Here is a 72,089-nt window from a genome sequence, read left to right as displayed (position 1 = left end):
CACTGTAGTTAGTGCTGCTGCTACCCCACGGTCATTCGTAGTACGCACAGAACAAGGTGCTCTGCTGCGCCGTAATCGACGAATGTTAAATTGCTTGCCTATTTTTTGGAAAGCAGAAGGAAGTTACGAGTTCCCCAATCAACATGGTCGGGAGGAGCCAGGTGGGTCAGTCAGGGACGCACCTGCCAGTATAAACAGCTGTCTGGCCGAGGCAAACGCTGAACACTAGGTGTCTTCGGCTCCAGTCACGGTGACCAGGTCGGGAAGAAAAGTTCGCCCTTCGAAGCTTGGCTAGGCGAGAGCACAAAAAGCGCGCTTTCTGCAGCTTCAAGGAGACAGGCGCCGAGACATCCGAAAGGAAAGGTTCGATAAAAAACACAAAGCACTGATCAAAACACTTGACCTAAAACCAGCAAGAACAAAGAGAAATGTTGTTCGATGCATGCATCTACCGTTTCTACTTGTTTGAAGTTGTAGTCGTCGGCGCCTCGCCGGTCGTCACCATGGTCGTCACGCACCGTCATTTTGCTTGCTTGTTCTAGCCATGGGGGTGATGCTACATTCACACCAAATCGGTCTAGGGGCGGGGCCTCAGCTTTTCACGTGATCAGTGACGTCATGGCGTCGGCAAGAAATACATACCATAAAAAAGCGCGCTCCGCGCCTTCCTTCCGGCCGTCGATCCGCGCGCGCGCTTCTCGATCTTCTCTATCCATTCCACTGTTTCCTCGCGACCACGAGTGACGCTCCTGAACGTCAGGAACTCATTTTGCGACGCTACCTCAGCGACATACATGAGGAGGGAGGCTACTGACATTGATACCTGAAATGCGAAGAAGATTGTAAAAAGTCTGAGAGATCTCGGCTGACAACGTAAAGTATAGCTGTGCGGACCTCACGAGAGTTCGATTCGTCACCCAAAGGTAAGTTCCTTTCACAGTGACGGCGCTTCTAGCCAGTAATATATGTATGGGTATACGCATGCAAGCATTACTCGATTTTTCTTGCGCCATTTAGCTGCAGCACGACAGCATTAAGGCGAACTGTGCAATGCTGTAATGTGAACTTTATACTGTACATAAGAGCAATAATTTCGCTTTTCGATTGTAGCAAGGATTGCGCAAAATTTATTTGCGTGCGCGCGAAAAAGAGAGAGCGAGAGTGTGTGTGTGTGTATGTGAGTCATTTATACGAATCTAATAAATGCTTACCTCTTTACATATGTTCTCCATGATTCATCATATGACGGAAAAATTCCTATGGACGCGTGCCTTTCCGGGTAGAGAAAGAAGTTGTAAAAATCTGCATCCTCGGCGAAGAATACTGGAAGAATGACAACTCGGTATGTGCAAGATTTGAAATTGATGATGGTTATACCTAGCTGATTTTCTTTTTTTTTTCATTCAACTAGCGTTAATAATTTAGCCTTTCTGTAACCGCCTGTAACTACATATACAAATCTGCATGCACATGCATATAGATTCAAAAATGATATCAGGAGCCCTATATATGTGTGTGTGTGTGCGTACGTGCGTGTGCGCGTATGCATATGCACTCGGTATTTCGCGGTATTTCGGAAGTACTCAGTATTTCTTTGTTGAAGCGCGCGGGAAGAAAATATTAAAAATGGTGTTGACGGCAGCCTAATGATGTTAATTGAATTTGCTGTTACAATATATATGTTGTAAAAGCAGTATTATGCATATATTCATCAGCGGCAAAAATTTGCAGGACATGAGAAAATGTTTTTTTTTTTTTTTTTTTTTCTGTAAAGTGCCACTTATATATGTCACAGCATATATGTGGGTCCAACTTTTATCTGTTTGACACCAGCTACATTGGTCTTCGATTCTATGACGCGTCCTGAAAAGTTTCAACGAACAGAGCTTTTTGATGCGAAGGCATCGACCGCGTCAACATTCCATGACCATAAAGACTCAACAGAAACCTCTGGGGCTGCAGTGTCTGAGCCAGCAGTTCCTCCAGGGCCTTCAGGAATGCATAGAAAAATTGTGGAAGGTTGGGAAAAGTGCACTTCAATTTTTTATCATTGTCATAACGAGGAAGTTTTCTCCGAAACGAATTATTTTTTTACTGTGCTTTCAGAAGGCTGGCCAGTTCTGTGCCAGAGAGTTCTGGCTTGCATGTACAAAGTTCCCCAGTAAAGGAATGTTCATCTCTGAAGCCTCTCCCTAAACGAAGGCAACTGCACGACAAATGACCCCATTACAATCATTGACTTAGAAAGGCACAGTTTTGCCCTATCTCTCATTTCACCAAATAATTTAGCCGTTTTTTTTTCTTTTTTTACTGAAGGGTATAGGATGACGACTCAGTAACCTGTGATTCATTGATACTGGTGCCTTGCAAAGTAACTCAGGGGACGAATTTAGACAGGCAAGGTAGAGCAATAGGGCTAAAATTTTATATGGAGAAAATGAAAGTAACACTTAACAGGCTAGGATAGCAAATAGGAGTTTACAATAGGTAGCAAGGACCTGGAAGTGGTTAGGAAATATGTCTTATAAGTACAGGTATAACAATCGCCTGTCTCTTCGATGGCAGTCAAATAATTAGAAAAATAAAATTGACTTGGAGTACATTTGGCAGGTACTAGCTCTCAGATCATGAATGGCAGCTGCCCAGTAGTATACCTCAAGAAGTAAATAGTATATGTGACAGCTGTATCTTTTCGGTACTGCCTATTGGGCAGCAATGAGAAGGCTAAAAAAAGGTTTCAACAGAACTTTTAGACAATGCAGACAGTTTTGATATAGAAAACGATAGGTTTAACACTAAGAGACAGTAAGTGAGCACAGAGAGTGGTCAGGAATAAACGTGAGTTATTAATATTCTAGTTGAAACCAAGAAGAAATGGACATGGCAGGGCATTTAATATTCGGGCAAGCTAGCCGATGGTTGCTATAGGGTAACTGACTGCATTTCAAGAGAAGGCAAACGTCACAGAGGGAGGCAGAAAGGTGGGCGGATGGGATCCGGAAGTTTGTGAGTACTAGGCTGGTGCAGCTGGCACAAGAAACCGTTAATTAGCTGATGTATATGGCAGAGGTCTTTGCCCTGCACACGTGATGGCAATGGTGTGCATTGAAAAGCACTCATAATACTTCCAAAAAAAAAGAGTGTTTACCATGTTATGCCATTATTGCTATGCATACACCTGAGTCACACGCAATGTATGCCATATGCGAATTATCCTTTCTTTAGCTGGTTTTTATAGACAGTGCAGACTATATATCTGGAAATTAGAGTATGTTTCTGGCGCATTTTTTATTGCATGCATAGTTCATCTCTGTCTTTAATTCTTGCATATGGCTTCATTTTTTTTTGTTCTCTGTAATGAAATTGTGTTCATTTCAATGTAAATAATGTACATAATAAATAAACTTGAATTTTTAATGACTTCGAAGTCTTCCCTGCATATCATGCCTTCTTCGAGAAAATCAATGCATCGATTGCTTTTACTTGCATAGAAAAGTTGATGCATGGTGTGAAAGCTACAGGTACTGTATGTTCTGCTAAATTTATGAAGGGCATGAGGCTATGCTTTCAGTTCTGAGATTTTGTTTTTAATTATATCAAACAGAAATCTTCACATTTAGGGTATAGTTTATGGGAAAATCCTCAGTTGGTTCCAACTAGAACCAGTTAGGTCCAGAATAGCCCCACGAGCTTAACTAGCTGGTCAAGATTTTTGTCCTGTTAAAAAAAATGAATTGTTTAAATTAGAACGGTATGATCGAATGAGAGCAGGCATAATAAAAATGCTGCTGTGAGAGACATGGTAAACAGTACTGTTATAATTAGCTTATTTTCTTTACTTCTTTTTCTTAACGGTTTAATTAATATTGTTAATGAGTGTAAGCAAACCATTTTTTTTTTGCTCCAGGATATGGTATTGAAGACTGCATGGAACACCTGAGCTGCAGCTAGAAGAAAATATGAGCACAGCATAAGAATGGACAAGGGGTATTAGGTATAGGACCATATACATATGTATAAAATGAAATAAATTAAGATCCCGAGAGTAAAATGGATATATATATATATATATATATATATATATATATATATATATATATATATATATATATATATATATATATATATATATATATATATATATATATATATATATATATACTATATTCCTTGACAAAGGCCGGACCCCGGCCGAAACGTCGGAATAAAGTGTTGTTTTTTCTACCGTGTGTCAACTACTTTAAGTCTATGCCCTACCGGACCCATTCGAGCTTCAACCCCCTCCCTATATATATATATATATATATATATATATATATATGTGCCATGTGCCAGCTGGTGAATTCAATGACGACCTCATCATGAAGGTTCTGTGCATGATCGAGGTAAGTGCCGACGAAACGCCATGCCAGCTAAAAATGTGCCATTTTATTAGCTGCACAGAATTAAGTTGCGCAATATGCAGCTATAGATCGGTAAGCCTATAATTTTGATGATCGGCGTAGCTCCGCAAATGCGCAGTTCGAATGATCACAATTAAAGGTATCGTTCAAGAACAATATCTCTAAGCTCACATCGAGTGCACATAGTAAGTTTGTATAATCATCACTCACATTTCTATTGCAGCAGCTATATTATAGTGTGAAACTGAACGAGGTTCGCGCGATCTTTCGGCGAAGATTTGCAAAAAAAAAAAAAAAAAAAATTAAATAAAAAGTGAAAGTCTGCTTATGCTAGCATAAGGAATTTTAAGTTCCCGCTGCTGGCTAGCTACAACGAGTGCAGGGTACACAAGCGGCCGTTATGGCTCTAAAGTTGAAGCAGGCGACTTACCTCGGAGACGCTTTCCGCGCAGCCGCCGCGCCGGAACAAAGCTTTTTTTTTTTATGTTTTTTTGCCGTTGCCATGACGTCAACGGTCACGTGAAAAGCAGAAGCTCCGCCCCTAGACCGATTTGGTGTGAATGTAGCAGCACCCCTAGCCATGGTAGAGTGTACTAGAATAGGTTGAGTGCCTCGACCCCCGCCGACGGCCACGCTTTTGACTGACGCGCCGGGCGCGGAATGTTGCTGCGGGGGCGCTGCGATCGAGGTGGATTGGTGAGCGGCGGTTTCCACTCGGAGAGAAGTGCTGATGGCGGTGTGACTGTAGCGTTGTTTGTTGTGTTTTGAACGGATTTCTTCACCGCGTGGCTGAGATTGTGAGCGGTTAGTATGCCGAATGAGCGGCACCGACATTGCTATGCGCCTGGCTGTCGCACCGGTTACGCTGGCGTTAAAGCCACTCGGAAACTTTCCTTGTTCAGCGTGCCGAAGGACGAAGCCCGTAGGAGGCTTTGGGAAAAAAATCTGCATCGCGCCGACAAGCCGTTGGATACCAAGTGTGCTGTGTGCGAACTGCATTTTGAGGACCGCTACATTCTCCGTGAGTACGTGCATACTGTGGGCGGGAAAGAAGTTCGGATTCCGCGCGGAGTGCCGGTGCTAGCGAGTGATGCAGTGCCTACAATACTGCCAAATGCGCCTAAGTACCTAAGCAAGACGGCCCCGGTCAAACGTGCGTCTCGCAAACGGGAAGCGTCTTCACACCTGCAGGATGCAAGTAAGAAAAAACAGAGAAGAAAGCCCATGCACACCAGCTTTACACGATGAACTTGAAAGCAACGGTTGCGGCTCGTCCAACATTGATGCGGAGAATTTGAACCATCTTAGGACTCCGTCAGCCATGTGGTCATTGCATCATTTTCGAAACTTCGAAGGCACCGTATATGCACTGACACACCTCGAGGCAAGCACTGGAACAGTGCGCTCGGAGAGAGCGGTGCTCTTCAGTGTGAATGAACAGCAGGATGTTTTCTTCAAAGCTTTTCTAGGAGGGAAACAAGTTTCCGAAGGAGTGTAAAAACTGTGCGTGAAGCGGAAGAAGCCCTCCTTCATGCTTCAAGTTTGATTGCATGCCCTGGTGCCATTTCTGCGTCAGCGATTTTGGCAGAGGATCTGACGAAATCACTTCTTCAGAAAGCAGATGTCAAGGAGGAGAGTTTCTACAGCAAAAAATGCATGGTTACAACTACAACAGACGGTAAATATTGGTTCCTCTCTATATTGTTAGTTACATGGATCTTGGGATCATTTTCATGTATAGCTACGTGGGTGACTTCCAAAATATTTCTAAAAGCTAAAAACATTGCGTGCTGTCAAAGAGGTCAAATTGTGCTTTTAGTGTCTGCCACCCAGAGCCAGGAGCACTGGTTCAGCTATTTTCTTAGCGCTTTCTTGCTTGCAGCATATTTGTTTGCTAACAAGATTGCACCTGCATTTTCTTCTAGGAATGCCCTGCCTGTCCTGTCGCTACCTGCGGAAAGCTCTTCTGACAAGAATCTCCTGGCTAAAGGGTCATCGTGGCAAAAAGGCCAAAACTGCTGCCCAGAAACTAAGGTCGACTTTACAAAAGCACCGGCGGCTTTCCAGGAAGGTTCTCAGCCTTAAGGGGCAAATTGAAAGCATGAGAGCTCGAAATGCTTCTATAGACGAAGATATATTGAAGGAGAAAATATCTCAATTGCCACCAAAGCAACAGGAGAGTGTGCGGCATTGTTTTTCTGCATCAAAAAGGAAGAGCACCAACGGTATGCGTTTCACAAATGAATGGATGCTTGAGTGCATCTTGATGAAGATGAAAAGTCCAAAGCTTTACAGACATATTAGGAAACATAACATCCTTGTTCTTCCTGGTGATACTACACTTCGAAAGTACACCGCTTCGTATAGGAGTGGATTTGGTTTCTGTCACAAGGTCCTTGAGACACTAAAACAGAAGTCAAGCACAATGGACAACTTCAGCCGTCATGGTGGCATCTTAATCGATGAGATGAAGCTCTCTGAGCATCTTTCTGTCGAAAAATGTGGGCGACTGCAAGGATTTGTTGACATTGGTCAATTTACACGCCCCGAAGATGCACATCTTCCATGCAACCATGGAATGGTTATGTTTGTGCCGTTTGCTGGGAAATTTTCTCAGATTCTGGCAGTATTTGCTTCACATGGAAATGTGAAAGGTGAGCTTCTCTGCAAGATATTAGTTGAGGCCACAATTTTGGCAGAACAGGCCGGACTGTTTGTGGACTTTATCACATGCGATGGTGCCTCTTGGAACCGGAGAATGTGGACACTCATGGGTATCCAAGGGACAGCGAGCAAAATTGTCTGCAAAGTGAAGCACCCTGTCGACAGAAAGAGGAGCCTTCATTTCCTGTCCGACTTTCCGCACTTGGTCAAATGTCTTCGCAATGCACTTCTGAAAGACGGCTTTGCCACACCAAATGGACGGGTACGATTTTTGATAGTTTGCAATCAGTGTTTTATATTTTATATCATATAACTTATTGTTGCCTTTTTCGCTGTTGCAGGTATCTATATATTTTCTCCGGGAAGCATACAAACTTGACAAAGACAACGTCACTTTAAAAGCAATGCCGAGGTTAACCACCAGCCACCTTGATCCTAATGGTTTCGAGAAAATGAGAGTTTCCCTGGCTTTTCAACTTTTTGGTGACATGGTTCTACGGGGCCTGCACCACTACAAGGATAAACTTGAAGCCAGAAGGGGTCTATCGATGCGACGGAATCATTTTTTAGGTAATGAAATATACAGGTTATATGTGCCTTCCAAAGGCCTTAGAGGGCTTTGTGAATCATTTTGTTTTGATTGCTACAAATATCTATTTTACATTTCCAGGATGATGAATCAGATCATTAAAACCATGACATCCCGGTTCAGGTCTGAAGCCCTTTGGCCGTGCTCGAGTGGTACTGCTGTGCTTTCTGGCTTTCTTGTCTACCTCACCAAGTGGGAGCAGCACACAAGCAACGGCAAAGGATTCTTGAGCAAGCAAACTGCTACCGGCCTGAGGGTTACCATTTCCAGTGTGCTGTCCTTGCTCGGCTACATCACCAAGGAACTTGGCTACAAATATCTGATGACGTCGAAGCTCAGCCAAGATCCCATTGAGAACTTGTTCGGGGTGGTGCGTCAGTCATCAGGGTGCAATGATCACCCAACCCCTGAGCAGTTCTTGATTTCGGTGAACTGTCTCAGCTTTTACAGCCTAGCCAAACCAGTTCATGGCACAAGTGTTGAACCGTTGGTACTGACATCTCTTCTTGACACAACAGACGCACGCTGCGGTCAGGCTGCAAACATGCGTGAAGCAATAGATGCGCATATTTCTGAAGGGAATCTCACCAGGGCCGAGAGTGCTGCGTGTCTGCAGTGTCTCCCTACGGAACATTCCAGCCTTATAAAAAAGCGTAGTGATACCCGCTTAGTGCACTATATTGTTACGGGGATGTACTTAATGTGACGGCACTGCGATGGGCTGAACTGGACGCAAGACTTCGGTAGCCGTGCAGAATCCGCTCTCTCAGCGTCGTTCTCTTTTTCAACGCTTCGTCGTGCCTGCGTTCCTTGATCGTCGTCTTTGTCAGTGAGCACATCACTTTGGTCTCGCGTTTCCCGGTAACACTACCCCCCTCGGCAAAAGGCACCGTCCCGGTGCGTATTAGTCGTGCGGTGTGGAGGGGGAGTAATATGGCTTGAGGCGGGCGACATGTACAATTTCGGAAGTGGGTTTAGCAGTCGGTGACTTTGGGTGGAGCGGTGCAATCTCATAGGTCACGTCGGTCACAGGGCGTAGTACACAGTAAGGACCCGCGTAGTGGGGCAGAAGTTTCTGACACAACCCCACACGACGGCACGGAAGCCAGAGCAACACCAGAGATCCGGGAGGATAGTGCACATCGCGGTGGTGAGCGTCGTAGCGGCGTTTTTGAGCTTCTTGAGAGACGGTGAGATTGTGACGAGCAATCTGGCGAGCAGCGTCGGCTCGGGCGATGGTATCGCGGGCATAGGTGGTGACGGGGCCAGCGGCGGGAAGCAAAGTGTCGAAGGGCAGTAAGGGGTCTCGTCCAAAGAGAAGATAGAATGGAGAGTAGCCAGCAGTGTCATGACGCGAAGAGTTATATGCAAAGGTGACCAATGGCAGACTAATATCCCAGTGGCGATGACTGTCGGATACGTACATTGCGAGCATGTCGGTGAGTGTGCGGTTAATACGCTCCGTAAGGCCGTTCGTCTGAGGGTGGTACGCAGTGGTGAACTTGTGCCGAACGGAGCAAGAACGAAGTATTTCCTCAACAACTCGGGAAAGGAAACAGGGGCCACGGTCGGTAAGTAGTTGACGGGGAGCACCATGGTGTAGTATGACGTCGTACAAAAGGAAGTCAGCAACGTCTGTGGCGCAGCTGGTTGGAATGGCGCGAGTGATCACGTACCGCGTGGCGTAATCGGTGGCCACAGCGATCCATTTGTTTCCTGATAAGGACTCGGGGAAGGGCCCTAGGAGGTCAAGGCCAACACGAGAAAATGGCTCAGTCGGGATAGCAATCGGCTGCAGGTGTCCAGGTGGCAGCACAGGGGGTTTCTTCCGGCGTTGACAGAGGTCGCAAGCGGGTACATAACGTTGGACAGAGCGGTAGAGTCCAGGCCAGAAGAAACGCCGGCGCACGCGATCGTATGTGCGTGAGAGGCCAAGATGACCAGCTGTAGGGGCGTCGTGCATTTGTTCTAGAACGGCAGAGCGTAGGTGTTGGGGAACGACGAGCAAGTGCTCAGCACCATCAGGTCGCATGTTGCGGCGGTATAGCATATTCCCATGAAGGAAGAACAGGGCGAGTGAAGAGTCACGGCTGTGTGTGCGGAGGCGGTCGATAAGAGAACTGAGGGTTGGGTCCAAGCGCTGTTCGTCGGCTATGTGAGAAAAGTCCGATATAGAGAACACACAGGGGTCCGACTCGTGGTCAGTAGAGGAAGGGGGATCGACGGGATAACGGGACAGGCAGTCTGCATCCTGGTGGAGCCGGCCTGATTTGTATACAACGGAAAAGGTATACTCCTGCAAGCGCAATGCCCAGCGGCCGAGGCGGCCAGCAGGATCCTTGAGGGAAGAGAGCCAACATAGGGCGTGGTGATCGGTAATTACAGTGAATGGTCGGCCAAACAAGTAGGGTCTGAATTTTCCAACGGCCCAGACGAGAGCCAGGCACTCCCGTTCCGTAATCGAATAGTTCTGTTCCGCTGATGACAGGAGACGACTGGCGTAGGCAATCACGCAGTGTTGGCCGCGTTGTCGCTGTGCAAGAATGGCACCAATCCCGTGGCCACTGGCGTCGGTGCGAAGTTCCGTCGGGGCAGACGGGTCGAAATGGGCCAACACAGGAGGATTGGTGAGAACAGCGATGAGGGTGGAGAATGCGTTAGCCTGCTCTGGTCCCCATGAGAAAGGAACGCCTTTCTTCAGGAGATTGGTGAGAGGACGAGCAGCAGCGGCAAAGTTTGGGACGAACCGGCGAAAATAAGAGCACAGTCCTATAAAGCTGCGGACATCACGGGGTGAACGGGGAGATGGAAAAGCACTGACAGCACGAATTTTGTCAGGATCGGGTTGCACGCCGGTGGAATTCACCAAATGGCCAAGCACTTTAAGTTCGCGGCGACCAAAACTGCACTTCTTTGAGTTCAGTTGAAGTCCGGCACGGCGGAAAAGTGCCAAGATGGAAGAAAGGCGACGAAGATGGCTTTCGAACGAGGGCGAGAAGACAATGACGTCATCCAAGTAACATAGACAAGTCGTCCATTTGAAGCCGCGGAGTAAGGAGTCCATCATTCGTTCAAACGTAGCAGGGGCGTTGCAAAGTCCGAAAGGCATAACCTTAAATTGGTAAAGACCATCGGGTGTGACAAAAGCTGTCTTCTCGCGGTCTTGTTCGTCAACAGAAATCTGCCAGTAGCCGCTACGAAGGTCGATAGAGGAAAAGTAGCGGGCTCCATGTAAACAGTCCAAGGCATCGTCTATTCGCGGCAGCGGGTAAACATCTTTCCTTGTAATCGTGTTCAGATGTCGATAGTCGACGCAAAAGCGCCAACTGTTGTCTTTTTTTCTAACGAGCACGACAGGAGAAGCCCAGGGGCTGTTCGAAGGTTCGATGATATCGTTGGCCAACATCTTGTCGACCTCCTGCTGGATGACTTGGCGCTCAGAAATGGACACACGATAAGGCCTCCGATGTACAGGTTTTGAATCGCCGGTGTCAATGCGGTGAGTCACAACTGATGTTTGGCCCAGAGAACCGGCAGCAAAGTCAAAAATGTCGGAGAAGGATAACAAAAGGTTGTGCAGGTCCTGAGCGTGTTCGGGGCTGAGGTCAGAGGCAATCATTGCGGAAATAGGGTCGGTAATTGTGGTGGGGAGTACGGGTGTTGGAAGGACGCTTGAATGTGGGCCAGGAGTGAGTGCACAAATGGTGCAGTCTGTGAGAGGAGACAAGGTAGCAAGGGATATTCCTTCGGGGAGAACTTGGGGTGACAGACTGAAGTTCAGGATAGGAAGGTAGGTGTTGTTCTGTGTAACGCGTACGATGAGATGAGGAAGAACGACGTTGCGGTCAAGAAAGACCTCGGTGATAGGGCAAGCAACATAGTCACCGTCAGGCACAGGCGGGAAAGGTGACAGAGGTAGGTAAACAGCAGAGTCAGGGGGAAGGCGAGCGAACTCGGTGGAGCGAAGGCGGGGTGTAGATGTAGGATGTTCTGAGCAGACAGGTAAGTCCAAACGAAGAAGGCCGCTGGAACAGTCGATAAGGGCAGAGTGGGCCGTTAAAAAGTCAAGGCCGAGGATCACATTGTGAGGGCACTGGTTGAGGACGGTGAACAAAACAGGGATGTGATGACCGGCAAGGGTGACTCGGGCAGTGCACAGCCCAGTGACGGCAGCAGTACTGCCATTGGCAACACGAACGGTGGGCGAAGCGGCGGGGGTCTGTACTTTCTTGAGGCGGCGGCAAAATGATGAGCTCATGATCGAGACTTGGGCACCAGTGTCAATGAGGGCAGAGACGGGAACACCATCCACGAGCAGGGAGAGGAGGTTACAGGGCGAAGAAATGGGCAGAGGATTTCCAGGTCGGGGTACCAATGCAGCGTCACCTCCGGGAGCTGCATCGGCTAGTTTCCCGTGAAGCGGCCGGCAGAGGACGGCGAGGAACTGCGGTTAGGAAGAGGTGAACGGGAACGGCGGGCTGGCGGCGAAGGAGAGCGACTGGACACGGGAGGAGGCGGAGTGTTATCGGTGCGGGGCGGCTCATAACGAGGCGTGAAACGGCGGTGACCGTAATCGGAGTAGCGGTCAACGTAAGGGAAACGTCGAGGGGGTGATGTCCAGCGGCTGCGGCAGTGGCGAGAGATGTGGCCAACACGTGAGCACGTGAAACAGATCGGCCTGTCGTCAGGGGTGCGCCACTCCTCAGGATTGCGGTATCGGTAGCGTGGCGTGTAGGTGTTGCGGGGCGCAGCGTGGGCGACCATGGGAGGGATGGGGCTCGAACTGGGGGGTTCCACGTTGTGGCTATAGGGGACGCACAAGTTAGCAACCTCTTGACGAACGACGGCTTGAATGAGGGATATCGTCGCTAGGTTACTGTCCGAAGAGGGCGGGTTGGATGCAGCAGGAGCGAGCGCTTCCAGTTCACGACGCACGATGCGGGTCACATTTTCAGTGTTGGAAGGCTGCCTTAGGGTCGGCAGATCCTCGCACGTGGAGCTAGGGGCAGTGTTGGGGAGCCGATTGAAGCGATGTGCAATGCGTTTGTGTTTGGCCTGCTCGAAATGTCGACAAACTTGCAGAACGGAGTCAACCGTAGAGCAGTCCCGACAGAGTAGAAGATTGAAGGCATCGTCGGCTATGCCTTTGAGGATGTGCCCCACCTTATCAGGTTCTGTCATGTCTTTGTCGACTTTTCTGCAGAGGACCAGAACGTCTTGTATATACGTAATGTAAGGCTCGGTAGATGTCTGGGCACGTGTGGTGAGGTCCCTCTTGGCGGCGAGTTGACGGCCAACCGGTTTTCCGAACAGGTCACGGAGTTTTTGTTTGCAAACATCCCAAGAGGGTATATCTGCTTCGTGTGTTTCGAACCACACGCGTGCCGTTCCGGTAAGGTAGAAGATGACATTGGCCAGCATCAGCGTGGGGTCCCACCTGTTGTGCTGGCTAATACGCTCATAAAGCGAAAGCCAGTCCTCGACGTCTACCTCATCTGTACCGCAGAATGTGCCAGGGTCACGGGGGTGGGCTACGACGACAGTTGGAGTTGCGGAGGTTGATGGAGCCGCGTCGGTTGTCATCGTAACGGTTCCGATCCCCGTAACAATATGGCTGGATATGTTGCCAGAAAATGTGTCAAAAAGTCTGGGTGTGAAGCTTGTTTCTCTCTTCTTCTCGTAGCTACAAAAGAGGGAAAAACAAGTGAATGTGCAGAGTTCACACGTTTCTGTGATAGGGGTGGTTTGCTTTATCCTTTAAAGCAACTGTTTGCCTTCGTAAGCCATTTAGAAAGTGCATTCACGGACTGCTTCAGTGTGAATAAGCTTCACTGTGATAGCATTTTAGATGTGCTTGTTCTTACCAGGGCTGACGAAAGGAGTCTTGGCTGCGTTCATCATGATGCTGAACTTAAGGCCAGCATAGTGAAATTTTATATTGTCACCCGCTTGCACTTTCTCGTGAAGGGCATCAATAAGGCTAAAGAAGAACGGCGCAAGATGCTACAGCATCTGAAGGTACGTCGGTGTGTGTAACTTTCATGCTGTGTTAACCATTCAAGATGCCACACTGCTTTTGTATTTTGACAATCATTAAATATAGGTTGTTGTAATTACACTCAATAAGTGTGTTTCAGTTACATGAGCATATAAATGTAATAAAACGATTAATGTGAACTACACATTGGGCTTTCGAAAAAGCATGCAGGTAGGTGAGAGATGAGTACAGCTAATTAAACTTCTGCATTACGAAATGTACAGCCGTTTTGCAAGGTTTTCTGCGGTCGTAGTGCAATGTACCGCGATTTCGCGTATACTTCACTGGGGACCTCCTGACCACACTTGGCACAAGGTTTGAATTTCATTGCAATGAAAGCGATGAGACAGCCAAAACGGAACGCGACTGTCGTGACTGGCTGCTTCAGTCAATGCCTGTCCCATGTCCCATGCTTGAGTTCTGCGCCTTACACAAACTAAATGCAAACTCTCATTCGAGACGTGGCGTTGACCGTGCATTGCGCAAGGTATATATATTGCGGTCGAAACGAGAACAGCGATTGCAGAGGGCATAATCTTTCGTCACCGCAGTAGACCCGCTGACCAAGCGATTCCCTCGACTGTATTTGTTTAGAATTCGGAGGAACCTAGCCTGTCGTCGTGAAGAAGCAGTCTGTTATCTAAAAGACGCTCATGGAAATTCGCATCCGTACTGAACAACGCAATTAGACGCCGCTGTTCCACCAAAGCGTGCGCAGGCGCGCGTCGAAGCAGGCGAGCGGCAGCAAGCCGACCAAGCCACCTCGCTCGCAGCGCCCTCTGTCCTTTCCGTACACCGCGCCTCGCAGATGCGGCTGTGGTCGGGCCACTCAACCAATTCTAGTACTAGAGTCCCTAGAAGTATTTGCTAGTCTGCCGTCCGAGCGGGGTTCCCTATGGAACCGGTTGGCCGCTTCCCGGATGAAAGCGCAGGGGGCGCTGTACGCATTCGGAGCGTGGTCGCGTTGTGTACATGGTGCTGTGGCGGTTGTGCCGTACTGCGAATCTGCGGCGCGCTTATCCGCTGGTGCCGCGACAAGGCTCGTGCACCACGTGCGCTTTTTTTCGCTCGGGGGCCGGAACGCGCGCAAATTAGCTAGCATGTGTGCAAGTGTGCCTTTTTTATGGATATGTGATCGCGTCATGTCCAGAAAACGGGGTAAGCGTGATAGCACGTGTTTCTTGCCCGGGTGCAAGACCGGGTAGCGCTCGTGCAAGGTGAAATGTTCTCTCTTCAGGACATCGAAAGACGCAGGGAAGAGGCAAGAGTGGGAGCGCAACATCAAGCGCGGCTGCAAAGGCAATAACATTGTTTATTGTCTCAGCTAGCGCATAAAGGAATATGCAAAACGAAAATTAAAAGGCGTAATAAATGAAAGAAAATAGACTGGCTGTGTTCTAATAAAATTCAAGAGAGAACGATGATAAGGCCCTTCCGTGCAAGCAATGTACGAAGATGGGTTGCTCGGTGAAAGGCCCACTGCCGTCAGATGCTGATATTGTCGGCTTCAGTGGCGGACAAACCCACAAGTGGTGAATATCTTCCTCATTATTTTGTGAGTTGCAGACAGGGAATCCTGGACGTTGATATAAATATCGGTATATATAAATATCGGATGATCCAGATCGGGGTTGCCCTCACATTACTGTAACACGAATAAGCTAGTATCGAAGTTTGTGAGCGACCCTTCAAACCCTGCTTTATTGAGCGAAGTTTTAAGGCAGGTAAAGGTAATTGAGATTCCACGGGATGTTACGCAACTCACGAAGGATGCCATCTCAACGCTGTTTCCTGACACTCCAAAATACTTGTTGAAACCCCTGCCTCTCAAGAGAAAGGAGCGCAACTTGCACGAGCAAAAACAGCCAGCAGGGAGACCTGCAGAGAAAAAAAAAGTGCACTGATCCTGAAGCATCAGTGGAGCCAGTTGAAGAATACAGCGGTGGTGGATCGTGTGACGTGAGCCTGCTCCAGGAATGCAGAAAGCTGCATGCCACCGCCACTGGGGACAAATGTCGATCTTTCTGATGTTGAACAATGAACATTCGCATAGTGCCACTCAAGCGAGGACGAATCTCCGGAGGCAATTGCCATCGGCGAGTTCTGTTCCATCGCAGTGGTGAAGCTGCCATGAATGAGGAAACAAAGTCAATGAGATAGCTGTAAAGTCAACAGAAGAGGTAATTAATCTTATTCAGGACATTGCGAAACTCAGCTTGTGTCCTGGCAGCGGATTGAAGCCTATTACCAAGACCTTTCCCACCTACAATGGGCGTTGCTTAATTTGCGACGAACTGTACCATTATTTCTGATGCAACATGCATACAGCCTGCAAATACTTGCGAAAGTTAACGCAGAACACCCTGTCAAGAAGAAAAAAAAAATTAAGAAACAGACTTCTATGCCTCGAGCAGTTTGTCGTACGAAGGACAAGGTGGCAAAGCTGGTAAAAGCTCTCGGTGAAATGAAAAATGAAAATGAACACCTTCAAGGAGAGAGTTTGAAAGAAGTGTTAGTGCCCTTCGTCTCAACTAAGAGCTGGCTGTTAAAATATGTTTTAGAGGTTGCAAAACGGAAGTCAACAAAAGTGATGGCATATTCTGATGAGTGGCTACTAGGCTTCCTAAGTACCAAAGAATGCCTATCAGCAGGTTGCCTGAAGCGCGGTGCGATTTGAAGGGCTCGGGTTTCCATCTTGCGTGCTTTAATTGTGCATGCATCCGAAAGTTTCTAGTTCTACATACGTGTTATAACTTAGCTAAACGTCCGAAGAAGTTAAGATGAAACTATAGCGTGAATGAAAACGCCGCCGACAGCGCTCTGTTGCTCGCACACATGGTCCTTGGAGCCTAGAATGTGCGTCTAGTATAGTTCTCCATGCAAGCGCAATTGTTTGCACAAAATCCTCAGAAGTCTTCATTACACTACGGCACGGCGGTAGCTTCAGCAGGATAATAGGGTATAAAAAGCAGCTTCGTTTCTACATCGGCTCAGGGGCATGCGCGCAAAACTTCGCTCACGAAAAAAAAAAGTCGCATCCGTGGATATGCCAACAACACGGCTGCGAATTCAATATTACGACTAAACTGAAATCAAAGACTAAAGAGCGGCATCGCATGCACAAGGCACCTGACAATGAGCATGCAGCGAATGCATTTCGAAGCGCACGGGCGCGCGGTCTGCTCCGTCAGCAGTGGCGCACTCCGGTTCACCGCAGCGCCACCGCGGCGATCATTCAGCGGCAGCCCCCGCCGCGGCCGGCGGACGATAGACTAGCAATATTTCTAGGGACCCTACTAGTACACTCTAGCCATGGCTTGTCTCTTGATGCGTACTGCGTTGGGGTTGGACAAAAATAGAGGAGGCTATGATTGGACCGTCTGCCTACTTCCAAGTGCGTAAAATCCGTTGAAAACAAATAAAAAGTTAAAGAAAGAAGTCATTTTGTACAAATTATTAAATCTTTACTTCAAAAACATAGCCACCGAAATATGCCTGGTTTTAAGGATTAGGAGGAGGAGGAGGTAAACTTTATTAAAGAAGAGGTCGTAGGCGCGGGGTGGGTTGGCGTTCCCGTCCCCGCGGTGGGCTCCTCTTCTAGGCCGGACGCCAGGTGGCCGACCGATGATGTCGTTCGGCGACCTCTTCGGCTCGCTCCGTGACTCGGAGTTGAACCTCCGGGTCGGAGCTGAGCAGCGCGGCCCCCCACTGAGATTGGGTAGAGAGCTGCAGACTCTGTGATGGCTTGTCTTGATTACATGAGTATAGGATGTGTGGTGTGTCTGCCTTTTGATGTCCACAGAGAGAACAGACAGGGCTGAACTGCTCTGGGAACCATATGAAGTACATGTACGGATTAAAGAAAGTGTCTGTTTGAAGCTGGCGCCAGGTGACTTGTTGTGTTTTACTTAGAGATCGATGTGGTTCTGGGAAGATTTGTCTTTCTTTCTTGAAGTGGGTAGTAATTTCTTTGTAAGTTGTCATCCGCTCCCTAGCCGACCTGAGCTCAGGGCAGCGCACCTACCGGTTAACTACGAATCCTCGGGCAAATTGGTGCGCTGCCTCGTTCCCAGGATGGTCCCAATGGGCAGGGACCCAGATCAATGTGATAAGGCGGGTATGGGAGATTTTTTGTAAGATTTTGATGGCTGCGGAGTGGGCCCTTCCTTTTGCAAAATTTCGAATTGCGGTTTTAGAGTCGCTAAGGATGTATTTGGCAGTGGTGGAGGTAATGGCTAAAGCTATGGCAGCCTCTTCGGCCTCCTCCGGAAATTTTGTTTTATTGATTGTCGCCGATGCGAGGGGAGAACCTCGATGATCGACAACTGCCAGGGAAAAGGCATTTCTGTCCGCATGTTCTGCCACGTCCACGTGCGCCGTGTCTTTCTGTACTGAAAATCTTTCGTGTAATTTTTGCGCTCTAGCCCTTCTCCTGTCCGTATCATATTCTGGATGCATGTTTTTAGGCAGATGACGGACTATTAATTGCTCGTGCACGTGTCTTGGGATCGGCAAAGTGTGGGCCCGGGTCCCTTCATATTGTATTCCTGCTTTTTTTAGGATGAAACGTCCCGTTTCAGTACTTGACAGTCGTTCGTACTGTGCGGTGAGGTGTGCTTCCACCATTTCCGCTAAGGTGTTATGAATTCCTAACTTTAGTAGTCTTTCATTTGGGGTATGACGAGGGAGGTTTAGCGCAATTTTATAGGACTGCCTAATTAGTGAATCCAAGTCGTCTCTTTCTCTAACTGTGAGGGTGACGTATGGTGTAGAGTAGATAACTCTGCTAAGAACGAAGGCTTCTACTAGTTTCCTGGTCTCAGCTTCTTTAACTCCTCCACGCCTATTCGCGATTCGTCTGAGGAGGAGGGAAATTTGGTTGACGGTGTTTTTCAGTTTCTTAATTAGTGTGTCGTTTTTTTGGTTTGACTGTATGAGCATTCCCAAGATTCTTAGTGTTTCCACTTCTTGGATGGCTGCACCTTCCGCGTAGATTTTTATCGCAGGCGCTTTATTCTTTCTTTGACGCTTTGGGTGTAGAATGAGTAACTCAGATTTCTGGGGGGAACACGCGAGTCCCGCGGCTTGCGCCTCCTCTACGACTACGTCTACCGCTTGTTGTAGCGTATCTTGTATCGTGCCAATACTCCCCTTGGTGGTCCAAAGGGTGATATCGTCCGCGTACAAAGAGTGTTCTAGGTCTGGGATTCTTGCGAGTTCGTGTGCCATTTTGATTAGGGTTATGTTGAATAAAAAGGGGGAGAGGACCGATCCTTGCGGAGTTCCTCTATCTCCTAAAGTGAAGGTGTCGGATTTGATAGTGCCAATTTGAATTTTAGCCGTCCTATCGGAGAGAAAGTCTTTGATGTAGTTAAACGTTCTTGCGCCTACATTCAGCAGTGAAAGAGATTCTAGGATAGCTTTGTGTTTAACGTTATCAAAGGCTTTGGTTAAATCTAGGGCTAGGATTGCCCTGGTACTCCTTTCTTGCTCATGAGATAGGACTTCGTTTGCTAGTCTTAGCATCGTATCCTGTGTTGATAAATGTGGTCTAAAGCCGACCATAGTGTTTGGATATAAATTCTCTTTTTGCATGTGGGACTGGAGTCTGTCTAGTATGACGTGCTCTATCAGTTTTCCTATGCAAGAAGTAAGCGAAATAGGTCTGAGGTTTTCGAGCGCGAGCTTTTTGCCAGGTTTTGGGATGAATTTAACGATGGCATGTTTCCAAGACGCTGGGAGTTTTCCCTCCCTCCAACACTCGTTCGCAAAGTCCGCGAGGGCTGTGATAGAAGCGTCGTCTAGATTTCTGAGTGTCTTATTGTTAATGCCGTCCTCTCCTGGGGCGGATGTTGTACGTACCTTAAAGAGGGCTGCTCTTATTTCCGCCATTGTTATGTCAGCATCCAGGATGGAGTTAGGCTCTCCTTTATAATTGGGCAGGGACTTCGTCTCACGGGTTGTGCAGAAGTATTTCTGCTGTAGCGTGTCTATAATATCTTGATCCGTGCCTGGGTCTATGTTTAAAATTTTGGTGATTTCCTTTTGAGTGGTAGCTTTGTTGGATTCCGGATCAAGGAGATGCCGCAGAAGATTCCACGTCTGCCTCGTGCCTAGATTGCCATTCACATTTTCACAAATATGGCTCCACTGCTGTCTCGCTAGTTCTGCGGTGTGGTGTTGAATTTCTTTCGTGAGTGTGACGATCCTGTTTCTAAGCTTTTTGTTATATTTTTGCTTAAGCCATCTTTTTTCTAGGCTCTGCCTTGCCTCCCACATGTGCGCAAGTCGGCTGTCAACCGTATTTACGCCTAAGTCATGTACTAGTTCCTTAGTGGCCTTTCCCACATCCGATAGGAGGGTCTGTGTCCAGTGTTCTAAGTCTATGATTGGTTCGTTGTTTTGGTCGCGGATAGTCCTAAGTTTGTCCCAGTCGGTGATTTTGTTTTTTCTGGGTTGGGGTTTGAGATTGGCAATGGTGATTTTAGACATTATGATATAATGGTCACTTCCCAGATTTTGTCTGGTGTTGCTCCAGCTTAAGTCTGGGAGATTTTTGCCTATCGTTAGGTCCGGGCACGTGTCCCTGGTCACGCTGTTTCCTATCCTAGTAGGTTGCATGGGGTCCGTGTATTGGGTGAACCCTCTTTGCTGGATAAAATCCATTAGGGCCGTTCCTTTCCTGGACATGGTTGCGTGTCCCCATTGCACGTGTTGAGCGTTGAAGTCGCCCACAATTAGGGTTGGGTTTTGGCCTGCGATTTGGAGGGTTTTGAGTATAGCGGCTTTCGCTGGTCCAGCCGGTGCCCTGGGGTGGCTGTATGCGTTTAGTACGAACAGAGAAGAGGAGTTTCTTCTGCTAGGCAGAATTTCAATTAATATACAATCGAGCTCTACGTTTTCAATCTCGTGGTTAACCACGGTAAGATTTCTATGTACCAACGTAGTGGTTAAAGGCTTTTCTTTGATGTGACATGGCAGAACCGCCCGGTACCCTGGCAGTTTTAGTCGAGACATTCTGGGTTCTTGAATCGCTATAACGTCAGGTTTTTCGGATTGCGATTGAATGTGTAACTGCAGATCTGTTTTTTTGTTGCGCATAGACCTGCAGTTCCACTGCCAAATTGTTACGGTTTTAGGATTGGCCATTTTGCTTTGATAGATCGATTGGCGCCCCTTGAGCTAAAGGGGGAAGCCGGTGTAAAATTTCCTGTAAAACGGTGTCAATTACTCCGAATTTGTGATTTACATCCTGTATGTGTTGTTCGAGTCTTTGTGTTAAATTATCAACTCTTTGGGTTAGACTATCGAGTTTCTGGCTGTGCTCCTCCACTTTTTGTTCAAGTTTTGGGACTCTATCCTCCACTGAGGTATTTTTTACGTCAGCTGCTACTGCTCGTTTTTTGCGAGGTGTTTCTTCCTTGCTAACTACGCTTACTGGGGTTTCGACTGAGGCGGTCACAGTAGTTTCCATTTCTGTGACTTCCGGCATGGGAGTGGTTTCGGAGGTGGGTCCTTAGATATGGCGGGTGCTTTTAGTTTACTATTTTCCTCCTCCAAGTGTTTGATTCTATCCATGAGAATTTGAATGTGATGGAGTGCCTGATCTAGTTTAGACTGTAATGTCTGCAGCTCCATCCCCTTCCCATGAGAGGCCACTCCTGCCCAGCTCACCTGTTTCGGCCCGGGGCTCTGAGTCCGGCTGTTAGTGCTGGCGCCTCCTCCATTGCTGCTGCTTCCGTTTCGTCCGCCGCTGCTGCTCCGTCCGCTACGGCTGCTGCTGCGTCCGCTGTCCAAGGACGGGAAGGAGCTCGAGCGGTCCTTCCTTTCGGTAGATGTTGGGTCGTCACATGTCCGTGATTTGGGTCTTGATTGGTGCTCCGACATTTTCTTTTGGTGTCGTTGAAATCGCTTCTTGCAGCTGTTATCGCCTGTGCGGTGCCCTCCTCCACAGATAATGCAGACCGGGTCGCAGACTTCTTCTTTCAGGTGTTGGTTTCCGCAGTACAGGCACCGTTGTTGTGGTGGCTCCGGACATACGTCTCTTCTGTGACCGACTCTTCTGCAGTTTGTGCACGCCTCTACTTTAGGAATGAAGGGGTAAACTGGGTACAGGACTCCGAAGTAGACGATGCTATCTGGGAGTTCGTCCGCGTCGAAGTGAAGCAGGAGGGACTTTGATGTTCTTCCCATGGTGCGTGCTTGAACGATGTCCGGGTTTCTTTTTCGGAATTCGGTCATCATTTCTTGGTGCGTTTCGCCATCGTAAGCCCTATAGATAATGCCTTGCAGGGCCCTGTCCGGAGGGGCGATGTACGACGTCATAACAATGTGTTTGCCTTCTATTTGGATTTGCTTGACTGCGACGTAGCGTAGTGCGTTTGCCTGCACCGGCGTCGATATGGTGATCACATTTTTTGCAGAGTTGGTTCTAGATTGGTCGTTTTCGGCCGCGGACGCGGTGACGCCGCTCGCTGTTGCGATCGCTTGTCTGATAGATTTCTCGGTGTAGCGCGTGATGTCTACGCCACCCGTTGGTCTGTAGATGATTTTATAGTCCTTCTCCGGGAGTCGGGGTAGCGGTTTCTTCGGATGTAGCGGAGGGAGAGGTTTCGCCTTCGGTTTCTCGGACTGCTCATTTTTCTTCTGAGGTGTTAATGACTCAGCTTTGGGGTTCTTGGTACGGTAAGAAACAATTGTCTTCCAGTCTGGCGTTTCGAATTCGGCTGGAGAAGCGTTCGTCCCAACTACGGCGTATTCCATGACTGCCGCCGTGGCGTTCGCGCCGCACTAGGCCTGGCGTTCGGGTAAGCAAGGGCGCCGGAGCGACGCTGGATTTAGACAGTCGGAGCTCGGTCTCCCGAGCTCCGATTTGCGTAAAAAAGGTCTTGAAATGTGCCTTGTACATTCACGGTTCTTGTCCGTGTGTCGCAGTCGACGTATCCGGGTGTTGTCCCTTGTAGCAGGTGCTCGAAACGCGGAGCCCACACGAAGCACATGCGCCTCCGTTGGCCCCCTAGCGGAGAATCGGTTTTAAGGATTAGCACATGACTACCGCTCGCTTTTAAATCCTTTTGAAAGAGTAGTGCTTGTACCGCCGCTGGCGCCAACCATCGCCGGCCTCAGAAAACCTGCGCGAGAGCGCACAAAAGAGCGTGGCTTGTGATGCGTCGTCTGCTAATGCGCTCGCGACGCGCTCTCTGGAGCCTGCGATTCCAGTGCACACCATAAAAAGACGGGGAAGGGGGATGTACACATTCCCTTGAGTTTTCTGAAGGGGCCTCTTTAATATTTGACGAATATTTACTCTTTTTTTTTTCCTTGGTACGTGGAATTTTGTTTATAGTGCCATATAAGATGTGTGCACAAGGGACACGTATACGTCCGTAGTTAGATTGTGATGGAAGAAACCACGACTTCCCCCGAAAGAAAATAATGAACGCGACAGCCCCCTGGCTTCAACGTGACAGGGCCTGGGCACAAACATAAGAACCGTGCCACAATATTGATTTAATTGTAGTGTGAATGGTCGAGACGTGCAATATGTCACTGTGTTGCATATATATTGCCGCGAACTATTCAAATGTTTATTTGTTCATTTTCTACAGCCGCCGGAATGCGGTAATTGATTGCAGCGCACGGATTGTTTCAGTACTCTTTATTTCTTTATGCTCGTTGTAACCGCACGACGCTTTATCATTTTCTTTGTCGCGCAATATTAATTTTGGAGGTGTAGTAAAACCTAGTTTATTCGAAGTTGTGGGGGATAGAAACAATGATCGATACACCGAGTTTTTTAGTTGACCGAAGAAAGCAAAAAAAAAAAAAGTGGTCCCGTGCAGAACATTCTATATCATGGATGTACAGCGCATATCCTGCATCCATTACTATATTTTGTTTTGTACATATTCACCGGGTGCAATGGAATGTGATCCCAGCCTAAAAATGAATTATGAACATATCATGATGGCAGCCGAGACAACATGTAGATTTGAGTTCCAACCTACCACACCCAAGTGAAGCCTGAATCACTTTCGGGAAATCTACATTGATGTGCATATTTTCGCAATCTGCGGTGCTTGCGCACCTTCAGATTATTGTAAGAAGTTTCTTACACTATCAACTGCAGCCGTTTGAAGCCGTGACTACCAGTATGTATGAGCAGGACGAACAGCGCTTGCAATTAAAATTTTCTATGTCAAAGTTGATTGCATATGAATAACCTGTTTTTGTTGCATGGAGCTCCATTCGTCCAGCTGCGATAAGAGGGGCCATTATACGTAATGCATACTACTTCCAGCTTTTGCAGCACTGCCTTTCTTAGTTATTTTCTGAATATGTGTTGGTTTAAACGATTATGCTTGAAATGATCGTGATGCAATTGTCATAACTTTATCAGTCCTGTAGTGCACTGACGAAATGCTGAAAGTATCTATCACTGTGTTAGACTTAGGCCCGTCGTCTCTGCAGGCACATTGTGGCCTGCAAGCCATACCGCAAAATGATTTTAGTTCTGGGAGCTCAGCGGCTGGAGGTATAAAACATATCAAGCATCAGCATCCCTTGTTTGTAATGCTGCTTTATGGTACAAAGGACCGCGACTTGGTTTGTGGTGGCATTGGAACATACAGTTCCCACAAACACCCAAACTGAAACAACCGAGCTGGTACAGGCTATGGCTTTTATTATCCAACCAGATTTAATTTTCACTGAAGAAAATGTTACTGTAGAAATTCTTCGGATTGTCAGAATTTGGCACTAACAAAGTTTGAATCATTATTTTATGCATACAAATGAAAGGGAAATGAGGGTGCTCGTTATAATACATGAAGGAAAGACGAGGCCAAGGCTGTTGGCTTCTTTGCTTCATATGCTAATGCATGCGAGATGTATCTACATCTACCTCACCTTCTAATTAGATACCTTCACATCTTCAAACTTACATTCAGTTTCATTTTCTTAAATTGGTATCTTGTAATCAAGGACTGAACTTACATTTAGTACTTACAAGAGCGATTTTTTGGTGTGCGTTGCTATCAAAAATTGAATTATAGTGTTGGTAGACTATGGAGTTGGCACATCTAATAGCATGCGTCACCTTTGTGAACACGAGTTCTTTCGAACTTAACGTGCATAAATTTCGTAGTATGACAATCCATTTGTATGGAAACATGCTGGTTGCTCCTCTAAATTTTACATAGGGGTATCATGCAGCTATGACGACCGCTCCATCTAAGCAAGCACCTCAAATGATATACTCAGTCCTTTTAGCATCCAGATTGAGGCTGTCACATTATTCGTCTTAAAATCTGTGCATGGAGCCTCTTAAAATATCCACTTGCTTTAGAATTACAAGGTATGCACTGAAAGTTTACTCTATGTACATATCTGCAGGGTATAAATGTGCTCTGTGCATGAGTACCCTGTATTTGCTTCTGATGGAATTGATGACAATTATGATGTTGATGAAGGCAATGATGTCATCCAGCTTGCCTCAATGGCTGCAACTGTAAATTAGGAATGAAGATGAATTTGATTTTAAGTAGAGCTCAGGCATTTATCAGGAAGACAATATACGATGACGATACTCGTTATGACTCTATTGTAATTACCGCATGTCAGGGTTTTCCCCATTACTGCCACCCACCTCCAGCTCCATTCTGCTTTTCTCAAGGACAACTTACTTTCGATGACTATGCACGCCAATTTAGACATTGCAGCATGTGTCACCGGCCTTCTAGTTTTATTCCTGGTGGCATTCACATGCTTCCTCTACTCGCCGAGTACACTGAACATGGTGCGGACCGAGGATTCTTTACCGCGGGAGTCGCAGTCCATGCAGGGAAGTATCCTTAAAGAAGACGGGCCACTGCTACTGTGTCGCATTATCAAATGGCCAGTGGTGGCGCTTGCCAATTTCAAGCCATTCTTCAGCACTCTCGACAGTTGGTGAAAGCAAAGCAATTGAAAAATTAACAAAAAATTGTTGCTATCAGCTTTCATCTTCGTGTTCATTAAATAAAGTTCCTGTGGTGAAAACATTTTTCAGCAATTTTCTAGGGCCACAAGGTAATTATAACCTTCTACTGAATTGAGATTTTACTGTATACGTATTCATAATGCGGCCCCCACTTTCTACTTTTACTTGATTTCATTATTGTCTATTTCTCAAAAGCTGCATTTTCTTTCCCGTTTATTATTACTACTAGCCACGGCCTGTCTTGGAGAAGCATGCGCTCTCCCTCCTGACCGGTCGTGCACCTACTTGTTAACGGATTTATGGTTTCAAGAAGTCGCACTTTTGGACATGGTGCAATGCCGTGGAATGTCGCCATCAGGCACAACCAACATAAACCTCGTGCACTCTGACGCTAACGAGGTGCTGATGCTGACAAAGCCAAATAAAAATTTGGAATCTAAGGATGTAATGGATATGGGTTAGAAAATAAAAAGTGCACTGCCATCTGTGCTGTTGTTTTTTATCCCTGGACGTTTCCTTTGTTGTCATTTTTCAGTTTACATCGCCGCACTTCTCCATCTCCTCCTCATGGTGCTCAAATTTCTGCGGAGAACCCCTTGTTCGAGAATTTTGAAATTGTGATAGCCACCGTCCTGAATGAGGATCATGCCCTTCAAAGCTTGAATCAATCTCTCATTAGCATGACAGATGACAAAAGAACTTAAATGCCAAACCCAGTTGCATTGTAAATCACTAAAACACTAAATGCAGTGAGGAGCTACGTGCCCTCTGATCCATTCAATGCTCACAAAATATGCATTAACAGCTTATAAAAGTCCAAAAATCCCGGGTGACCTCTAACAGAATTATTTTACGGGTGCAAGACACAAATGGAGACATCCAAAGCAATACAATTTGCAGCTGCAATATATTGGGAGGACATAGGTAATCACAGCTGTGCAAAATGAACAACTACAATTCTAAAATTTAAAGCGGCTTCAGTGACATCAATATTTTTTTCTACCTGGTGCTGGAACCAGGGCATACAACTATATATGATTTATGCCTTCACACTTTATCAGGCAAGACTTGCAAGCAATATTTAATATAAGTGGCCTACCAGGACATATCAAACAATTTTTTGCTCAACCATGCCAACCTATCGCTTTCTGAATATCAGATGCTCCATCCATACCACCAGACATTTTCCTGGGTTAGAATATGAGACTCTGCAGCCCCTTGTTAAGAACAGTGCACCTTCAAGGATATTTCAAACCAACCTTTGCCATGAGTCCCATGCATTACCAACTGCAGAGATAGTCTTGGTAACGCTTTAGGGAAAGCCTGAGGTGAAGAAATGTTACATATTTAACAACATTGTTTAACCATCTCCCATTCTATCTGGACTTCATCACACATTTATTCCTCAGTAAGCAGCCTCCAAAGCTATTTGTTAATGCAGTTGGGAGAATGGACAAATGAGACTCAAAATATCCAATGAGAGGATCACAATGACCATTGCTTCTAATCAGCAGTAAAAAGAAATCTGCAGATATTTGTGCCATTTTTTTAAATAAAAGAGTAAAAGTAAAATTTTCCTTATAATCTGAAAAATATTTATTGCAATATTTTACTTTGATATTCAAGCCCTTTTTACTTCAGCTTTTTCAAAAATTCTCAGAGTGAGACTATTTTTCACTTCCTTAACGCTTCATAACTGCAAAAACAGTAATCAGTACAGCCACCAGCCAAAAAAAGGCGTGAAATAATTGTGACTAACCTTCTTCACACTAAAGCTACGAGCTACTGCCATTCGGAAAGTACACCATAGGTAAACAGACAGGCAATACAATATGCAAGCATTCACCATGATATGAAAGCATGTTGGAAAACTGGAGCTTTATTCAGGGCAGAAAAAGACAAGAAATGAAAATGGTACGCTATAGATTAGCCAGAGCACAATGCAAAGAGTCATACAAAGTAAACAATTTTGAATGAACCTGCAAGACAATTGCAAATCAACTCTCTTTGCAATGCTCGAAAACTAAAATGATCCAACAAATGCAAAAAGAGGACTCTCATGTCCCACTAGAATAAGGAAAATACTGTGGAACAAAACTCAACACACAAAGCACTAAAATCATGTTCTGATAAAGAAAAAAAAGCACATGCCACATTTTACCTGCCTTGATTCTGTAAGGCAGGCATTGCAGACAATTATGCTGTTGTCAATAAACAGGAGTTGAGGAACATCAGCCATAGGAATATTCTAAATGAATATGAATCACCAATGAAAAGCAGAAACACACATCCATGCCCAGAAAAGTTCCTTCACACACCTCATAAGCAGACAATTCAAGTTCTCCGACTACGTGGTTTGTCACACCTTACACATCTTGAATGACCGTATCAGATTAAGGGAACATTACAACAGCAATGTTCTTAACAAAATATGCTTGTCATTCAACTACAAATAAACAACAAAACTAAGAAATTAAAACAATGCAGAAAGATAAAGTAATCACTTGTTATATCGAAGTGCCTTGAGTTGACAAAGATGAAACGAGTTGCTTGCCATTTTGAAGAAGGCAATGTGGTTCATTTATGAAGACAGAAATGTTGTCTCTTTTGCTGCTGCACTTCAAAAGTTATGCCTACAACTGGGCATTGCCAAGTGGCTTGGTAGATCTAAGCTTAAGTCAGCTAAGAGAAATAGGAACCTTAGTATGTGTATAGCCATATCCAGTTACTGAAGTCTCCATAATGCTTTAAAGTAAGCTGCATCAAAATTCACAAAAGCACAATTCGTAATCGAAGAATTTAGTACAAACACATGAGCGGAAACAGCTATCCGATGAGTTAGAAGTAGCGCCATATCAATTCAGTGTAAAAAAATGAATACAGGCTTTCTCAAAGGAGTAAATATCTTTCCATATTTTCAACTTCGGTGCGTGCTACTTAACTATAAACAGTGATGCTAGTGGCAAATACATACAGACAGAACATGTCAAGCCTTCAAAGAGTGGATGTGTTATTTCCTTTCATGAGATTGCATAACTTTTTTGCAAGCAAATGCCTTTTAGCAAGAGTGACAATTTTTACGTTTGTGAGTTTGGACATGCCTTTTTAGGTTAAAAATCAGACTAAAAGCCATAGGGCATAGTTTGCATTGGTATGGTTTCTCGCCTGTATGGACTCGAAGATGCCTGCTCAGGTCTGGTTTCTTTGAAAAACTTTTGCTACAATGACTGCAATGGTAAGGCCTTTCCCCAGTGTGGATGCGAAAATGTGTTGTCAGCTGATCCTTCCTTGCAAAGCTCTTTAAGCAACCACTGCAACGAAATGGGCACTCTCCAGTATGTGTCCTCTGGTGTCGCTTGAATCTACTGAGATGCATCGTGGAATATCTGCACTTGGCACACAGGAATAGTTAGCTTCCATCTGGCAATACCTGTTGATGTGGTAAGCCATCTAGACTCCAAGTTGTAGATGAGCCTGCATAATAAGAGAGAGCATGTGTTCACTAATTCGAGACTCGTGTTACAGCTGGCCCAGTTCTCTGCAAGAGTATGAATGATAAAAAAAGGCCTTAATCACATCTTGTACTACTGAAGCATGTGATCAGAAATTGAGCCCGTCAAAATATGACACATCCTGGTGTCAAAGTAAAAGACAGAGTATTTCTGACAGGCATAACAATTAGGATGATATCCCATCCGGGATATAAAGCACGGCTACAAGGAAACATTGAAGTCAAGTTGAAAGCCCTTGGACAGGTAATGCATGAAATGCACGAGCTATATTTCACACGACAAAGTAAAATGAATATAGGCGATGCAAATATATGCGATAAAGGAATTTGCTAGGGCAGCATGCAAAACACAATCAAATAAAAATGTAGCAGTGTAATGTTTGCAACAATGCAGAAACAGTGAACCAGCTTAATTGCAGTAAATGAGGGAGCAAATAAGAATGGCTTGGACATAAAAGCAGCCACAGATTGGTCGAATGTTCCAACTGATGAAAAATGCTGGAGGATTCTCCTTTAATCTGAAAAGGAAGCAAAGACAGCACATTCATTATCTTAGCCAGAAATTTTCCTACTACCACTTCAAACATTTTAACGTTATAGCGGTAAAGGCCCCATGCACTGAAAATCAACAGCGTTGTGAATGAAAAATCCTGAGCATGACGCTGGCAGCCAACATGGCCATGCACTGGCTAGACATAGGGTTACCTGACATCATGTTTTGCCAGGAACTGCCTACTTAGGGCCCTCCTTTCATATGGGAGGGTATGAGATTCAGCCTGCCAAAACCTTGCATTCACATTATCCTTAAGTCTCGCAGGCATTTTTATATGGTACGGTAAAGGGAAGCTTTATATGTGAGGTGGTAGTCTACACTGTCACGTCATGCTCTTAAACGTGCAGCTTAAGTGTCGCCCATAATTTTGGTGTTTGCAAGCATTTCAAGCACACACATAAAAGTCAATATAACAAGCTGACTAACCAGTGCCATTACAAAGTTAGCAAAAAAAGGGGATATCTCCTGAATCTACAAATGAGTATAAAACGGGCGTTTATGTGCATACCAATAAATGTGGATCGCCCCGTTCATTCCCAAAGTGTTCATAATGCTGATCTGTGGAAAACGCCTTCGAAGAATATTGCTTCAAAAGATGCCATAACTGATTAAGAATTTCGTTTTGGCACCTCATGGCAAGCAAAAATGCATACAGTAAAGAATGAGCCTCACTTTCCTCATGTAAAGAAGCATGCACTATAATGAAGAAGGCCCTTCAAGGTGTAAGTAGCTGTGATGTGAAAGAGTTCACATTAGCAGGAAAAAACAAAGCAATCGAGCTCTGGCTCTGCCTCGCAGTTAACATAGCATCGAACTACTGGAATGGGTATAGACATCACAAAATTGCAGTGACCAAACCAAATGTTTCATTATGATAAACAGATCAACAAGCAGTGGCTTTTGCTTTTCTTACCAATAGCAAATTAGGGCAGTCACACAATAATTTTCTTTTTTTCTTTTGAGCATAAGCACAGAATAAATATTTAGCAGAAAAAAGCTGTAGGAGCAATTCAATTAGAGAAAAGAATTACGGGAATGAATAGGCAAACTAAATGTTAACAATTGGCAAGAATTTGCAGCAGCAGTAACAGCAAAACAAATTCCTCCATGCATGTTTATTGTGTGGAATCCTATTGTGTGCACTAGACATAAAAAAAAATGAGAACAAAGGGCCCAAATAAAGGGTCATGATAGCATAATAGATTAGGCCTACTGCTCAAAGTGCATTCGTATACACAGTACAGAGCCATACACTAAAACGCTTGTTCAGTGACATGCACTTAGCCATAGCCCATAAGCATAGCTGGGCTCACACAAAAGAGTCCCCCCAGAATTCCAATATCCACAAACACCAAATGTTGCATTAATAATTTCAGCAATGCTTTTCTATAACTTGTGACTTTCTAAGCCGAGATTGTCTTCAGGCAGTGTCCTCTTGAAAAAGCTCTTCTTCAGTTTCCTGGTAACAGCTGCAATGGTTGCAAGAATGGAAACAGCAATGATAACAAATTTTACAAGCAGCTGTGTTCAGCTGTTCTCAGCATTACACAAGCACAATTTGGCTACTTGACATCAATGTGGATAAACAGTGAGAAAAGCCGAAATTTCCTCACACCACCCAGCCACTTCAACATGGCATTATCCATTGTGCATAAGATATTACTACTATGAACCAAAGTCACTTCCTTGCCAGGTGTTGATACAAGCGCATATCCAGTTCCCATTAAACATACACATTACGTTAAAACATTAAAACTGCCAGGCATATGAGCCCAACATCTCCATTCATACAGGAATAAAACATGTCTAACGTGCACATATATCATGCTTCAACATGCGTGACAATATTAATAAATACCTTTCTACTTATGAGGATATTACTCAATTTCTAAATTATGGAGGCTCCAGCTGGATGGGAACAGAGCCCCCCCCCCCCCCCCCCCCTGAGAAACAACAGAGCCGTGACCTTCAACAGCTCCTAGTGGTCCAGGCCCAATTCATTCGATGCATCACTGGGGGCTACGTAATAAAGGCTCCACCTGAATATGCAGCAACGAAGAGCGGCCAGCGCCCCTTGGCCACCTTGATGCTGCATTTTATAGTAGTTGGATACAATCAAGGTAGCAGCAACTGCCAGATACAGTTTCTCTGTGACAAAAAGCAGTCTGCTGTAAACGGAGTATAGACACTTCATTTTTTGGTTCGTGCTTTATCCTTTGTAATGATGCCTAAGACATTACTGTAAACGAATCACTACGTCCTCACCTACGACTACTGAATAATTTATAATCGAATTTCTTAACTCATCTCTTTCAGTTTCGATATCAACAGCCGAGCGATGGCTGTGAAATAAAAGTCAATCTAGGTCACGTGACGGATGAAAAAAAAAAAAAAAACCGAGTGCCATTTCGTTTGGGCGAGGAAGGATGCCTGTAGCTCCCACTGACGTCTCAATGTGGTGCTTCAAGTGTAATACTCCACGTCAGCCGAACGGCAGAAGAAAATAAACTCGAGTGGCGCGTCACGGGGGCACAAGCCGGGCACGTGCAGTTCGGTCCTGGAAGACTTGTACGTTGCACATTTACTACTGGCACTCCGCTGCAACCCTATGAAAACTGACAAGATAATCACTCCTGTGTCGTTTGAATTCCCTACAGTGATAAAGCCAGCCTGCCTCAAGAACAGGAATGCCTACAAGTGAAGAACCAGCGAGTATATCGCTATTTTGTGATGCCACACGTGACCTAGACTTGACTGTGAAGTCATAGCTATCTCTCAGCTGCTGAAACTCGCACTGGTGACAAAAAAAATTTTATTATAAGTTATTGAACAGTCATAGGCAAAAACTGCGAGCGGATCGATATACAGAAATGTTTTACATACCATAACCAACAAGAAAAATACCACTAAAATTTGGTGTCTATGCTCCTTCAAAACCTACTCTTGTTACCTAAATGAAAAGCTAATTATCACACCAAAATAAAAGCTCATAAATGCTTAGTGTACAGGAGAGAAACCACACGCCCTACATCATAGCCCAAACAGTAAGCCAATATTCTTTCATTAAATTGTAACATAGTAAAAAAAATAAACTTACGACTATCTGTCAATACAGAGCCAGCTTCTGGGCACTGAATCTACTTGAAAACCAGATACTATATCGAGTGACCAAGGTAACTTTAGCCAAGGGTTAAAAGATGAATCATTTGAGACAGGCCAGAGCAACCATTTGTATACAGCTGCCAGCCATCTGGCACACCGCAGGCAATTTTTATTTTGCAATCAATAAATTAGTAATTAAGATTATTGTTCTAATATACTAAGTATTACTTTTAGACAATAAATGTGATTTGCAACGTTGGAGAGCACCTTCTGAAACCCCCATTCAATTTATTTCAAATAAAGAAAGCCTCACGTGTAAAGTTTTTCCATGCTTAAAGAAAGCCCGCGAAGTACAAAAAATATCCCATGACTAAAGCATTAGTGAGCTAAGACCGTGACTAGGCAGCCCAGTCCCATCGGTAAGCTGATCTGCAACTTGCACCGTCCCGTACGTGCGCCGACTGCCTCAAGCGGACGAAGAAACCACTGCACACATATCAGCCTGTTGCTGTAAAGAGTTTGTGAAGCCAAGGCTGCAGCTAATTTCGTTCACTGGAACCCAGGTTGAGAGCAGCTCAATCACGGAATGCGATTGCGCTAGTCATGAGATATATTTTTGTATTTCAAGGGCTTTCTTTAAGCTTGAAAAATAAAACACATGACACTTTCTTTATAGAAAATAAATGGAATGGGAGTTGTAGAAGGTGTTCTCCAAGTTTGTAAATCAATTTGTTCTCTACAGACGATAACAAATTAGAAAAATTATCTTCCTTACAAATGAGTTAATTGCAAAATAAAAATTCCCTGTGATGTGCCACATAGCTGGCAGCTGTATACAAGTGGCTTCTCTGGCCTACCTCATATGTTTCCTTTTTTAACCCTAGGTTAAAGTTAGCTTGGACACCCTGTGTATTTAAAACAATTCTTTCACTTGCCATCCTATACAAGATGAATGCAAGAAAGTGCAAACTCAATACACTTCTGGGGTTCAAAATGTGCACTACCACTCATGAAAAATCAAGTATGTGCCCTTTCTAAAATGGCACATGCAGCAGACTAGAATAAAGTATTTCTGCAAAGTTTTGTTCTATTTCCTAAGGCTCCTTTATTTTTTTAAAGGTAGCGACAACTACACGAGCAACCCCTCGAGGGGTCCAAGGGGCAGCGGTAGCAGATCATGCACCGCTCTCTTTCATGCATACTGCATACTCATAAGCCCCGCTCGGCGCACACATAAACCGGTTAATTCAACAGATTTGTGTCCTATGCTGCACAGGACACTGCAAAGGACAGGGACAGTAACTTACATGTTTACACATTCCTGCGCCACATGAACGTCGAAATAAAAACGTGCGTTAAAGAGCCAGCTCATTTTAGAGCGCAGCTCTTTGGCGTCCGTTCCTGCGTTTCGCGTCGGCGTCGTCGTCGGCCTCGTAACCAGCTCCGCCCCCCTTTCATCCCCCCAGCGCTAGCAGCGACCGACTGATACTGCTGGACGCCGCTAGAGAGTCAAGATAACGTGACTGCATAGAACACCGTCGCCGCCATGCAGAAAGAGGAGGGGAGGATCCCCCCCCCCCCCTCCTGTTCCTGTGTGGCGGATAGGATGCTCTTCAGTTGCCGACGCGCCGGTTATTTCACGTAGGCCCCGGCACGTCGACGAATACGTGACCACCTTCCCACGGCTAGACCTGGTTCTTGGCGCTGCGGAAGCGAGGGTATCATATTGTTTGCGTCAGCATCGGCGGCGTTGTCCTTGAAACCAACTCCGCAGCTGGGGTTGACTCACTATCGGCGTCAGCAGCATCAGTCAGTCGCTGCTATCTCTTCCCTCCTCCCTTTATCGCGTTGTCCGCTTGCAGCGCGCGCTTCTGCCCCCATCGTTTGCCGCTGGGTGTACACGCCGCCCCCCTCCCCCCTCATCCTGCGAGTCTCCGGTTGTCAAAGCGCCGGCTCGAACTTAATTCCTTTCTTCGCGCGCTCTAAAAAATTTTGTGATAGCGCATACATGTGTTGCTCGATTTCTTTGCCTCGATCTGTCGAAAAGGTGAAACAGCTTATTTGCTGCACTCAAATTTCGCATTAGGAAGTAACGTAATCGTCGGTAATTTTTTCTCAACCATTCACCTCAGTACAGCGGCTAGGAAATTGCTAATTGTGCTTTGAAATTCAAAACAAACAAATAGAAACAATATTTCAGTAAACTTATTGGGCTGGTTTCCTAAATAAAACATAAGTAGATTCCGAGTCTTTGACTTTTCGGAACGTTGTACACAGAGCTCTAATGCAATCGGCGACATTGCATTTGTAACCGTTCGGCAGAACTGTGTTTGACACTTTTCTGGCTCGAGTTGATTTAGTTTACACAGTATTCCTATAGCTTTATTTTGGAGAAAAAGTCAGTTTCCCTGCAACTGGGGATTACGAACCCATGCATACCTTCCAAGAACAAGAATAAAATAAATTCTAGCATGACGCGATAAAAAAGCCATGAATTATGTTTCCTCACTTTTCTGTTCTTTATTTGCCTTATATTTTTGTTTCCTTATAGCCTACCGGGCGAAGTCACCAATAAGCTCGGATGGCGCTCCTTGAAACTTGGCGCGTCCCTGTGCGCACGTTCAGTGGAACGCGTTGTTTGCATTCTAATGATGCAATAGCGTTTCACACACAGGGAAGCTTTTTTTTTTCATTTATTCTGTGGTTTAATTTTTATTTTATCTTCCAGGCACCAATACTTAGCATACGCAAACACTGGCTTTCCATACTCAGCATTCTGACATATTTGTACTCTTTATCCCATGTTTCCTTTTTCAGTTATATCAGTTGACTGATGAATCGCACACTTATTTTACATATTAAGCATCATCAAGCATTGGATTTTCATTCTGAGTATCCTGACGCCTTTTATTGCAACTTTTTAATTTTATTATTATTATTTTATTTGATCTATAACACTCAAAATTTTCTTGATTAGCATCAACCAGCATTGGAATTTCATTCTGAGCATTCCGACACCTTTGAAGCTCACTTTTTCATTTTTTTTCCCAATTATTTCAGTGAATTTATCAAATGGACGCTAGAAATCTTAACATCATCAAGCATTTGCATTTCGTTTTGACACCTTTGAAGCCCCCTTTCACCATTTTTAATTTTTTTTTTCATCAATCCCTTTTTTCGTTAACTCGGCATTGCGTACCACCCACCAATGAACATCACTAGATCCACAAATTGTCAAAAGTTTTTTCTTACGCAGTCCTCAATTATTTTCGGGATGTGGGGCCGACACCAACTACTACTACGATGCCGACCGCTTTTCGGCTGAACGAGCTGTATAAGGTATCGCTTAATAAAGGGTGCCTACTAGCATCCATGAGGCGCCAATATTACAAAATTTGTTGCTGCTATCATTGACATGAGGAATGGAAAAGGAAGGCACAGCAGGCCGACATATAGTCGCATGTCACACATATGCTCAAAATTCGAGTTCGGACACGTACTTCTTGCGTCCGCTTAAGCATCAAGTACTGCATACAGACCTTTTCACGACCCTGGGAGAAACCGGTTTGACTGGGCTGTGAAGCAGGCGTGGGGGGAGAATTCGCAGCTTTTTCCTGCGCTATGAGCACAGCCCGGTCTCCAATATGGCAGTGCCCTTTGGCCAATTTTGAAAAGGTCTATATATTTCTAAACCTCCAATGGAGATATGTGAAGTACTTGTTGCTTGCCTAATGGGCCAATATGATGCTCGCAAGTGCAAACCGTCGTGCATTTCAGCGGCGCACCGAGCACTGCTGGACCCTTTGGGCGGAGCTTGGCGGCGAAGAGGTCACGTGCTGCTAACCGGCCTATCGCAAGGAGGCGCGACTACACCAAGACACTTCGCTACCTTTAAAAAAATAGAGGGGCCTTACTGTTTGCTCATGCAGGGTGCCGCCAGAAGTGGCTGTTACTTTCTTTGTGGCGTACGATAAGCTGAGATATATCTGCAGCGATCACAGCCACAAGCAGTATGCTTCCACTTTGTTCCAGACAGTTCTAGTTCTCTCTGGTAGCTTGATACGTTTTTTGGCCAGCTTTAAATTGGAGCAGTAATACCATAAGGTATTATGTAGCTCGACTGCCAGAAATCATATTTGATGATATTGTCACACGCTACGCAGCGACTGACGGAAAGTGAAAGTGGCTGTGGTGAGAAGACGAGGCAGACAAAGTGCAAGGGACATTGGCCTGGCTACCTGCTCTGCCTCGAGTTCACCACCCATCATCGTTAATCAGTGAATGAAAACATCCCCTCCGCAAATATATTGGTGGAAGTCGGCTGCGTATGTCCCCCTGGGTCCGCTGGCCATGTATAATCTGCTTTGTCACCTTTCCAGTCGGAAACCAACGTCATCGTCATATATAGTCAAGAAGCTGACACACAACCTTCCGATGAACCCAGGTCTTGACCGCCCCATCGTGAACTCCGCACGTTTATGGGTGAATCTGATGACAATATTGAAGACTGGCTGAGTCAGCAAGTACAGTCGTTGGGATCCGACTGCTCAGCTTGGTAACACTGTGTTCTTTCTCGCCGGGGCCGCCCTCCTGTGGCTTGAGAATCATGAGGACACAAGTAAAATCTCTTTCCAAGAGACATGGTTACAAGAGACACTCAGTTATAAGACACTTGAAAATAGTTTAGTTCGGTTTCCTATGTTTGCATGTTAACAACATTGCGTACAAGAGACATGGTTACAACAGACACTTTGTTACTAAGGGCAACTTTTGCAGTCCCTAAAGTAACTTCTTCACTATTTAAAAGAGACAATTAACCCAGATATGCTGAAACACAGCTGAAATATACCAACTTGTATGTGCGGCAGTTTAAATTTTCTTACCTAAATTCTGTTCCATATCAGTGTCCTTTGTTTGTTGCATTATGTCATAGAATCAAGATGGAGTGCCTCCTCTTGACTGGCAAGTCAAAATGTCCCTGTTGTTTGTCACACAGGAATGTGATGACAGTGGCTGAAACAACGGGGACATTTTGACTTCCAAGTCAAGAGGAGGCACCCCTTCTTGGTTCCTGGCATATTGCAACAAAAAAGGACACTAATATGGAACTGAATTTAAATAAGGGAATCTAAACTGCCGCACATACGAGTTGGTGAGAATTTTGGTTACAAGAGACATCTTTTTCGGGTCCCTTGAGTGTCTCTTGTAACAAGGTTTTACTACTTGGACCCGGTTTGTGGACGAAATGACCAAGTGCTTCAGTGACACTTCAGCCAAGAAGAAGAGAGCCGAGCAGACCCTTGCACAAAGAGCTCAAGTTCCAGGTGAGACATGCACAAAGTATATCGAGGAAGTGCTCAGACTTTGCCGGCTTGTCAACAGAAACATGTCTGAAGAGGACAAGGTGGGGCACCTCTTGAAAGAAATTGCCGAAGATGTATGCAACTTCCTCATCGCAAAAGACAACCTTACCTCTACAGCTGACATGATGCAGCAGTTTCGCACGTTCGAGGCACTCAAGTCGTGGCGAAGTTATCCAAAATTTGGTCGGCTATTCAATGTGACAAGTGTCGCCACCATAGACATGCCTGCTTCTGAAGACATCGCCTCAATGGTTGGGCAAATCGTGCGTGAAGAGTTGACCTCACAGCTACAAGGAGCCGCCCAAGATAAACCGCACCATGCATGCTTGATGCTTGAGCCACGTATGGACGAACCTACTTAGTGGGCTCAATGTAATAACGAGCGGCACACCGGCCAGGATAGACACGACCGGTCCCTTTCTGAATTTTACGAACACCGACATCAACTGGATCACTACTTTAGGAGGAATGTCTGTCTGAACCACCTCAACAGACGGCCATCAGATATTCTCGTTTAACGCGGAGGCATCCATCCTACTTCTATGGTAACCAAGAGGTGCCAGTCTGGTAAACTTGCGGCCGCAGTGGACACATCTCCCAGTACTGACAGCGTCGTTGACATGCACGTGCTTCCGCACGACGTCCATCTCGATTTTAAGATAATGCGCTATGGCAGCCGCCTGATTCCCTTTGCCAACTCCCCTTTTACCGCGCTGACTGCGCTGATCCTCCTGCTTCTGAGACGTTCACCATCACTTCATTGCCACTCCAGTCCGCCATCCATGGGAAACTAGCTGGTGCGACCGATAGAGGTAAAGGCGCCGGCCGGTCAACTTCGCCCATACCTCTCCCAACTGTCATGCTCAAGAACAAAGTGTGTGTGCGAGTGAACAATGTTAGTACAATTGCTTTGGTGGACACTGGTGCTGCTGTCTCTCTGATGACACTTTCATTTAGAAATCGTTTAGAATCGTTTAGAAATCATTTAGAAATCTAGTGGGACCGAGCAACCATATTTTGTGGCATTGGGGGAGAAATTTTAACTCCTGTCAGCCTTTGCTTGGCCTCTGATGAATTGGGTGGCGCAAGATACAGGACTGAATTTGTTGTGTTACCTCGTACCATGCATGACATAATTCTGGGCATCGACTTTTTGCATTAGTGTGGTGCAACAATCGACACTGGAGCCAGCGAAATTTCTGTGCGGCGACACATGGTTTGCTGTTGAATATGGTTTCAGTCACGTGACTGTAAGCCCAAAGCACCCGCAAGCTAATGGGGAAATGGAGAGGATGGTGCAAACAATCAAGCGACTTGTACTTAAATCGAGACCCCTACCTCGCACTTCTCGCATACAGGGAGACACCAGGAGTGCTGAGCTACAGTCCTGCAGAAATCCTGATGGGTCAACGCTTTAGGACAGGCGTTCCGATGGCACCTCAGCTGCGGGGCCCAGCACAGAGATGAATGACTGATGTTACAGCTAAGGATCATTCGAATCGAAAATCGCAAGCGCGTTACTATAACAAACGTCATCGTGCTAGGGATCTCGTTCAGTTGGAGGTCGATGATCCTGTCTGGGTTCAAGACTTGAAAACCAAGGCCACTGTAGTTAGTGCTTCAGCTACCCCACGGTCCTTCGTAGTACGCACAGAACAAGGTGCCCTGCTGCACCGTAATCGACGAATGTTAAACTGCTTGCCTATTTTTTGGAAAGCAGAAGGAAGTTACGAGTTCCCCAATCAGCATGGTCAGGAGGAGCCAGGTGGGTCAGTCAGGGATGCGCCTGACAGTGTGCCAGTGTAAACAGCTGTCTGGCCGAAGCAAACGCTGAACACCAGGTGTCTTCGGCTCCAGTCACAGTGAAGAGGTCGGGAAGAAAAGTTCGCCCTTCCATTCGCTGGGGATATGGGTGATCTTTTTTGTGTGTGTTAGTGCGTGCTCGATCTGAACCATGCGGATTGTTTTTTTAAACAGAGCAATGCTGTCTGTTACCTGGTCGTAAAGCTTGTAAATTTGCCTGTGAAGTAGTTAGTGCCTCAAATGTGTGAATACAGAATTTCTGATGTTATCCAAAAAGGCGGATGTGCTGACATGCGTCTGTATTCGAGTCACGTGACGACCGTGACATCACCGTGCCTGTATATATTTGGCTGCAATAAACAGACGGGCGTCTTTCGCTCTGGGCTTGCAAGGTGTTGGAGGTTGGCTGATGCTGGCAATGATGGGGCTAGGACACGTAGGTCACCACCGCTTGCGGCGGGGGCTAGCCTGCCACTAAATTTTTATCTGTTGTAGGCCGTCACTGCACCCGCCACCGCTTCGGTGGTGGACGTCGGTTGTTGCAGCGCGCGTTTTTCTCCTTCTCCTTTTTCTTTCTTCTTTACTTTCTCTCTTCTGTCCGCACGAGCTCAAGCTGATATCGGCCGGACGCCGCTACAAGCCAGGCCACACTTTGTCCTCAGTAATTAATTACACTACAGAAAACTGCGATCATTGTATCGTTAGGGCACGGCAAAATGCTCTCAGTGCATCGCTCTTTCCTCAAAACAACTTTGCGAACTTAGGCAATGATGCATGTCAGCAGGTCACTCCACTCGCGCTCCGTTGACAGAGACGCCGACAAATGTCAGCCATTGTAACTTAACTGTTAGTACTCGCAGCAGAAATTAAATATATATATATATATATATATATATATATATATATATATATATATATATATATATATATATATATATATATATATATATATATATATATATATATATATATATATACACAGTGTTTGTGTGACACCTCTTTCTCGAAACTGCTGTGCCTGAGCGAGAAAAACGGTGCGCGAAAAAATTTCTCTATGTTGAGCCAACACCATCGAAACTCCGCTTAACTTTCCGATTACTCTTTTGTTAACACGTTTTGAAACACTTTTAAGTGACATGACAGTTGAAATGCTTTATGCACGCAGTCTTAATCGCTGTGACGTTATGCACCCCTAAAGTCAAAAGCTTAGGCGACCGCGAAAAGCGGCCGAAGCGTCGACGCTTGGCTAGGCGAGAGCACAAAAAGCGCGCTTTCTGCAGCTTCAAGGAAACAGGCGCCGAGACATCGGAAATGAAAGGTTCGATAAAAAACACAAAGCACTGATCAAAACACTTGACCTAAAACAAGCAAGAGCAAAGAGAAATGTTGTTCGATGCATGCTTCTACCGCTTATACTTGTTTGAAGTTGTAGTCGTCGGCGCCCCGCCGGTCGTCAAGCGCCGTCATTTTGCTTGCTTGTCTTGCAATGCTTGATGCGTACTGCGTTGGGGTTGGACAAAAATAGAGGAGGCTATGGTTGGACCCATGGTGGTTGGACCTTCTGCCTACTGCCAACTGCGGAAACCCCGATAAAAACAAATAAAACGTTCAAAAGAGAAGTCAATTTTTACAAATTATTAAACCTTTACTTCAAAAACATAGCCACCGAAATCTGCCTGGTTTTAAGGATTAGCACATGACTACCGCTCGCTTTTAAATCATTTTAGCAGAGTAGTGCTAGTAACGCCGCTAGCGCCAACCGCCGACGGCCTCAGAAAACCTGCGCGAGAGCCCGCAAAAGAGCGTGGCTTGTGATGCGTCGTCTGCTAATGCGCTCGCGACGTGCTCTCTGGAGCCTGCGATTCCAGTGCATCCCATAAAAAGACTGGGAAGGGGGATGTACACTCTCCCTTGTTTTTCTGAAGGGGCTTCCTTAATATTTAACGAATATTTACTTTTTTTTTCATAGTACGTGGAATTTTGTTTATAGTGTCATAAGATGTGTGCACAAGGGACACGTATGTCCATAGTTAGATTGTGATGGAAGAAACCACGACTTCCCCCCGAAAGAAAATACAGTGAACGCGACGGACCCCATGGCTTCAACGTGACAGGGCCTGGGCACAAATATAAGAAGCGTGCCAATATATTGATTTAATCGTAGTGTGAATGGTCGAGACGTGCAATGTAACTGTGTTGCATATATATTCAACAAGGTTGACGACTGGGCAAGTTGGTAAGGGTCATATTTAACCAGCCAAAGGACGAGACACAGGAAAGAAGAGGACAGGACGAGGCTGGACTAGCAACTGAGTGTTTATTGAACAGAAGAAAACAACGAAGACTCCTTCCGAAAAGCACACGCACAACCCAACCGGTGGAATGACCACAAACTATTCAAATGTTTATTTGTTATTTTTCGACAGCCGCCGGAATGCAATAATTTATTGCAGGGCGCGGATCGTTTCAGTACTCTTCATGCTCGTTGTGAACGCAGACGACGCTTTATCATTTTCTTTGTCGCGCAATATTAATTTTGGAGGTGTAGTAAAACCTAGTTTATTCGAAGTTGTGGGGGATAGGAACAATGATCGATACACCGAGTTATTTAGTTGACCAAAGAAAGCAAAAAAAAAAAGGTGGTCCCGTGCAGAACATGGATGTACAGCGCATATCCTGCGTCTTGCCATTACTATATTTTGTTTTGTACATTACTCACGGGGTGCAATGGGATGTGATCCCGGCCTAAAAATGAATTATGAACATATATCATGATGACAGCAGAGACAAAAAGTAGATTTGAGCTCCAACCTATCACACTCAAGCGAAGCCTGAATCACTTTTGGGAAATCTGCATTGCTGTGCATATTTTCGCCATCTGCGGTGCTTGCGCACCTTGATTATTGCAGAAAGTTGCTCACACATGGACGTTTAAAGACGCGACTGCCAGTATGTATGAGCAGGACAAACAATGCTTGCAATTAAAATTTTCTATAGCAAAGTTGTTTTGCATATGAATTAACTGTTTATGTTGCATGGAGCTCCATTCGTCGAGCTGAGATAAGAGGGGCCATCACGTACGTAGTGTATACTACTTCCAGCTTTTGCAGCACTACCTTTCTTTGGGTAGTCATTTTCTGAATATGTGTTGCTTTAAACGACCATGCCTAAAATGATCGTGATGCAATTGACATAACTCTCTCTATCAGTCCTGTAGTCCACTGACGAAATGCTGAAGTATCTATCACTGTGTTAGACTTAGGCCAGTCTTCTCTGCAGGCACATTGTGGCCTGCAAGCCATACCGCAGAATGATTTTTAGTGCTGGGAGCTCTGCGGCTGGAGGTATAAAACATATCAAGCATCAGCATCCCTTTGTAATTCTGCTTTATGGTACAAAGGGTCGTGACTATTGCTTTGTGATGGCCTTGGGGAAACGAGTTCCCACATAGCACCGAAATTGAAATAACCGAGCTGGTACAGGCTGTACCTTTTAGTTATCCAGCCAGATTTATATTCCATTGAAGAAAATGGGACTGTAGAAATTCTTCACATTGTCAGGATTTGGTGCTAACAAAGTTTGAATTATCATTTTAATTCATGCGAGATGTATCTACATTTACTTCACCTTCTAAGTAGATGCCTTCATGTCTTCAAACCTACGTTCAAAGTTTCATTTTCTTAAATTGGCATATTGCAATCAAGGACTGAACTTACATTTAGTACTTCCAAGAGCGATTTTCTGGTGTGCGTTGCTATGAAAAATTGAATTATAGTGTTATAGTTTTAGGATTTATAGGATTTATAGTTTCAAAATGTCCCAGTTTTGGACATGGTGCAATGCTGCGGAATGTCACCATCAGGTAGGACCAACATAAACCTCATGCACTCTGGCGCTAACGAGGTGTTGAGGCGGACAAAAATAAACATTTGGAATCTAAGGATACAATGGATATGGGTTCAAAAATAAAAAGTGCACTGCCATCTGTGCTGTTGTTTTTTATCCCTGGATGTTTGCTTTGTAGTCATTTTTCAGTTTATTTCGCCACACTTCTCCATCTCCTCCTCATGGTGCTCAAATTTTGTCCATCTCTCAAAATATTCCGTGGAGATCCCCTTGTTTGAGAAATTTTGAAACATTGTGATAACCATCGTCCTGAAAGAGTATCATGCCCTTCAATGCTTGAATCAATCTCTCATTAGCATGACAGATGACAAAAGAACTTAAATGCCAAGCCTAGTTGCATTGTAAATCACTAAGACACTAAATGCAGTGAGGAGCTGTGTGCCCTCTGATCCATTCAATTCTCACAAAATATGCATTAACAGCTTATAAAAGTCCAAAAATCCCGAGTGACCTCTAACGGAATTATTTTACAGGTGCAAGACACAAATGGAGACATCCAAAGCAATACAATTTGCAGCTGCAATATATTGGGAGGACATAGGTAAGCACAGCTGTGCAAAATGAACAACTACAATTCCAAAATTTAAAGCGGCTTCAGTGACATCAATATATTTTTCTACCTGGTGCTGAAACCAGGGCATACAACTATATAGGATTTATGCCTTCACACTTTATCAGGCAAGACTTGCAAGCAATATTTAATATAAGTGGCCTACCAGGACATATCAAACAATTTTTTGCTCAACCATGCCAACCTATCGCTTTCTGAATATCAGATGCTCCATTCATACCACCAGACATTTTCCTGGGTTAGAATATGAGACTCTGCAGCCCCTTGTTAAGAACAGTGCACCTTCAAGGATATTTCAAACCAACCTTTGCCATGAGTCCCATGCATTACCAACTGCACAGATATAGTGTTGGTAACGCTGTAGGGAAAGGCTGAGGTGAAAAAAATGTTACATATTTAACAACATTGCATAACTAGCTCCCATTCTAACTGGACTTCATCACACATTTATTCCTCAGTAAACAGCCTCCAAAGCTATTTGTTAATGCAGTTGGGAAAATGGACAAATGAGACTCAAAATATCCAATGAGAGGATCAGAATGACCATTGCTTCTAAACAGCAGTAAAAAGAAATCTGCAGACATTTGTGCCATTTTTTTAAATAAAAGAGCAAAAGTAATATTTTCCTTATAACCTGAAAAATATTTATTGCAATGTATTACTTTGATATCCAAGCCCTTTTTACTTCAGGTTTTTCAATAAATTCTCAGAGTGAGACTATCTTTCTCTTCCTTAAAGTTTCATAACTGCACAAACAAACAGTAATTAGTACAGCCACCAGATAATAAAGGCGAGAAATAATTGTGACTAATCTTCACACTAAAGCTACGAGCTACTGCCATTCGGAAAGTACATCATAGGTAAACCGAATGGCAATGCAATAAGCATGAATTGACCATGATGTTAAATCATGTCGGAAAACTGGAGCTTTATTTAGGGCAGAAAAAGACAAGAAATGAAAATGGTACGCTATAGATTAGCCAGAGCACAATGCAAAGCGTGATACAAAGTCAACAATTTCAAATGGACCTGCAAGACAATGGCAAATTAACTCTCTTTGCAATGCTCGAAAAGTAAAATGATCCAACAAAGGCAAAAAGAAGACTCTCATGTCCTACTAGAATAAGCACAATTCTGTGGAACAAAAATCAATGCAAAAAGAACTAAAACAAATTTTCTGAAAAAGAAAAAAAAGCACATGCCACATTTTACCTGCCTTGATTCTGTAAGGCAGGCATTGCAGACAATTTTGCTATTGTCAATAAACAGGAGTTGAAGAACTTGAACCATAGGAATATTCTAAATGAACATGAATCCCCAATGAAAAGCAGAAACACATATCCATGCCCAGAACAGTTCCTTCACACCACACCTGATAAGCAGAAAACCGAAATTCTCCAACTAAGTGGTTTGTCACACCTTACACATCTTGAATGACCATATCAAATTAAGGGAACATTAGAACCGCAATGTTCTTAACAAAATATGCTTGTCATTCGACTACAAATAAACAACAAAACTAAGAAATTAAAACAATGCAGAAAGATAAAGTAATCACTTGTTATATCGAAGTGCCTTGAGTTGACAAAGATGAAACGAGTTGCTTGCCATTTTGAAGAAGGCAATGTGGTTCATTTATGAAGACAGAAAGGTTGTCTCTTTTGCTGCTGCACTTCAAAAGTTATGCCTACAACTGGGCATTGCCAAGTGGCTTGGTAGATCTAAGCTTAAGCCAGCTAAGAGAAATAGGAACCTTTGTATGTGTATAGCCATATCCAGTTACTGAAGTCTCCATAATGCTTTAAAGTAAGCTGCATCAAAATTCACAAAAGCACAATTCGTAATCGAAGAATTTAGTACAAACACATGAGCGGAAACAGCTATCCGATGAGTTAGAGGTAGCGCTATATCAACTCAGTGCAACAAAACAAGAATACAGGCTTTCTTAAAGGAGTAAAGATCTTTCCATCTTTTTAAGTTTGGTGTGTGCTACGTAACTATCAACAACGATGTTGCGTGCAAATACAGGCTGTACATGTCATGGCTTCAAAGAGTAGATGTGTTATTTCTTTTCATGGGATTGCATACCTTTCTTGCAAGCAAATGCCTTTTAGCACAAGTGATAATTTTTCCGTTCGTGAGTTTGGACATGTTTTTTTAAGCTAAAAATTTTAGTAAAAGTCATAGGGCATAGTTGGCATTGGTATGGCTTTTCACCTGTATGGACTCGAAGATGCCTGTCCAGGGTCAATTTATTTGAAAAACTCCTGCTACAATGACTGCACTGGTAAGGCCTTTCCCGCGTGTGGGTGCGAAAATGTGTTTTTAAGTCATCCCTCCGTGCAAACCTCTTGCTGCAACCACTGCAACGAAATGGGCATTCTCCAGTATGTTTCCTCTGGTGTCGCTTGAAGTTACGGCGATCAACTGTAGAATAGCTGCACTCGGCACACAGGAATGGTTGGCTTCCTTCTGGCAATACGTGACACGGCAAGCCACCCTGTCTCCAAGTTGTGACCGAACCTGCACCATGAGAATGTATATCTACTAATTCGAGAAATGAATTACAGCTGGCCCAGTTTTTTGTAAGAGAGCATGAGTGATAAAAAGCTCTTAATCACAACTTGTGCTAGTGAAGTATGTGATAAGAAACTGAGCATCAAAATCTGACCCATCTAGATCTCAAAGCAAAAGACAGAGTATTTCTAACCAGCATAACAGTTAGGATGATATCCCATCTGGTATAGAAAACATGGCTGAAATTTCAGATGAGTAAAAGCTTACATATTTGGCCACTGCACAATTTGTAACTGGTTCTGTTTGCAAAAAAAGTGATATAAGAGCAAAATATGCAATGCTTATCACATCTTAATTTTAGAATGCTTGACTGAACACAAAGAAATGTAAACAGTTTTTTCACAATTAATTTTCAAGTTCAAGGTCCCTTTTGCAATCCAACAGCCTATATAGAAACCCAACGGCAGATATGATGTTCAAAGAAGATGTAAATACAGTTCTACCAAATGTATGGCAGCCGCAGGAGCTCTACCACAAATTAAGGAAACACTCTGCAAAAAAGGCCTGTAAGTGTTGATATTTATTCATGGGGTAAAGTTGTTAATGTGATTTAGAGGGAAATTCCACCTTAGAAATGAAATTGCAAAGTAACAACACACAGCACTCTCCAAAACAACCATATGCAACACCCAATGTAAGCTGTCTGGCAACTATAGGTGCCTGCAAGACAATTATTTGTATAATGCATATTTAATACATAGAGAGAAATGGAAATTGGACACCCAAGAATAAATGCAATGCTAACAATTACTCTTTACATATCCATTCACACACAACACAAAAGCACAATAAAACAAGGAAAAAGGCAAAATCCATTATTCTAAAAAATGGAGGCAAAAACATGCTGATGCCATTAGGAGTAGAGACCAATTACATGCCATAATCAAACTTGGTAATTCCTTCCTTTCTACATTTGTAAAATTATGAGATAAAAAGTCCGCAGAATGTATACTCGATTAAAAATGAATCTCAACACAGCATTTAAAATGTATAGACTGTCCTGTGGTTAAAGCAGGGTTAACATCATTAATCATAATTACCACCAGGAACAGGATACCAGCTAGCTTGATGTCAGATAAACAAAGGTATTAATTTGGTGCTTTCCTAAACTCTAATAAAGCGCTATAGAAAAAATTAATGAAGTTCACCTGGTAAACAAATGCATAACTGACAAAATAGGTATGACTTCTATGGAAAAAATGGGGCTTCCAGAAATGCAAGCACTGCTAAAACTCCATCAATGCTTAATTAGAATTCTGGCATCCCTCATGGATAGGAGGAATTTTATTGCAGAAATTATTCAATTTCACTTACAAGTGCCCACCTTCATTTTGCTCTGTTTGAAAACAATTGCCATGAATTTTCTTATCAGTAGCTCAAAGTCGCAAGAGGATAAATGGCAGCTACAAGTTTTGTGCCATTTCCATAAAAGATAAAGCAAAGAATGGGTGCCCCCATGAGCATAAAATGGACAGAAGCAGTAACAGCCCTGGAGCAATTGGTCACTAAATCATGCATTGCTCCATATGAACAAATGACATACATTATCATTTAGTGCTTAAACAGAAAAAAAAATTAACAGATTATGCACAGCCTTTTTTTTTAGCATGAGTAGCCTTTTTGGTGGAAATAGATGAACAAGAAATTATGGATGTGCAGCTTGAAAGCACCAAAAGGTTAGCAGTGAAGTGGCAGAGCTATAATCGATTGGAACAGCAAAACAGAAATATGAGGTGTAAACATGTATAATAGATGTTTGGTAGGGCACCCTTTAAAATGCAAACCCATAAAGGCATGCCATCATTGCAAGAGCTTGTGAATGTGCAGTGCTTACAACAGTTAATGTAGAAACAGTTTAGCAGCTGAATTGCAGCAAAGGTGGCAGCAAGTAACAGTGGCTTGGACATGTGTAAGCCACAAATTAGAAGAATTATCCAACTCGCAGAAAATGCTGAAAGGTTCTCTTCTAACCCGAAAAAAAAAATTCATTATTTGTAGCCAGGACTTTCCTTGGTTTGAGTCCTTAGCTCCTTACAGAACAGCTCCTAGAGGAGACTTTCAATTATGATAACACCTTCTATAAGATGTGCCATCCATAAACCACAAAAATATCGAAAACTAAAGAAACTCGCAGCTGTGCTGCGAGAAGTAAACAATCGAGATGAAAACAAATATAATCTACTCCATATAGCAATGTCTTTTCAAGACCAACACTTTTTCAAATTTGACTTCCCCATGCGTTTTTTCTTGGTGATTTTTCTTCAAAACATTTCTTTAGCGCAGTTGGGAAAATAACAAGTGACTCCCAATAACTGCCGCAGGAGCTGAATGGTGACCACTGCTTCTGAACAGCACTAAGAATTAAAATTTGCAGATATCTGTACAAACACTTTAAATCTAGAAAATGGAATAGTGTAGAATTTTCCATATCCTGAAATATATTTATGCAATGTTTGATTTCGATATTAAAACATTTTACTTTTCTGAAGTTTTACAAGTTCATTATTATTTTTTTATAAGCTTAAAAAAGAACAGAGATGAGAGAGATATAAAAACACTGCTGATGCGATTAAGAATAGAGACTGATTACATGCCCTAACCAACCTCAGACGTGCCTTCCTTTTCCTAGATGTACATCTGTGCAGAAGTTATTTTCACTTACAAGAGGCCATCGTCATTTTACTGTGTTTGAGAACTAAGAAAACCATAGATACTCTTCTATATTCCGGCTATTCTCACGACACTGGCTTTTTCGCAGCCACCATTTCTATGCCACTCGAATAGAAAATAAGCCACTGTAAGGGTGCCCAAATAAGCATAAAACTAGCAGAAGTACAGTCACAACATTGGAGCTAAAACACTGAGTGATGCAACGTTAGCAGATGGCTAAATGTCATGCTTTAACATTTTGTGCCCATATACAACCTATGATGCAAATGAAATATTTATAAACATCTTTGTTTTGTTTTTTTCAGCATGATTTCCATCCTTGTAAAAGTACATACACAAGCAAACATTGAATACAAGTTGAAAGCCCTTAAACAGGTAAGACATGAAATGGCAGGGCTATAATTGATACGAAAAAGTAAAATGAAAATATGCTATGCAAATACATGCAATAAAAGAATTTGGTAGGGCAGCATGCAAAACACAATCAAATAAAAATGTAGCAGTGTAATGCTCGCAGCAATTATTGCAGGAACCGTGAACCAGCTGAATTGCTGCAAATGAGGGAGCAAATAACAATGGCTTGGACATACAAGCAGCCACAGATTGGTCGAATGTGCCAACTGATGAAAAATGCTGGAGGATTCTCCTTTAATCTGAAAAGGAAGCAAAGACGCACATTCATTGTCTGTAGCCAGAATTTTCTTTAGTGCCACCGCAACCATCTTAACGTGATAGCGTTAAAGGTCCCATGCACTGAAAATTCGAGGGCGTTGTGAGTGAAAAATCATGAGCATGACGCTGGCAGCCGACATGGCCGTGCAATGGTTGGACATAAGGTTACTCGAGATAATGTTTTGGCAGAGACTGCCAACTCAGGGCTCTCCTTTCATATAGGAGGGTCATATCAAATTCAGCCTGCCAGAACCTTGTATTCACATTATCCTTAAGTCTCGCAGGCATGACTATATGGAACGGTAAAGGGGGGCTTTATATGTCAGGTGGTAGTCTACACTGTCGCGTCATGCTCTTAAACATGGAGCTTAAGTGTCGTCCATAATTTTGGTGTTTGCAAGCATTTCAAGCCAACACATGAAGGTAAATAGTACGACAAGCTGACTAATTAGTGTCATAACAGGGTGTAGCCAAAAATGGAGATAGATATCTCCAGCATCTACAAAAGTGTATAAATCAGGCATGTATGCGCATACCAATAAATGTGAATCACCCTGTTCATTCCCGAAGCATTCAAAATGCTGATCTGTGAAAAACACCTTCCAAGAAGTTTATTGCTTCAAAAGATGCCACATTTGATTAAGAATTTCGTGTTGGCACCTCATGCCAAGCACAAATGCATACAATAAAGTATGAGCTTCACTTTCTTGATGTAAAGAAGCATGCACGATAATGAAGAAAGCCCGCCAAGGTGTAAGTAGCTCAGATGTGAGAGATTTCACATTAGCAGTCAAAAAACTTTCTCATGCATGCACAAATGTTTGCCATTGCTATGGTCGAAGCACAACACTAATGCACTCAAGCTCAGATAAGCATGTGGTGTTTAATTATTGCACTGCTCGTTTGTTGTGAAGTTGCACAGAGGGCTGTAACAGTAGCTAAACCCCAAATCATGGCCTAACAAGCTCGAAGCCAAGCTAAGTTTAAGTTAAGTTAAGTTAAGCCATTGTTTACTACGAGTAAACAATGAGTGCATTTACAAGATCGTTACTTAAATATACTGTTGGTCAAATTCTAAAGTTAAAGCTCAGCTACTTTGGTCATCTGATGAGAAGAAAGGAGTCGCTGGAGAAAGATTTGATGTTGGGAAAGGTTGAGGGTCGCCGGAGAAGGGGTAGGCAGCAAACGCGATGGTTAGATGGCATCCTAGAGGCACTGCAGATGAAGTTATGTGATGTTAGGAAGATGGTGAGAGACCGGAAAGCGTGGCGTGACATGGCCCATAGGGTCACGAAGAGTCGGACACGACTGAACTGAACTACACTGTTAGTGGCACTTTAAAATTGTCAGGCATATGAGCCCAACATCTCCATTCATACAAGAATAAAACATGTCTAACGTGCACATATACCATGCTTCAAGATGTATGACAATATTAATAAATACCTTTCTACTTATGAGGATATTACTCAATTTATAAATGATGGAGGCTCCAGCTGGATGGGAACAGAGCCCCCCACACCCCCCTCAGAAACAACAGAGCCGTGACCTTCAACAGCTCCTAGTGGCCCAGGCCCAATTCATTCGATGCATCACAGGGGGCGAAAGAGCTGCGCTCTAAAAAAAAACAGTACATGGAATCCTGTATAAAATTCATACAGTGGAATTTTTGATAGGTTATACACTTCTGTGCTATTATCACTTCAAAAATAGTGAAGAGGACTAACCCTTTGTGCTTAGGTAATTTCTGGCTAGTCTTAATTTTGCAAATATCATGTGAATTCTAAAATAAAGATGAGTAAGGGAGGTTTTGGTCTTTTTTTTTCTTTTTTTTTCACTTGTCAGATATTCCATATTTGAAGACTTTTCTCATATTGAAACACTTGAATTCACATATTCCCAAAAATTACCCATAGCCGTAATCAGCCAAGGATGTGTCGAAGATGCCTTGGGGAGCAATGCATGTGGTAGGGGACACCTTGAGACCAGGCAAGCGGGAGGGAGGGAATTGAGATTGAGTTAAGGCTAAATTGGCCTTTAAAAGAGCACACTTGAAGCCAGCACGCCATAGCCTGCAGAGGATGTGGGGAAGAGGCCACACATCATCTCCGGTATGCATGCCAGTAGAAGGGATTCGACTCCTCCCAACATTGCGACGCTCACTCGTCGAACACCCAAGGCATTTCACATAGAAGCCCCATTAAGCAGTGCAGCCAGAGCTCCAGTTTCACCAAAGCTGGCATCAAGAAATGCCTCAGACACTCTCTCCATCTTTCGCTGTCTATTTCTGCACTCCTCCCACATTTCTTTCACTTTGAGAAAAGAAAGATGGTGATAAACCACACTGCTTTTAACCCTGCAAAACTGTGTCTAACCAAGCCAAAGCTATTGCGTGACCTTTCCTTCTTGTGTTTGTGGTCATGGAGCTTGCAGGCCCCCAAAAATGACTTTTTAGACCTCCATTTGAGAAACAGCTTTAGAGCAAAATTAGGCAGCACATTACTTTAAGAAGGTCCATGTTACTGCAGTACTCACCAGTTTGAAGGAACATGGCAATTACATGATTCCCATTGCTTACAGAAAACTGATAATCCAATCATCATGTGCTTAGTCATCCAGCCACCCACTATAAAAAAGCGGCCATGATTAAGAACAGAGAATATTAACTTTCACTTGAAAATTGATCATATTAATTATTTTTCTGTGAATCTGCAAACTGAATGCCGCACAAAGGATCTACTCAGATGAAATATTACAGCAAGAACTCTGCATCTGAAAATATGCCAGCTAGCCTCCAGCTCTGCTTCAACCAAAAACGAAAACAAACACAGGCTCATGCACTATCACTAAAACCCATTTTATTGTACTGCTAAGGATCAAGCAGAAAGAATAGGAACAATGTGGCTAAAATAAGAACTGCACTTCCTCTGCACATAAAAATAAACAACACATAAGCCACGCAGGAGTAACCAATTGCCATTCAGAGTGCACCAACATACAAAAAAAAATGCATTATAATAAGTTAAGTGAGATGGACTCTAGGAAGCCAAGAAACAGCACATTGATAGCTATAAAATGAATTGCAAATTTTTTTTACAGGAGCTAAGCTAAAGATTTGTGATGCAGCTCTCATGATCATGACAACTTTTTGCACTTGACACATAGGGAGCCGAGGGGCAGTTCAGCCATACAAAATTGTTAACAAAATCAAACCTTACAAAAAAAAATATCTGTGACTGTTCCACACCCTCTGCAGCACTGTTCATGAGTGGAAAACCAATTAAGAATAACATTAGGTAATTAAGAATAACATCCTCAGGCAACTTGTATATTTTTTTAAAAATGAGAAACTAATACATAGTCGGCGACTGATTTTTCGAACTCTCTAGGGACCACAAAAACCTCAGAAACATCGGGCATTTCGAAAATCATATTGTATAACAAATTTCTGATTTAGTTTGATGGAGGAAGGGGTCAGCAGTTTTGAGCCTATTCTGATGCTTGACTGACTTGCCGCACACAGTTTACACAGACAGGCGGCAACCAGCTTTTGATGGCTGCACTGCTGTTGGTACGTTGTGGACAAATATGCGGGCTTAATCTAACTCCAGACATAAAAGTGAACTTGCTATCGCAAGTTCGCTGAGCTGCTGCATTTTGAGGATGCTTCACTGCACGAATTATAGGGACTGTGCCTGCCACTGCATCGTAATGCACAGAGAGCCCAGATTCTAATGTGCGCCTTTATAGCTTGAATTTTGGTCTATTCGTATGGAGTGGTCATCATACCTGCATGATATCTCCATGCAAAATTTAGAGGAACAACCAGCATGCTCACACACAAATGGATCATCCCACAACTATATTTATGCATCCAAGCTTCAAAAATACTGTCACAAAGTTGATGTATTACATGCGCAAACTCCATAGTCTACCAACACTGTAATTTAATTCTTCCAAGGAGGTTATAACCTCCTTGAAAAAGCACTCTTCAGAAAAGCACTCTTGAAGTTGCTAAGTTTGCCCTTGATGACAAGATGCCATTTTAAGAGCATAAAAATTTGAATGTGGGTTTGAAGACATGAAGACACCTTTTTCAAAGATGAGGAGGTCACATACAGTAAAACCTTTCAGTTCCAAATCCTGATAATGCAAAACTTTTCTACGATTCCATTTTTTTCCCTGAATGGCGGGATAAATAAAAGCCGCAGGCTGCACCAGCACAGTTATTTCGATTTGGGTGCTATGTGAGAACTACTGATTCTACTTCTGCCACAAACCAATGAAGGCACAGCCATTTGGAGCCACAAAGCAGTATTACAAAGTGATGCTGATACTTGATATGTTGTATTGCACCCGTTGCACAACTCCCAGCACTAAAAATCATTCTGCGGTACGGCTTGTGGGCCACCGCAGCATGTGCCTGCAGAGGAAAAGACGTGCCTAACTCCAACAAAGGCGTAGATATTTTCAGTGTTTTGTAAACGCACAACAGGACTGACAGAGCAGTGCACACATTTGTTATGGGCACTGGCATCACCTCCCACCCATAGTAGCTGCAGTGTGTACCGTGCAGCACAACTATTCCTGCTCCATGAAAAGGGCAGGATAACTGTGCTCAATACTGCCCTGCACCATTTCCTATATAGGTGTTGCAGTGTTGCATGGTAGAGCTATGTCACCTGCATCACAACCATTTTAAGCACAGTCGCTTAATGTCAACACATCTGCAAAAAATGACCGTCCAAAATTTGGCTGACTATTTTCAGGATGTAAAGTAGCTCTGGGGAAGTGACGGGCAGTGTACTCTCCATGACAGCACCAGTTATCCCGGTGCCACCAAATATTAATTATGGTTTATTAACGATGTGGCACTATTGGTGCGCACACTCCCAGCACTCTTAGAGTGAGTGGGAGCAGCTGTTTTGGTCTCAAAGGAGATGCCCTCGACTTGCGTGGCAGGCTCAGCTGAAACTCAGCTAGCTGTAGTGACAGAAAGGGGTGGCCGTTCGGTTCCCAGCTTTCGCTGGTTCAAGCCAAAGAAAGGGTCAAAGCCACAGTTAAAAGGCAAAACAAACCTTATACAGCAAGAGACGATACAGAGGAAGAGGAGGAGAAAAGGACAGATTTCTGCAATGCTCTCGACATGTCAACACAACGCCGAGCACGCTTCCTTTGCACCGTGCTGACTTAACGAGACTATCTGCTCTGATTTTGTGGGGCTCCAGGCACCAAAAGCATTAGTTAATTTATATGCAAATCGACTTTGCTATAGAAAATGCCGTTTGCCCTGCTCATACATACTAGCAGTAGCTTTTTCAAAAGACCAGTTGGTAGCTGGTAGTGTGACAGCAACTTCTGATAATAATCGCAAGGCTGTGCAAGCACTGCAGAATGTGAAAATACGCACAGTCGTACAGATTTCTTTGGGCTGCACTTGAGTGTGGAAGGTAGAGTAGAGTTCTAATCCACTTTTGATCTCTGCTGCCATCATGATGCTTTCATAAATCATTTTTTAGGCTGGGATTACACCGAAATGGCACCCCGTAAGGATCCATAAAACAAAGTGGAGCGGTGGGATGATGCAGGGATGACAAGCACAACACATCCATACTATAAAATGTTCTGCATGGAGTGCCTTTTTTACTTTGTTGAGTTAATCTGAAAACTCAGTTTATTCAATCATTTTTTGTGACCCCCTACAAACAATTTTGAATAAACAAGGTTTTACTGCAGCTTTGAAATTGTTCCCCTCCCTGAATGCTGGAATAACTTCATGGAACAGTAGGAGACTATAAGGGTGAACATTCTGTTCATGGCGTTTCAGGTTTTCTTTGCGTGTAAATGGCACGAAGCAAAAGGAACATGCAAATAGTTTTTCACGCTTGTGGGTTCGCTCATGGTAATTTAAATGAGTCTTGGTCATAAATTCCATGGGACAAAGGTCACACTTGTAGGGCTTCTCACCAGTATGCGTGCGAAGGTGCACTGTTAAGTAACTTCGTGTAGTGAAGTCCTTGCTGCAATGTATGCACTGGTATAGTCTCTCGCCAGTGTGGGTGCGAAGGTGGGCTGCCAAGATGAAGCTTCTTGAAAAGGACCGTCCACAATGCACACACTGATAGGAGCCCTTAGAGGTGTGTGTCTTCTGGTGTCTCTTGTACTCCATGTACGTATCTGAGGAATAGCTACACACAGTACATGGGTAGCCTCTGTTTGCTCCTGATGGGATTGATGAATGTGATGACATTGATGAAGGTAGAGGTGTGAAGCTTGCTTCAGTGGCTGCATCTGTAAATCAGAAATAAAGAATTTGATTTAAACTAGAACTCAGCCATTTATCAGGGACAGCTGACGTACAATGAGGATACTCTTTATGACACTGTGTAGCTAACATATGCCAGGGTTCTCTCCACAATGTGCAGCAGTAATTTTGCTGCTCACCTCTCTCCGCCAACCCACCACTGCCCACTTCTCTGGGCTTCATCTGCTATACTCGAGGACAACTTTCTGTGACCGATGCAGCTAGTCAAGCCGTTTCAGATATTGCAGTGCGCATCACTGGCCTTTTGGTTATATATTCCTGATGGCGTCCATGTGCCTCCTCTACTCGTTGAGTAGGCTGAATTGTTGCGGATTGAGTATGCGTCACCACAAAAACGTAGCAGTCGATGCGATGAAGCATCCACAAAGTGCAACGGGGCCATTTGCAATGAGCTTCCAGCCGCTACTGCGTCGCACTATGAAAAGAGTTGTGGTGGCACTTGCAATTTTGCAGCAGCTTTTTAGCACTTTCGACTGTGTGCGCAAAACAAAACACTTGACGAATCCACAAAAAAAATTGTCGCCGATTAACTTTCATCTTCTTGCAGGTGTTCATTAAACTGCTGCGATGCGAACAGTTTCAGCAGTTTTCTAAGGCCGCTAAATATTTATAACTTTTTTCCTGAAAGCCAAATTCAGATTTTACTGCATGTAGTTACAATGTGGATGCCGCTTTCTTCTTTTACTCAATTTTCTGAAAAGCTGCATTTTTCTTTTTGCACATTATTACTACTAGTACAGTGTCCCTTTGTCTGGTGTCTTTCTGCTTTCAAAAAGTTTTATTTTTACCATGGTGTGGTGCTGTTGAATGCCCTGCATTCAGGCAAGGTCAACGAAAACCTTGTGCACTCTGGCGCTAGCGAGGCATTGATGCAGACTAAGCCAGCTTACAATTTGGAAATGCATTAGCTGGACATTTGTACGAAAATAAAAGGTGCATTGCCATCTATTATGTTTTTCTCTCCCTAAACGTCTGCTGTGTTGTCATTTTTCGGTTTACGCCACCACTTTTTTCCATCTCCTCTTGGTGGTGGTGGTAGTGATTTATTATTAATCAAAAAGTAGGAAAAGAGTGTTGCCGGCCGCGGCAACTGCTATCTAAAATTTGAAGCACCTGAGCGGCAGCCAGCGGGAAAGAAAAGGGGATAAGAAGAGGATAGCGAGGGGAAATGCAGAGGGGAGCGATAGGAAGAAAGGACAGGGGAGCTTTGTACATTATTGACAAAATACAAAAAAAAAAACAAGAAAAAGAAAAAAAAAAAACGAGTTCGCGTCACTTGCACGCAAGTGTCCAAGCACTGTCTACAAATGCTTGCGCGCAAGTGGCCACTGCAATTGTTTACAATATATATAGTTACATTGGTATATATACTAGCCTCGCGCACGTAGCGTCCTATCGCAGGCAGATCGCATGCGCGACACAATGCACAAGCTGCCGGTGTGGGGCGCCTCCATCTCCTCTTCTTAGTCCTCAAATTTTGTTCACCTTTCAAAATTTTTAAGGGAGGACCCTTTATGCTTGATTAATTTGAAAACATAATACTATTAACAGTCTTGAAATAATCATGCACTTCAAAGCTTGCATCGATCTCATTAGCACGATGCACGACAAAAGAACTTAAACGCCAAACATAGTTACATTGTAAGTCAGTAAAAGCCTGATACTCTGAGGCACTTTATCTCCGCTGAGCCATTCAGTTCTTAAAAATAAAATGCATCAACAGCTCATAAAAGTCCAACCATGAGAGATCTCTAACAAAATTACTTTATGGGGGAAAGACATGGCTACAGACTATCAGCCATATGCTCCAAAACCATCCAATTTACAGTGCAATATGCTAGGAGGAGATAAGTAAACACAGTAAGCATAGCTGCGCCCAATGAACAACTAAAACTCCACAATTAATACAAAGACAAAGTGACTTCATAAACAAGACCTCTTTTTCCATCAGGTTATAGAACCAGGGTATAAAGCTATAAATTCTGCTTTATTTCTGCTTAGTCTACCAAGCAAGACTTGCAACTCGCAAGCCACTTGGTAAGACTTGCAAACAATATTTAATGTAGGTGGGCAGTGTGGACGCATAGAGCAGGCTTTTGGTAGTGAAAGCTAAACTAAGCTATGTTTTCAAGCCGTCAGCGTGGCACTGTGGCAGGAGCTGCCAACTTCGGTCTCTCGTTTCACATGGGACGGTTATGTCAGAATCAGCCTGCCAGGACCCTGGTATTCACGTTACCCCTATAGGCCACTAAGGCATGTTCATACAGCTTGGTTAAAGCGGGGCATTATATGTGGGCTGGTAGCCTACGCTATCGCGTCATATCCTTAAAGGCGGAGCTTAAGTGTCTTCCATATTTAGGTGCAATAAACGCTTTTACCACCACCACCTAAAATGCTGGTGAAATTTGATGCGCTCAGCGAAACGCTGGTTGTGTTCGATGCAATGTTTGGTCGCCCGCAGCCAAAGCCTTCGCTCCCCACATTGTTCAGCAGCATTGAATCAGCGTAATTTTTTTTTCTCAACCACACCAACTATCCTAACATTTTCTTGGATGCTCAAAAATATTAATTTTGGTCATTTACACCATCAGTCATCTTGCTGTGGTTGAATGTGAAAGACACCCTGAAGCCTCCTGTGAAGAATGGCGCACCTGAAAAGATATATCCAACCTGTCGCTTGAGTACCGTGCATTACCAACAGCACAGGTGCTGTTAGAGGCCTGCCTCTACAAGAATCAAACATGAGAAGCATGCCCTTGGTAATGGGGACTCGTCCACTGATCATTCAGGAATGAAATTTACAAGCAATCTGGCATACAGAAAGAATAAACCACTTCACTGAACAGTGAAATGACCACCCTTTTGCTTTAAAACCCGCAGCAACCTTTGTTGTAAAGTATACGGCTGAAGGCTACAAAAACTAGGAGACACGGTTAGGATCTTTTGATTAGGGAAAGAATGAAACTAATTAGAAATGCTTAAGATGGAAATATCCAAGATAAATGTCAATAATAAAAGAGCTTAAAGGGGCAGCCTACTGCCAAAAATGAGTATAAAATTATTGGCATATTCTGATAGATCTTACCAGTTGGTGGCAGTATCAAGGAAAGAACTGCAGTTTAAACCTCAATTTATACATTAAATTGATCAAGAAAGTCAGGTTTTAGCAGATAGTGGCCCCATACTGTGTCCTTTTGCTGCTACTAACCTTTCATCTGTTTGGAGTGTCTGAAATAAATACAGTTAAACCTCTATGTAAAAAATCTTCCTGTAGCGAATTCCTCAATATTACAGTTTTTCAATTCCCCAACGTCACCCCCACTGAAGTGTCTGTATTTGAAGACTCCACGTAATGAACATGTCGCAGCGGTTCACCTTGATATAACGAACTCGCGGCGCCAACTATCTCTTACCTAGTGCTAAATTACTAGAAATTTGGCCGAATCCCGCAAGTTTCAGGGCGATAACACGAACTGACGTGACAGGAATGCCTACGATAGCAACGAGTGACCACAGTCGATGCAGCACGCCGTGTTTAAGCGCCGATTGTGTACCTACGTGGCAAACGCAGCAGTCTCTGCTGCTTCTGCTTTTATAATGTGGAACTACAATAGTTTATGCTTAAAGCCCTTAATACATGTGGCGTTTTTTTCCACAATTTTAGCGCGTCAAAAAGTGCCGCGCCGACGCGCCGGCCAGCTCTGATACATGGAGCCACGTAGCGGTGCGAGCGCCGCTGCGGATTTCTCAATGCGAAAGCAAATCCATCAGCAAGCGGAAATAACCGCAGAGCTAGGTTCATGAGAGAAGCGACACTGTCCCTTGTGTTAAAATCGCGAAAGGGCTTATTTCAACGTTACTGTGTTAAATGTAGTGACATTCCGTGCTTGATGTAGCGTTTATTTTCACGATAATCACATTTCTGTGGCCAAACTGCCGCATCCGTACGGGCGAGACTAAAACCCGCCATGAATAGGGTTTTTTCGGCCGAAGCTTTGTCCCTAGATATATACAAATGCATTGAACGCCATGTTTTTTGAAAGTACCTAAATGTTGACAGTTATGTCCCTAGTTAAGTCTATATTTGTCCCCAGAATTGTGGCGAGCTGGCGGGCTTTTCAGCTTTTTCCTCCTCGGCGCAGTCGGGGAGCGGGTGCAGTTTTGCTGCAGCGGAGATAGAGCGGACTCAATTAACAGAACAAAGAAAAAAAGCATGGGCCCTAGAGCAGTATGCGTCTAGCTGCCCCAAGGTTGCTCGCGGGCTCCCACGCATTCGTAGTGGGAACAGCGAAGCATGGCGGCAACACGAGGTAGAGTTGGTTTCCTGGACAATGGTTGTAGACGAGCGGGAACAAGCATGAAGAAGCAGGCCCCTCTTCGCTCAGTAGCTGCGTGAACACACAAACGCATGCACTCTCCCCAAGGCTTACACCTTCTTCATCACTTTTCTCCCCTCCCTTGTAGACACGCGCGTGTCGCAGCAAAGGTGGAGCCCGCTGGCACTGTTGCACCGCACCCCCAGCATGGTCGCGAAACTTTTCACCGCTTCTACAACTTCGAAAAATTCTGATTTGTAGGCCATTTTTTTAACCTACACCAGCTACGCTAGTGTAGCAAAACACCATTGGATGTATTGGAAATTTGTAGCTGGTGTAAGGTAAAAAAATGTCCCTACTGTAAACATTTTCAAAGTGGTTTTCCTTATAATCAACACTCAATCTCGTTTAATTGTGTTAGCAATACTGCACCAGGTTTCAGCCTGTCGCGTAGTCCCGGGACGAGCCACGTTTAACCTTCAGCCACAGCATTTCAATATCACTGAGGGTGCAGCACTACCGCAGAAGCAACCTCCAGATCCACTGCTGCTCAGACCCGAGGTGGCGCAGTGGTTACGGCGCTCGACTACTGTTCCCAAGGACGCGGGATCAAATCCCGGCCTCGGCGGCCGCTTTTCGATGGAGTCGAAAAGCAAGGCACCCGTGTGCTGTACGATGTCAGTGCGCGTTAAAGAACCCTAGGTGGTTGAAATTTCCCGAGTCCTCCACTACAGCATCTCTCATAGCCTAAGTTGCTTTGGGACGTTAAACCCCACAAACCAAACCAAACCAAACCAAACCCAAATTTGACCAAACTTGATGTCTAACCTAATTGGAGTATGGCCAATTCAGTGGTGACACCCAGAGTGGGTGGGCAACTCTCAAAATTTGACTTTGCCAGAATTTGACCAAATAGATGGCTACCGTAATTCGAGTCACCTTTGACCTTTGCAACTGCTGCCAGGTGGCATTACAGGATACAAATTTCCATGAATGGTGCGGTTGTCACCTGCAGGACCAAACCAAAGTGTAAAAATAAAGTTTTACTATGTGTAACCATAAGACGAAATTTTCACTGAATTCTAGGATTAGCCAGTTAAGCCACTGCCATTTTTTTTTGTTCTGTTATTTTTCACTGCCTTTAAATGCTACGTTCCAAAAGTAGCGGAGACTGCCGTATTTGCCATGTAGATGCACTGTCGGAGCTGAAACATGGCACACTGCATCAACTATGGTTGCACGTTGCTATCACAGATGTTTTTACTGTCCTGAAACTTGCAGGGTTCTGCTAAATTTCCAATCAGCACCGTGAATTCGTTATCTCAAGATTAATCGCCGCAGCATGTGTATTACGTCGAGTTTTCAAATACATGCCCTTCAATGAGAGTGACGTTGGGAAATTAAATCTTCATAACATTGAGGAATTCGCTTGAGGAAAGCTTTCCCCCCCCCCCCCATAATTCGTAGCGCCTGTCCTAAGTCATAGCCTTTCATGGGCGTTCGCTGGGACCACGCCGACAGTACTTATCTGTATTTACGATTTAACAGGGCTCGAATCAGCGAGTATTTAGTTACCGGCTTTGGAGGTTGCGCGGAAGAGAGAGTAGGCATACGCTACTGTGGCCGCCAACCCCTACCCTCCGGCGCCGCTGGCTTTACTCACTTATCCATGGTTTTACCTAATTCCATCTTCTGTTCCTGTTTCGGACGTGCGTAGCTTCTAACTACGTCGCTCTTTCGCGAAGGTGTCTTTTTTTTTTTTTTTTGGCCACGTGCTGTGTGACAACCACCAGACGCGGCGGCGCATAGTTCGAATTATCTGTAGCGGAACCGACTCACGTTCCAATTAATGGGCTTTTTTATATACAGATCTCTATGGAGCTTGGCCAGACCAAGTGGTGTAGTTCGAATTATCAGAAAATTCGAATTATTGAGGTTCGAATTAACAAGCTTTCACTGCATATGAAAGGGTAGCAACATGAAAATGAACACGCAAAACACTAGCTGTGGCAGAGCAAAGAAAGTTTACTGACTGTCTCCAATAACCACAGCCCCTTTCACGTGTGCTCGGCCAACGAGTACTCTGGTCGTCTGATTTCAATTAGAGACCCCCTAACAATGGACACGCAATGCATGCGCTCTGTTAGAAAAGGGGAGGTACCATCAGAGGCACCTCTCACTGTAGGTTCGGCTTTTTACTTTATGGCGCCCGTGGCCAATTACAAGTCTCATTTGCTGCCTCCGATAGCTCGAGCGAGTCCGCAAGTCGTCAAAGAATACCTTGCAATGAAATACATCGCCAGTCCACAGCGTCAGGGTGCAAGCCTTCCGGTACCTTGTATAGTGCCTAGACGACACACAAGCAACTATTTATTTTTATTTATTGGATACCTCCATCGCCTTGTGGCATTAGAGTAGGGGGACAATAAAAGGCATAATGTGGACTTGAAACCTATCCACACATCTGATGTTTGAAAAGTTGCCGTGCGAGACGTCAGTGAGGCTGGCTACACAATATTTTGAATGAGACGGTAAAGAGAATATAAAGCGGGCAAGCATGCGCTCTGTTTCATTGGACCCCCCTCGCTCTCAATCCAATTCTAGGTAGTTGTAAGCGGGACTACGTTTTAAAAAAAAACGCGCAGCAGGTGGCAGCCTATGCAATCCTAGTAACACTGGTCGTATATCAGATCTCCCTGGTGTACGAGGCACCAGACATGGGTCCAAGTGGCAGCACTGCTCTGAGAGTTCCGTCAGAATCTGCCAGCAGGGTCCATCACCGATGAAGTTTTCTTTCCACTCCCTCACCTTCTGAGGATCCGCAATTCACCGTAGTCTCCGGGCAGACATGGCTGGGTGAATTCTTCAGTGCATGTGGTTAGGTGCCTTTCGGGCCATTGAAAATGTTGACGCATATTTTGAAAATGACAGTTCGTTGCGCAGTCTCGAATTGTATGTCAAGCGTGTGTGCAATGTGCAGCACTAAGGTTTCAGTACAGCAACGCCCTCGGATCTCTTCGAGAAATTCGCAGTCCAAGTGTAAGATGTATACGTCAGGTTAGAAGTGAGTTTCATTCTTATACGGCTCATTTCTTCACAGTGCGTGCAATTCGGTTTCAGGCACTGCAAATGCGCTTTCCATGCACTGCTTCACATAGGCTCTGGTCCGAACTGAAGCAGATCATGGGATGTGAGCGTAGGCAAACTGATGCAGAGCAGCGATTCAGGCTAGTCAGCGTGTATGTCGTTTTCCTTTCTGTCCCCATCCTTAGCACCACTTTCGTGTCATATTAAGACAGATTTAAGCACACGCTGTAGAAAGAATAACCAAACATTATACATGAAACATTTTTCTGTTTTTGCACGCCATACTGCTCTGGGCCAGCACTGCCTCATTTCACTACTGTATGACATCCGCAAGAATTGAAAAACCTTGATCTTCGGTAGCCTTCCGGCTGTATTCCCATTGCTGTTGTCATAACCAGAAACTCAAGAATAAATTTTCTACTATCTACTAAGCAGAAATTTTCTTTCTGCTCAATTATCTCCACTTCACACTGATTATAAAAAGTCTCCTATCCTTTCCTTTGTGCCAGTGGCTGTTGGCTATCTTGTTATGTGATTGGTGCCTTTTGTATTGTAAGCCGAGACGCTAGTTAAGAGCAACACCAATCTATTTCTGAACAACTATGAGGCCTGCACAGCCCAGCAACGCTCACAGCACAAAAGACGACACCAGGGCCAATATGCAAATATACACTAATCTACTGCGAGCCGTACAGCCAGCCGAAGTCAAGTCAAGGTCTACCTCACAGATAGATGCAACACTTTCTCCCCAAAACAAATCACAGGTCCAAAAGAACTGGCGGTCACCTCTACCGAGTGCTTCTTCATATGATGACCACTGGGTCAGCTGTCATTGCTGATGGTCATGGTGCAGCATCTTCAGAGGTGTGAGTCGACGTTGGTGAAGTGCCCACTATATTATCGGTGCAGCGCATATATGATGAGGAGGAGAGGAGACACAGACACAGTGCTGTGTCTGTGCCGTCGCTGTGTCTCTCACCCTCGTCATATATGCACTGCACTGATAATGTCTAACCAACATGCCCAAGCGTCTACCTTGTCAGCCCACTATATCGCATGCATATGACATCTAAAAGCCACTGGCACTGTTAGGCGGCTGCATTGGATCAATGCCTGACGGTCGCATGTGATCCGCATGCACGAACCAAACTCCTTTGCCAAAGAATACCAAGTATGTTGAGGGTGCTTTCACTTTCACAACTTTCCCTGGCCACCATCTGACCTCATTATTCCATGCTGAGTGTACGAGAACGCAGTTACCAAAATCTCTTCCTGCAGCCCCATGTTTATTCGCCGACGCTTCTACTTTATCATTTTTCTCAACCATAGAGCTTTACATGTTTGGTTGAATCAACGATAAATGATTACGCGTTTTCTATCTCAAGAATAGCTTTGCAGAAGTCTTTCCTGTGAATGTGTGTGGAGTAGTTCTATACGAAAACACGAAGTTATCAGTTCTGTTGTATGTAATGACCTACTGCTTCTCTTTTCTCTATACTCCAGAAGTTGCTTCAACAAAGCTTTCTTTATGGTATGTACAGCCCGTTCAGCTGCTCGATTGGATTGTGGATGGTAAGGAGGTTCAGTTCAGTTCAGTCGTTCAAACATGTCCGACTCTTCATGACCTACGGACCATATCACGCCACGCTTTCCGGTCTCTCACTATCTTCCTAACATCACCTAACTTCATCTGCAGCGCCTCGAGGATGCCATCTAACCACCGCATTCCCTGCCTACCCCTTCTCCGGTGACCCTCGACCTTTCCCAACATCAAATCTTTCTCCAGCGACTCCTCTGTCTCATTTCGATGTATCTTCTGTGCTGTGAGCTCATAATTGTTCAGAATTAAACTAGCGTTGCTTTTAACTAGCATCTCGGCCTACGATACAACATAATTGGCGATGAGCATGATATATTAGCGCTATTTGCTCAGAAGATTGTGTCTGCATTTGGCAAGCTCCCTGCAAGCCAAAGCCAAGTCAAGCTGTATCTCACAGGTAGATGCAACAGTGTCATACTAGCAAAATGACACTAAACATTGAAAAAAATGGAAGTCTATGAGGATGTCTCATCCGAATACAACATGTATAACTAATTTTCTTGACAGTCGTCCTCTTGAAAGCATAAATCTTACCAGTATCTCAGTGTTCACATAACTATACCCAACTGTCGTGGAATTACATATTGAATATAAAGCATCTAAAGGAAACAAAAAACTAGGTTACTTTTGAAGAAACTTTTCATGCTTTTCTATCACTAAAATTATTACTACACACCACTGGCATGCTTCTAGAAATGGAATCTGCTTCATCTGTATCAGATGGGAATCTGAACATGTCACACAGGCCCACATGTTGCAATCTACGCAGAATCGTGCAGCACGTTTTATTTTGTCTAAAACTACAATCGTTGAGCTACGTTGACACAAATGAGATTGTCCTCAAACCGCATGCCACTAGCTACCTGCTGAAAGCACACTCGAGTGTCTATTTCGAAGGTTTCTGCCATAATGCTAAACTTCGCGCCCGGTGGATTCAACCAACACCCTTCATTTCTAATCGCCGTGATCCCCACCAGTATCAGTTGTGCATATCACATTTTCTGCAAACCTGTAAAGAATGGAATTTATCTGCATCATTAACGAGCATCACTGCTCCCAATTAGTTTAGAAAGGTCCCTATAATGATAACTAACAAAGTACTGCTTGTGTTAACTGATTTATTATGCTGTTTCGATGCCCCACTTCCTATTATTGTTCACCAAATATTTGTTTCTTTGAATTGTTAATCATAATTTGTACCTCTGTTATATTAATGTGTGAATAATGCTTCGTGTCTTTGTTGCTGTGAATTGCCTTTCCCCTCTGTGGTGCATCAAAGCACCAGGGAAAAGAGAAGGTGCTACTTGCGAGCCCCCCCTCCCTTATTTCCCCCTTGCCCCACCAAGGCAGGAGAACTCGACGCCTATGCACCTGGCATGCACTCTCTTACTTGAATTCTTTCTTGAATTCCAGAATTCTTGAATTATCAGAACTCTTTCTTGAATTTTTCTTGATTAAAGAACACCGGTATAAACTATATTTCTGGTCCCTTCTATGCGTCTCTTTTCCAGTTTTTTACAGACAGTAGGATTTCTGGTGTCATCTCCACAATGTCGTTTTTAATGACAGTCTACACCAGTTTGTCAGCATCGATCATTAGCAGGGCGATATTCGTGAAGAGCAGTGTAAAATCGCACCCACCTGGCCAACTTCGTCCTGATCACCGTGGCCCTGGTGTTTGCGTTCACTTGAGGACAACACCGTTACCAGCCACCCAGCATAATTAAGTGTGTTCATTGGGAAATGCTGGGTCGGCGGCACGCTCAGAACATCCCAGCGGGGGACGCGACAAGACGACATCGAAGAAAAATGTGATCATTCATGAATGCCTTGTCAGTCTGAGAAAATGACTGAACGGTAAAACAGATATTCGCATACGAAGGCCTTCAGAACGCAGTCCTAGGAGAAAAACTACCTTCTACCTCCGAATAGCACAGCAACAGCAGCAGCAGCTAAACTACTACTAGAATACTTTTTCTAGTACACTGTAGTTACAGTGGCGAGAATCTGTAGCTAAACACGGTAAGCGCAGCCATAGATGGATGGATGGATGGATGGATGATAGTGGCTCTGCCCTTTGTATCGGACGGCAGCTTGCGCCGCCTAGCCAAAAAATTAAAAGAAATATATTTATCTCTTCCCCATTTTTAGCTTCTATCTCGCCCGTATCTGCCCCCCTCCCTTTTTTTCCTCTCTTTATTCTCTTGACTTTTTCCACCAATCCTCTAACCTCTCTTTTGTTATCAAACCGCGTTCCTCATTCATTCATGTAACTGTGATTGGCCGATAGGACTTTATGTTATCTCTGCTTCCCTTGCCTTTGTATATTAGTCTCATCCTGCTTAATTTCCAATCTTTTGGTACTTGACCGCCCTTTATTGTTTGTTCAATCAACTGTCGCAATTTTGCTTTGCTTTTTTGTCCTAATCTGGTAATCAATCCCATGGGTATGCTATCTGGTCCTGTCGCTGTTCCCAAGGGGACCTTCCGTTCTATTCTTTCCCATTCTCTTGCTGTCATCTCCTTGTATTCTTGCTCCTCGTCCCTGTGGTCCTCATTATTCTCCATTTCTTCTGCGGCATTCACTTCCAGACTGGCAAAGGCTGTTTCTATTGTGCGCCTAACATATTCCTGTGCTTCCTCTCCCTCCACTCTTTTTCCTTCCTGTGTGATCAGTGAGTGTTGGGCCCCTTCCGTCCTTTTTGCTTGTAGCCTTATGTGGTTCCAAAACCTCTTTGCAGCATTTTTATCTTTTTTACATATGTCCATCATCCACTGGACCCCAGCTTTTCCTATTTTGATTTGGATTAAGGTTGACGCCTTCCTTTTTCTCTCAAGGTACTCCTCCCATTTGGATTCTACTTCCCTTGGTGTGGCTCCCCTCTTCTTTGCTAATCTGTGCTCTCTGGATGCCTCTTCACGCCTCGTTATGGCTGCTTTAACTTCAGCATCCCACCAGCTTTTTGGTTTATATTTTCTCTTTCCTCTTCTAGCGTAGCGCCCTCTAGGGGCGGTGTCTCGAGTTCGCGACAATGGAGGACGAGGTGCTCCACTGTTTCTCCCGCCACTCCACACACCCGACACTGCGTGCACAACACTGCTGTCTCGAAGCGGCTGCGGTACTGCAGCGTACGGAGAGCCCCAGCCCGGGCCTCGAACAGGAGGCTGCTAGCACCGCTGTTCTCATATAGCGGCACAGGCGCGATGTCTGTCTTGTGCAGGTGGTAGAAGAAGAGAGTAGACTTCTTCTCCATATTTGCAGCCCACACCTCCCGCTCAATGTGCTGCACACGATCACGCACTTCAGCCGTCCACTTCGTCACGGTGTCGGCCACAATTCGGTGTCGGCCACGGTGTCGGCCACAATTGCAGTAGCAGCCTGCAAGCGCCGCCTGGCTGAGTGGTGGGCCGTGGTGCGTGGTGTTGACTGATGGTGCCAGGAGCACCGCTAGCACAGCACATGCCTTTTTTTGTGTTGTACTTTAATTTTTCATTTTGGTCGGACTCGGTTAGCCCGACGTCCACCCGTTGCAAAGGGCACGACCGTTATATCATCATCATCATCATTGCTCATGCATCCACACCGATTAGCGCGACAAGTGTCCGATTACGTCCACCGTAATGGGATCCGCACCAGATGGACGAAGCGACTTCAGCAACTCCACAGGAAGTACGGTTTCTATTCTCAGCCCGTACAAGAGAAGACGGAGCGAAAGTGGGCGAGAGCTGTTGAGACTCAGGTGGGAAGGGTGGAAACTGAGCGCTGGAGGAAGGCCATGGAGGGAAAGTTCACACTTAAGCTCTACAGAGAACACAAACAAGAGATTTGTGTCGAACCCCTCTATGACAACGACATCTCTAGCAGCCTCCTCTTCGAGGCACGAGCCGGAGCCCTCCGAACTCAGATCTATCGCCAGCGCTACGATGCTGGTGTGCGAAGTACGGTGTGCAGAGTGTGCGCAGTGAGTGAGGAGACTATCGACCACTTGGTTCTCTACTGTGCGGGCCTCACACCAGCGCCGACAGAGGGCACTACACTCCCACAGGCACTTGGCTTCAGTATACGCGACGCTTCTGATTGCGCAAGACAATTCAAAGAGGTGGCCAAGACCAAGTGCCGCTTGAGAGAGTGGTGGAAGATAGTGCGACCAAAATAGTAGATGAAAATGTTAATCTGTATCTATGTACCTGTAAGTGTTAGTGTGAAGTAGGTGAAAGTGATCCAGGCCAGAACCACCTGGTGGTTCTGTCCAGGCCAGGATATTGTTATAATGTAATATCCACCCGTTACAAAGGGGAAGGCCACAACATCCATCCATCCATCCATCCATCCATCCATCCATCCATCCATCCATCCATCCATCCAGCTAGTGAACCTAGATCGCCACTGCCGCGTCCTCAAGGCTCCACACCTGGCTTCTGCCAGTAGCCCGCTCCCCACGGAGTTGTCATAAAATGGTTCTGGGCTAATCCCTGTCTTCTGCGCGCTGTACAATGCCAGGGATTACTTCTCCTTTGCCCTGCGCATCCACTCAGCTGTCTCAGCTTCCTTCACCTTCAGCTTGAGCTTCTTCCCCTGGCTCACCGCCGGTACATCCGAGAGGCATACCGTTGGCAAATGGTACCTTCTCTGCAGCCTCGCTATCCGCCTTGTCCACTTCGTTGCTATTCCAGCATACACCAGGTGGGTTAGCGTCTGATGTGCCAGGTTACTTGCCGGGAGGCGCATCAGTCGGTCCTCATATTTTGCTTTGGCCGCCGCCTCTCTCGCTGAGAAAGAGGACCATCGGACCTCGACTCCCTCCACCGCTATGTGTTTGGACACCCCTAAAGCTACCCGGCCGACTGCCCTCTGCTGTCGCTCAAGAAACTCCAGAGTGCCGGCGGAGATGCACAGAACTGCATTTGAATACGCCGAGGTATTTGGCGGAATCCACCCTCTCTATCTGATTTCCCTGAAGTTCCCACCTGTGCCCGCTCAGCCTGTCCCTTTCGCCCCATGCCATCACTACACACTTTGCTGGGCTGAACTTCAGTCGACGCTCGCTCATTCCCGTAGCACAAATATAGTGCTCTGGAATATTGGGCAGTGTGACGACCGGCGCCGGAGAGCGGGCCGCTTTTGCGATGACAGGAACCGACTACCGCGAGAGGGCGCGACGTGCAACAGGGGTGCCACGTTCGCCGCTCGGCGCGTAGCGGCCGCGGGGATAGCGGTGGTACAGAGGAGGGGCGCGGTTCTCTTTGGAGCTATTTTGACACGCTACGCAAATGGTGCGATATTTAATAAAGGGGCTACTTATTACAAGTGCTTAAACTCATCCCTGCCATTCCATTACGTTAATCTGGAGACGCCGTACTCGCTTGGGCAGTCCTACGGAGCAGCGCGCGATGTTTGAATCGCTATTTCAAACTCTTTCAACATTTCTTCCTGTGGACAGCCATAAATCGTCCAGATGAGTAATTGTACTTAATGTTTTCAACAAAGCGTGGTGTTTTGCATTCGTTCTTCCAGTAAGGGAATAAAGGCTACTGCCGAGGAGCGCTATTAACACGCGGAAAAAAACAGTATACATGCGAATCAAAGCTTGTGCTTCGTAAGGTCTCTTAGGAACAACTTATTTTTTACGAACCTTATTTACGAACACCTGCTTACATTTTGCTGTTTGTGCTTATTAATACATAACAACGTTTATCTTAAATCGTCAGTAATTTGTAATATATCTCTTTAATAGGTGTTCTTTATGTGCCCTAATCACCGCTTATAGAAATTACAAATACAGTGTGCGAGCAAAACACATTTATTTACTGCGGTATTTAGCGGCAAAAAGAAAAAAAAAGGAAAATATACGCGACTCAAGCATTTATTCTCTGTTCGTGATTAACAAGTACGTATATCGCGGACATTTGTTTACGTGCCGCTGACCAAAGGGTGAACCAGCTGTTTAGATTTAAAAAATGTCAAGTACAGCCAGGACAAAATATAAAAAATATGGATAAAATATGAAAAATTAAACCTGTCACATACGTATACGAGCGAATACGTTCATAGTGGGCACTTGAGAGCGGACGCTCTACTGGCATCAAATGGTACAGAGAAAAAGAAAAAAACACTTATAATTGCACGTCGTATTGGCAGATGTGATGCAGTTATTGGCGCGCACCGCAAGAGGCACCAAATGCACATGCAATTAATATAAGGCCGAATTCAGATGCGAACGCTAATGCGTGTTTATTCTTCGAATGTGTGGTGGGGGGGGGGGGGGGGGAATGTAATCGACTGGATACACTCGCCAACTACTGCTTGCCGGACTATAATCGGGCTACTTGCCGCGGGTACTCTTTGCAGAACTAATCAGG

The 72,089-nt window shown here is 44.6% G+C and overlaps 1 protein-coding gene and 1 long non-coding RNA gene across 3 annotated transcripts in view; both read right to left on the bottom strand.

The window, feature by feature from the left end:
• The window catches only part of LOC146180353 (uncharacterized), a 15,504-nt gene extending 14,954 nt beyond the window's left edge, over positions 1 to 550 (bottom strand). For both annotated transcript variants that reach the window (XR_014700846.1, XR_014700847.1), the window contains exons 1-2: positions 453 to 550; positions 183 to 325 (exon numbers count right to left, since the gene is read on the bottom strand). This is a non-coding gene — a long non-coding RNA (uncharacterized LOC146180353). The remainder of the gene's footprint in view (positions 1 to 182; positions 326 to 452) is intronic.
• A 26,916-nt stretch (positions 551 to 27,466) lies between these two features.
• Positions 27,467 to 70,780, bottom strand: LOC146180352 (uncharacterized). The gene is made up of 5 exons (XM_084580372.1): positions 70,698 to 70,780; positions 70,285 to 70,394; positions 68,863 to 69,156; positions 46,600 to 47,005; positions 27,467 to 29,080 (listed from the first exon to the last, which is right to left on the bottom strand). Exons 1-5 carry the CDS (start codon positions 70,778 to 70,780, stop codon positions 28,732 to 28,734), a joined length of 1,242 nt encoding a protein of 413 aa, XP_084436498.1. The 3' UTR covers positions 27,467 to 28,731.
• Positions 70,781 to 72,089: the final 1,309 nt, after the last annotated feature.

This window comes from Amblyomma maculatum, chromosome 9 (assembly GCF_055883805.1).
Source record: "Amblyomma maculatum isolate TAMU_Amacu chromosome 9, ASM5588380v1, whole genome shotgun sequence".
In the NCBI taxonomy this organism is placed as follows: Eukaryota; Metazoa; Arthropoda; class Arachnida; order Ixodida; family Ixodidae; genus Amblyomma; species Amblyomma maculatum.
Note: the sequence above shows the minus strand (reverse complement) of the source record. Positions and strands in the feature narration are given on the sequence as shown.

Excerpts from the sequence above, each read along its gene's own strand:
- LOC146180352 (XM_084580372.1), bottom strand. The coding sequence starts at position 70,780 with ATGAGCGAGCGTCGACTGAAGTTCAGCCCAGCAAAGTGTGTAGTGATG. Across the intron at positions 70,395-70,697 it reads GACAGGCTGAGCGGGCACAG|CAACGAAGTGGACAAGGCGG; the intron begins GTGGGAACTTCA and ends ATGCTGGAATAG. Across the intron at positions 29,081-46,599 it reads GAACGGAAAAATTATCACTT|ATTCCTGTGTGCCAAGTGCA; the intron begins GTGCTAAAAGGC and ends TGGAAGCTAACT.